We start from the raw sequence: 72089 nt of genomic DNA, 5'->3' as shown, positions 1-72089 counted from the left end.
GAAATTTTCACGCCAGCCGTTGCTTGTTGCTTTCGAGCCAGTCCCACTCCAATGCTGAGAGATCTCCCTCTCTTGCGGATGCGGATATTTATCTTGTTTCTCACTTGTAGACATCGACCCCATGGTGCCAGATTCATTCAAAATAGGTCACCCAAAATCCTAATTTCACAAAAACAATTATAAAAGTCTCAAGTGCTTATGACCTTTTCTATACGTTCCACATGCAACTGTAAGAACAGATCCATCTCACATATTTAAATATGCTAAAAGATATTACATCCCCATGGTAGCATACTGCTCATTTATTTCCTCGGGCAAAAATCTATGTATTTTAGGACCCTAAAATTTGGGATGTAACCTCTTCGACCCATATATTAACCTCAATTAAAAACAATTGTCTAATTTGACCCTCTATGCAATTAAAAAAACAACATCTCAAAATTGAATAGAGACCGCCAATTTCTACAGGGTGGAATCTAAGTGTTAAAAAACTCAAAATTTATTTTATTTTTAAAATAATCATCTAGTGATTTTTAAGTGGCTTCCAAAATTTTCATATGGGAAAATTCCTCCGAAACAGGTCTATTGACTGAGGGAGTAAATGTATTATGCTCCTGCAGGATCATTCACAAGTGCATAGTATATGCACACTCCTTGAATATATATGTGTGATGTGAGCCGTCCAAAAGGTCATAAAAAAACGATAAAAAAAAAGAAAGAAAATAAAGTGTCAGCCATCCAAGTTGACAAATCTGATGACAGCCGTCTAATAAAATTGCTCGTGTTCAAAAAAAAATTTAGTTTTGCTGATTGTGTAGCCTCCAACCACTTCTAGCTAATCATTTTATAATGGGACATTTATCACAATGCACTTAACATCTCAACAATGTAATAGTTTACCCTATTTTCGATTATTTCAACTCATTGTCATGTATATTTGATCTATATTTTAAATCTAAATCAAAAGATATGAGTAGTGGTGGGATATGATGCAAAGATCACACCCTCTCACTAAGGTGAGGGGTATTTCGTCACTAAAATACGTTTTTAGTGAAGGCTCATAAAATGCCTATATGAGAGAGAGACAGGCATTTGAACAATGGGGGAGCTCATTGTAGAGAAAAATGAGCTTGGAGAGAAGCTTGAGATTAGAAATTGAGGGTTTCGCAACAAAACTCTAGTACCACCATTTGGGGTTTATCTTGAGCTTTTTTTATCGGTATTTCTTCATGGAATCGGTGAAACGAATAAAGGAGTCGATTGTAAGTGGTTTTGTGGTAGGAAGTACTTTTGTTTGAGCTTTCTTTGAGAGTATATGAGGTAACTCTACATACTTCAATCTTATAAGTTTTTCCCTAGCTAGTGAATACATATTTGCCTTCTTGCCCGTAGACGTAACCCATCTTGGGTGAACCACGTATATATGTGTGTCCCTCTTTACTTTTATTTGTGTTGTTCTTTGGTGATTTTTCATATTACTTATTTTCTTGTTTATTTATTTTTCACTATTATATTGCACTTGTAATTGCATCTTATGCATATTATTTGAGCATTGAAATCATTGTGGTGGAGTGCTGACCACATCTAATGGGATTTGAAATATCCTGATTTGCTCAAAAGGGGTAATTGGATTTTCCCGATTTGAAATATCCCACTCTGCTAGGGAAACTCGTGCACCCAGGTGGCACAAAGATTATGTGGATCCAAATACCCTGCACAGTTTGATAGCTAAAAATTAAGAGTCAACATCATTCAGTGAAGCCATTGATAACAATGATACTGAGCATTGGAAAAGACCTATGGAAGAAGAGATATTGCCTTTCAAAGAAATGACTTGGAATTTAGTAGAGCTACCAAAAAGTAGAAAGGTCATTAATTGTAACTGAGTGTTCAAGATAAAGAAGGTGTCGGATGGCAAGCTTGAAAAATATAGGGCAAGATTGTTGGCAAAATGTTGTTCACAAAAACACGGTATTGATTTTGATAAAATTTTTGCACCGATAGTCAAGTTCTTCTCAATCCGCTTGATACTTAGGTTAGTTACTATGCATGATTTAGAGCTTGAGCAAATGGATGTGAAGACGACTTTTTTGCCTGGAGAACTTGAAGAATAAGTGTACATGCAACAACCGGAAGCTTCATAGAGAAGGGCAAAGAAGGATTGTGTGAAAATTAAAGAAGTTATTGTATAAGCTCAAGCATGCATCAAGACAATGGTATAAAATATTTGATATGTTCATGATGAGCCTTTGGTACACAATAAATAAGTATGACCATTACATTTATTTACAGTTCTTTAAGAATAGTACATACTTGATTTTAGTTTTATATGTGGAAGAGATGTGTTTGGTGTGCAAAGATATGGCTAAAATTGATGAGCTCAATACTTTTTTTAGCAAAAGATTTGAGATGAAAGATCTCAGGCCGACAAGACAAATCTTTGGTATTGAAATTGAAAGGGATAGACAAAATGAAATTTTGTCACTATCTCAAAAGGGTTACATAGAAAGGGTGCTTGAAAAATTTGACATGAAAAATGCAAAGCTGGTGAAGACACCTCTAGCGCCTTACTTCAAATTGTCTTCAAGATAAAGTCTAAAGATCGAAGAAGAAAGAAGAAACATGGCTAAGGTGCCTTATGCAAATGCGATTGGAAGTTTAATGTTTATTATAGTATATACAAGACGGGATATCGCGCATGCAGTTGGTGTTTTAAATCGGTTTATAGAAAACCCGAAAATGTTCATTGGGAAGCAACAAAATGGGTGCTTCGATACTTACGAGGCACAACTAGTTATGCAATCACATTTGGCAAGGGCTCAACCCAAATCCAATATTTTTGTGGATGCAAATTTTGCCGGTAATCTTGATAGAGGTAGATCGACTACCACATTTATTTTTCGGTTTGCATATGGACTGGTAAGTTGGATGTCAAGGCTCCAAGACACAGTAGAATTGTAAACTACCGAAGCCGCGTACATGGTGGCAATGGAGGCATAAAAAAAAATTGTGTAGCCTCAAGGGTTGATAGATGAGATGGATGTTATGTGTAAGTCAATGGAATTATTTTGTGACAATATGAGTGTTATCTATTTGGCTAAGAACTTGGTTCACCACAAGAGCTTAAGGTATATATTAGTTCAATAGCACTATATCAGGCAAGTTGTTGAAGATGGAAGAGTTTGATTAGTTAAGATCAAGACCGAAGACAACCTTGTGGATATGCTTACGACGCTCATCCTAAGTAGATAAGCTAAAATGAAACCTAACTTCTCTTGGTTTCAAGAAAAGTATAATGTAAAGGGTTGACAAGGCAAAGATGTAATTTTGCATCAACGTGGAGATTGTTGGGATGTAATGCAAAGATCACACCCTATAGTATTCTCACTAAAGTGAGGGATATTTTCGTCACTAAAATATGTGTTTTAGTGAAGGCTCATAAAAGGGCCTTTTCAAAAGAGAGAAATGTGCATTTGAACTGTGGGGGAGCTCTTTTGTAGAGAACATGGAGCTTGGAAAGAAGCTTGGGGTTGGAAATTGGGGGTTTTACAACAAACCCTAGCACCACCATTTGGGGATTCTTGGGCCGTTTTTTTCAGCATTTCTTTATGGCATCGGTGAATCGAAGAAATGAGTCGATTGTAGGTAGTTTTGTGGAAGGAAGTTCTTTTGTTTGAGCTTTTACTGAGGTTATATGATGTAACTCTACATAGCCCCAATCTTGTAAGTTTTTCTCTTGATTGTGAATACATATTTGCCATCTTGCCCATAGATGTAGCCCATCTTGGGTGAACCACGTATATATGTGTGTCCCTCCCTACTTTCATTTATGTTGTTCTTTGATGATTTCTCGTATTACTTGATTTCTTGTTTATTTATTTATCCTAATTATATTGCACTTGCAATTGCATCTTGGACATATTATTTGAGTGTTGAAATCATTGTGGTGGAGTGCTGACCACATCTAATGGGATTTGAAATATCCCGATTTGCTCAAAAGGGGTAATTAGGTTATCCTGATTTTACAAGTAGAACACCAAATATCTCTTATATGTATTTTGATAAATTTATCTATATGTATTTTGATAAAATCAATATCCATGTATATGTCCTTGAGATACAAGAAAACAAAAGATTGATCACTATCTTGCGATTTAAGAGAACCAAAATTGCTTTGTTCTAAAGAGACAATTCACACAATAAGTTAGAGGAGTTTACTAGAATGCAAAAACTATTGGAAATGTGGCCTTTCCAGCCCTTTTTGTCTTAGGAATTTATTTTTCAATAATGGTACAAAAGTCATATTGTATAATATATGTGAAATCCTAAGTGGTTGATATGAGACAATGCCATATACTAGGATCGGTTTTGGAGCTTTTATAAGATGTTGCACTGAAGGAAAAACCCACTGTCACTGGTGGAAAAACCTAGTGATATATTTAGATTCCTTGTAAGAATTGTTTTTCTATATTATAGATGTATAAAATTATTTAATTTTTAAATGTCTTTTATCAAATTGTAAGAATGCTTGGATGACATCTTATTATGTGAATCAGTAGTGTAGTAATGAAAAGTTTAGCTCATTACATAGGATTAGGAATTTGGTGATAATGTGTTAATCCTAATTAGTTGCACTTAAGGAAATTAAGGCAACTTGGATCTCAACTCCTATAGACCATGAATGTGAGAATTACAAACCAAAATGGTTCTCTATAAAAAGATGTTAACTCCTCAAGATAAATACGAAGAGAAGGATAAAAAGTAAGCAATCCAAGGTGAATGAGATTCACCAAAGATGACTCTCATGGTTGTTTGTCAATGGATGGCTTGGTCTATAGTATTTGGTATGGAACTTTAAGTTCTTCATGTGAATTAATGACAGATCCGAGCAAGTTGTACATTGATTTATTTATTTAGGTATTTTTTGGTATTATTGTTAGTATTTTTTTATTGGTACTAAAAAAACATGTGTCGAAAAGATGGTATGCAATAAAATTGCACCTAAGTTGCAAACATAAAATGAAATAAGATATGCTCATATTTAATATTTAAGCTTGACTTCCTATTCTCCACTTTTAATGTCAGATTAAAAACCTATTACTTTTCTCTACTTAAACATAAAGTTGCTAGGAGAATGGGCATCGGTGGTTACGGGACTCGATAATAAGGTCGCACCTCAATTCTCGCCGTAAACCTGAATAAATAAATAAATAAATAAATAAATAAGAAAGAAAAAAAAAAAGAAACACAACATTACAATTCCAAGGACCAAATTTATTGTAATACAAATTTCGAAGGTCGCACCCTTAGGTGTAAATTTCATATTTTTGAAATGCCAATTTTTTTGAACAACCTTGAATTTTTAAATTTCGAAGTTTTTGTTAAAAGAATACAGAAAACAAGATCGACAATATAGAAACATCATTTCAAAATTCAATGTTTGTTTTTTCTCAACGAAAATAGACTACAATTTGAAGTTATACATTTGAAGGAAGGCGACTTCGACTATTTCATCTATCAAAGTCCGAAGTCAAAACATAAATAAAAGGAAAAAGTTTATATAGAGCCGAGGCTGCCGAAAGTCAAAACAAAGTGCTAGCGCCATTGTTGTAAACTGTAAGCATAGCTAAATTTCAATAGCTCTCACTCTCCATCTCTCTCGACGTATAAGCGCATCCGGAATGGGATGGGGTACTGGTAGTAGTAGGACTGAATTTTATAAAAGAAAAAATTTATATAAGGGTGAGGTCCTAAACAATCAAATTAAGGAGTTTATAGAAGTGTGATGTCCTAAACAATCAAGCTAAGGTGCACCACAAAAGGAATAGTTGTTTTGATGCTGAAAAACCCTCAATTCGATCATCTTGACGTCAAGATCTATGGGCAAGAGAAACATAGATTTGAACTCTTGAAATAATGCATTTTGTAATGTATTATCTAGACTCTCAATTTTCAAGAATTTTCAAGTATTCATAGATCTACTTAACCTACACTATTTTTTAATTCTTAAATTTTATAAATAGATATGAAAATAAAATTTTAGACCATCATAAATATTTTTTATATTGAAACAATATATTCCGGTAATGTTTGAATGTGTGTCTCATTTTGATTGTTTAGGACCTCGGCCTTATACAAATCACACTTTTTTGAAATGAAATCTCGGACCCTATTCTTATTAAGGGGTAAAGGGCCAAATCCTCACACATACACCCAAAAGAAAAATAATCTTGTAAGCCATTTACCATTTTGAGAATGGACCCTACTATCTCAAACTCTATTCTCACCCAAAAAAAATATAACTTGTAAGCGTATCTCACATTCAACACCTCTCTCTCTCCTTATAAGCCAAAGAGGTACCGGCATGTAGTTCTTCTAAATCAAACTCCAGCACCTAAGGTGAAGTCCCTAAAATGGGACTTCTTCTGAGGCCATCCTCCTATCACGCATAGACAATCGGGAAAGCCAAGCAATCCCTAGCCACTTCAGTAGGACGTAAGCCGAAGAGGTACCTTGTCTGCCTTTTCTTCCTCCACCTACCTTCAAACATCCAAGGTGAAGTCCCCTAAAATGGGACCGCCTTGAAGGCCATCCTCCTATCACGCCTAGACAATCGGGACAAGCCAAGCAACCCCCAGCCACGTCAGTAGGACGTAAGCCTAAGAGGTACCTTGTTTGTTCCTTGTTTGTTCCTGGTGTTTGGATAAAGCTCACAATAAGGGCCCCCGCCAACTGGAACGTCAAGACCTCCCCGGCCATAATGGGATAAAGCTCACAAGAAGGGCCCCTACTGGCTGGAAAACCGAGAGTCTACGTTGAGAAGTCTTAAGCCCACCGATGGCAGAATCTCAGCGTAGTCTCCCAAAAAGAAAAAACAGATTCTAGCGGAACCCAGAGAAAGCCCCTCAAAAAGGCACCGGACCACTGGATACCACTTTGGTCACCCCTGGATCAAGGGAAAAGCGCAACAGGATTGCGTTGTGCCGGTAATCAAGAAGAAAAATATGATAGAGAGACAATAAACTCGTATTGGCAAGGATTCGTTAGAGGAGCAACGACGTTAAATTTTTCTGAATGTTGCACTTCTCGCTTCTCTCGAAGCGCAACATCCGGCGGGACAAGTTGTTGTATGTCATTTTTGACATACTTCCATGAGCTCATGCGAATAAGCAGAGAGCCGAAGATAGTCTGGTCTCGCGGGTTCACGAAACACCCGCAGTCCAGGATTGTACCGAGAAATAAAACCTCCAGCCTAGTGACATGGGTTCGGTGCCTTGGTACCAAACCACTATAGCCCCATGATAGAGGCTGCAACGGGACACCAAATCATCGTCATTGTGCTCAGAATGTTAAGAAACCCTCGACGACCAAATTTGGGCTCAATCGGACCCCCCTAAAAGGGTCTTTGCTCATGCGGCCTCGCGATTGGTGGGTTTAACCTTAGCGCGATGCGGCTTTACTATAGCAGTCCTAGAAATGGGGTTGCGTCAATGTTTTCCGGCGGAAAGTTCTCCAACCTATGGCACCCTTCTCTAAAATTAGATCGAGCTCAAATGTTGACATGTTCTAGATCATGTCAGCCCCGTCATTTTGACCTAAGGCACTCACTGTGGCATGACCAGGAACCCTTACTGTTTTGAAAAGAAAGGCAACCAGAGAAACCAGGGCCGAGAAAAAGCCCAACAGGCGCCAATTTTGGTGAAGCATAGCTGAAAATCTAGGCTATGGATTGGCGAAAGGAAGAGTTCAAACGAACCACATCGCACATAGCTACATTCTGGTGTGATTCTTGCATTCATTCCCTTATTCGATGAATGCGAGTCCTTAGGTCACCAGAGAAACAATTCTCAAACATAAATAAATAATTATTATTATATAAAGCCGAGGCTCTAAAATCAAATTAAAGCCCACCTCAAAAATTGCACTAAAAGATGTCATTTTAATGCCCAAATATCCTCACATTGATTATTTCAACATCAAGATGTGTGGACATAAGAAAAAAATGGATGTCAAGTTTTGAAAGTAGTGCATCGTGTAATGCATTTTGGACCATCAATTTTCAGGATTTTCAAGTTGTCATAGATCTGCTCAATCTACACTATTTTAAGCTTGAAATTTTATAATTAGGGATGAAAATATATTTTAAGACTATTCCAAAGAGTTCTAATATTAAAACTACATTTTTCAACACTATTTGAAGTTGTGTTTTACTTTGATTGTTTAAAGCCTCGGGCTCTATATAAACCTCACCCATAAAATAAAGGGTGTGGTTTCTATAAGGTTGCAACCTTAAACAATCCAATTAAGGTGCTCCTCCAAATTTTATCATAACATGTGATTTTGGTATTTTTTTTTAAGATTATCTCAAAATCTATTTTTATATCTAATTATAGAATTTTAAACTCCAAAAATGGTTAAAATCAATAAATCTATAAACATATAAAAATCTTGAAAATGGGCGCTCTAGATAATGTGTTAAAATATGCACTATTTCTGATATTCAATTTTCTTTTTGATATTTTATATTCATACATCTCAATTTCGAGATAATTAATTAGAGAGTTTTTGTCACACCCCAAGATTTCTAACATTCCCAAGGTGCGACAGACTATTCGTATATTACGAAAAATTCAAATTTCTATTAATACATATTGTACCAAAAAAAAAAAAAATCTATTAATTAAAATTTGTACAAAGTTGCTCACAACTGGTATTAACATGAAGGCTAGGTATACATCTGTTGATAGAACAAACATTTACAATGGTGAAGTTAAACAAAAGTTGCAAAGGATAATTTAGTTATGACATTACTGCATCTTCTTTACAAGCGGGTCCTAATGTGCATATAACTATGAGACTGCAATTACCCTGAAAAATATTTACCATAGTTTGGTGAGTTTGGCTACTCAGTAAGTGATCATCATGGTCCTAAAAATAATCATGGTTGGAAGATATAAACATTTTCTGAAGAATGTCTGTAAAAAAAAACAACCTGAGGAAGAATTTCGAGCAAAAGCACTTATAGATAACAATTGCACTTTCATAAATCCACAGTTAAACATAATCCAAATGATGGAAATGTATATAAATATTTTTAACATAGATGCATCATTCAAAGGATTTCACAAAATACTCTACTGGCGTCCCAAGTAGGTCACCTATATACCCCACCAGCGTCCTGATAGGTCCAAACAACCCCTACAGGTCCAAACATACCTCACCGACGTACCAGATGAGTCCAAATGGCCCCTACCGAATAGGTCTAAACATCACTGCATGTCCAAACATACCTCACCGACATCCCGGATGAGTCCAAATAGTCCCTACCGGTATAACCGGATAGGTCCTAACAATCCCTGCAGATCTGATCATATCTCACCGGTGTCCTGGATGAGTCCAAATAGTCCCTACCGACATAATCGGATAGGTCCTAACGATCACTGCAGGTCCACTTATACTCAAATTATCTCTGAAACGCTTTAAACATCATAAAGCAACAATACCATATATGCGAAATATCATTGAAAACATTAACATGAATTCACTTGAAGCAATTTAATAACAATCACTTCCAATGAAATATCTCTAAGTAGCCATTTAAACATTTTGTGCAACAATTTTTAAAGGTAACAGTTCTGAAGGACATTCTTGAAATTTAACACGATAACAGTCTAGTATCAATAGACGAACTTTTATGAGAATCCAAAATTAAATAAGGAATTATCACAATTTATGGAATTGCCAATTTGTAAATAATAATTTCATAGGCAATACTACAATCAAGTGCAAAAATATCAGTTTTTCAAATAATGATGTAGACATTTACATATGAATTTTACAATGTCTAAATATTCAAAAACATTAGAAGGAAATCACATAAAACTAAAAGCGAAAATATCACATTTATTTCTAGTAATTTACAGTATTTAAAATTTTGAACAATAGACAGGAAAATTATAAATTTATTTCTAATAATTTACAACACTTAAAATTCCTAACAATAGATAAAATATCACAATTTTACTAAAAAGATTATTTTTCAAAACAATGAGGTCACTTATACATAGAGCTTATAACATAAAGATCTTGGACGGAAATAGCACTATTTATTAAAAACAAACTATTCTTCAGGAAGATGATGTCACTTACATTTAATCAGTCACGAAATTGATGCTTTTGGTGTATGTTGGTTGGGGCACTAAAGGGCCGCACGTTTACAGTAGATCTTATGGAATCAGTATGCACAAGAGCTCAGTGACAAAAGTTTCGAAAGCATTGGCAATCCTAATCATCATAGTAGATCAGCTTATCAAACAAATGTCCCATATTTTCGTAAGCTCATTATTATAGACTATGAAAGACAGCAGCCTGTTGCACTTTAATGAACAAACAGAACTATGAAAGGTGTCCTTTCCACATCCAGCAAAATGTTTAGAAGCCTTGAAAGGCACACAGAAACAAGGGCATACCTCGGTGAGGAGTTCATAGTAAGTATGACATATACAAACATTTAATAAAGAGTAGCTTCAATTAAAATGAAGCACACCAAATACCAAGGAGAGATCCAATATGCGTTGTATTTTGAGAAAGCCTACAGCGAATCCGTACTACACTTAACATAGATAGTTTCCACCTATATATATAGAAAGCAGCTTACAGACAGAAACATGGATTCGAATAAGGTAAAGATGAGAGAAAGAAGAGTGTTAAACCCCAAGAATTTACAATACTGTTATTCCTGAGATGTGACAGACAAAACATATATATATCTCTTGATAGAACAAATTTACAGTGGCAAGGTCTTACAAAGTAACAAAAGAAAGCTAGCACAACAACAATATCTTCCAAGATTGATCTTGACTAGCACTCAAAATGAATTCGTAGTTATCCTGAAAAAATGTTTACCATAGTTTGATGAGTTTGGCTACTCAGTAAGTGATCATCATAATCCTAAAAATAATCATCAATGAAAGATATAAACAAACTTTCAAAATGGAAGTCAATAAAAAAATAATGCGAGCAATAGCATTTATAGATAACAATTTCACCTTCAGAAATGCACACAATCCAAATGATTGAAATGCATATAACACTTTAACAGCAGTGCATAATTCAAAGGATTTCACAAAATACCCTACTGGCATTCCAAGTAGATCACCTATATACCCCATCAGCGTCCTGATGGGTCCACTTAATCCCTATCGGCGTCCCAGATAGGTCCACTTAATCCCTGCAGGTCCACTTATACCTCACCGGCGTACCGGATGAGTCCACTTAATCCCTACCGGCGTCCCAGATAGGTCCACTTATACCTCACCGGCGAACCGGATGAGTCCACTTGTATACTTAAAGTATTTCTAAATCTCTTTAAACATTCGAAAGCAGCAATATCATGTACTCAATATATCACTAAAATCATTAATATGAATTTCACTTAAACCAATAATAACAGTCACTTTCAATAACATTTTAAAAATAACCAATCAAATATTTGGGCTCAAATTTAGAAAGGTAGCAGTTCGTAAAGATATTCTAGCATAATTGTCAATCTAATATGTACAGAAAAACTCTTATAGAAATTCAAGAATACGGAATTATCACAATTTATGGGATGTTAATTTGCAAATAAACATTTCACAACAATGCTATAATCAAATGCAAAAATATCAATTTTCAGATAATAAGGCAGTCATTTGCACATGAAATTTACAATGTCTAAATATTTAAAAACAGTAGAAAGAAATCTCACAATTTTACTAAAAACAAAAATATCACATTTATTTCTAATAATTTGATAGTATCTAAAATTTTCTTACAATAGACAAGAAAAATAAATAAATTTATTTTTCTAAGAATTTACAGCATTTAAAATTTTTAACATAGATAAAATATCACAATTTTTATTAAAAAGATTATTTTTCAAGATAATGAGGTCGCGTGCGCAGAAAATTTATCGTGCCTAAAATTCATGATAATAAGCAGAAATAATTATTTCATTTTATTTTTAAAAAGAATGGATTATTTTTCGAAACAATGACGCCACTTACACACAAAACTTATAAAATAAAGATCCTAGACGGAAATATCACTATTTATTAAAAATAGACTATTTTTCAGGAAGACGATATCACTTACACACAAATATTTGAGAGGGAGCTTCCGATAAAAATTCGGTTCGAGAGAGGAGTTCACTGTGTTTCGACCAGAGAGAGAGAGATCTCAAAATTTATTAGGGTGGGAGTGCTCACCTCCCCTATTTAAATTCTTATAACGTATTATTATATTATTTTATTAGGCTCTACCTCATACCTGAGGTGTTACGTTAAAAGTCTGTTTTTAACATATGAAAACCACGTCCACTAAAGGACGTGGCAAGCAGCAAGCAAGAGTTTAAACCAAGTAAAAACTTTTGAAAATAGTGATGGTCATGCTCAAACGGACCATCACCTATTTAAAAGTATCTTTTCTCTTCTTTTTTTTCTTTTTTTTTTCTTTTTGAAATGTTAGGATTGTTACATTCTTCCCCCCTTAAAGAAATTTAGTCCTCTAAATTTGTGTACCTGATTACTAAAAAAGATAGGGATATTTTTCTCTGATATCGTCTTCTCGTTCCCAAGTCGACTCTTCTCTTGAATGGTACTGCCATAATACACGGACCAAAGGAATCTCCTTCTTACGCAAGACTTGCACCTTTCTATCCAGTATCAAAATTGGCTGCTCAATGAAAGATAGATCCTTCCTGATCGGTAAATGTTCATATTTTAAGATATGAGATGGGTCGGGCTGATATTTTCGTAGTGAAGATGCATGAAAGATATTATGGACGTTTGCCAATTCGGGTGGTAAGGCAAGTCTATAAGCGACACCTCCGATTCTTTCTAGGATTTCAAATGGTCCGATGTAACGTGGGCTCAACTTTCCTTTCTTGTCGAATCTCATAATGCCCTTTATTAGTGAGATTTTTAAGAAAACTCGATCACCTTCCTCAAATTCAAGATCTCTCCTTCAGTTGTCGCCATAACTCTTTTGCCGACACTGAGCTGTCTTAAGCCTTTCACGAATTAATGCATCTGTGGTTGTCTGGATAATTTCTGGCCCCAAAAGCTTTCTTTCACCAACCTCGTCCCAAAATATGGGTGACCTGCATTTCCTTCCATACAGGGCTTCAAATGGTGCCATCTGAATACTGTATTGGAAGCTATTATTATAAGTAAACTCAATTAGGGGTAAATGGTCATCCCAGCTTCTTGTAAAGTCAATAGCACAGGCCCTCAGCATATCTTCCAAGGTTTGGATGGTCGTCTCCGATTGTCCATCGGTTTGGGGATGAAAGGCAGTACTAAAGGTGAGTCTCGTCCCCATGGCTGACTGTAGTCTAGCCCAAAATTTAGAAGTAAACCGAGTATCCCTGTCCGATACAATACTGACAGGAACTCCATGCAACCGCACTATTTCCTTAATGTACAACAGAGCCAGTCGATCCAAAGTGTACGTCGTGCAAATCGATAGAAAGTGGGCAGCTTTGGTCAACCGGTTCACAATGACTCAAATGCTATCATGTCTTAAATTTGTTCTAGGCAAGCCAGAGACAAAATCCATAGAGATGTGCTCCCACTTCCATTCTGGCACGCGTAAAGGCTGCAACAACCCAGCGGGCCTTTGATGTTCAGCTTTTACTTGCTGGCATGTTAGGCATTTAGACACAAATAGTGCTACCTCTTTTTTCATATTATTCCACCAAAAAGTTTTCTTCAGGTCCTGATACATTTTAATACTTTCGAGATGTATCGCAAACGAGAATGATGTGCTTCTTCTAAGATAGCTTTCTTCACACTCTCATCATTCGGGACACAAACCCAACCTTTGAATCTTAGCAAATCCTCACTACATATAGAGAATTCATCTCTCTTTCCTTGCTTCACCTATTCTATAATTATTATAAGCTGAGGGTCTTTCTTTTGTGCCAATCGAATCTGTTGGATTAATTGGGGTTCCGCCTTAATGTTGGCAATCATACTCACCACACCATTAATGGACGGAGTTGGATGTCAATCCACTATTTCCTCTAACAATCTCATTTCTTAGATCATTAGATGAGCTAAGACTCTCGTAGATTTTCTACTTAGAGAGTCGGCCACAACGTTAGCTTTTCTTGAATGATAATGGATTGTACAATCATAATCTTTTAAGAAATCCATCCATCTTATCTGCCGCATATTTAAATCCTTCTGAGAGAAGAGGTATTTCAAACTCTTATGATCCGTGTATATTTCGAATTGCTCACCATATAGATAATGCCTCCATATTTTCAAAGCGAATACTATTGCAGCTAGCTCCAAATCATGAATTGGATATTTTTTCTCATATTCTTTCAACTGTCTGGATGCATATGCCACTACTTTCCCATATTGCATTAATACACAGCCCAAGCCTTTATGTGAAGCATCACTATAAATTACAAATCCCCCACTCCCCTCAGGAATAGTTAAAATAGGTGCTGAAGTTAATCTAACTTTTAGTTCTTGAAAACTCCCCTCACATTCACCTGTCCACTCAAGTTTGATATTTTTATGTGTCAATCGAGTCAACGGGGTTGCGATTCGAGAAAATCCTTTTACAAATTTTCTGTAATATTCTGCCAATCCCAAAAATCTTCGAATTTTAGTCATATTACTTGGTTGTTTCCAATTAACAACGGCTTCAACCTTTGAAGGATCAACTGATAGACCTTCCTTTGATATAACATGTCCTAAAAATGTCACTTGTTCAAGCCAAAATTCACATTTACTAAGTTTGGCACATAATTTATTTCATCTTAATATTTGCAATACCATTCTTACATGCTGCTCATGTTCCTTCTGATTCTTTGAATAAATTAAAATATCATCGATGAATACCACAATAAATTTATCCAAAAAGGACCTAAAGATCCGATTCATCAAATCCATAAATGCAGCCGGTGCATTGGTTAATCCAAAAGGCATGACTAAAAATTCATAATGGCCATACCTTGTTTTGAAAGCTGTCTTGAGAACATCTTCACTTTTAATCTTAAGCTGATGGTATCCAGATCTAAGATCAATTTTTTAAAACACTTGTGATCCTTGTAATTGATCAAATAAATCATCAATTCTAGGTAATGGATACTTATTTTTCACTGTCACTTGGTTTAACTGTTTATAATCAATACACAATCTCATAGTCCCATCTTTCTTTTTGACAAACAGTACTGGAGCACCGCAAGGTGACACACTAGGTCTGATAAAACCTTTATCTAATAATTCTTCCAATTGTTGTTTCAATTCCTTAAGTTCTGCATGAGCCATTCTGTAAGGTGCCTTAGAAATTGGTGCTACCCCTGGCAATAATTCAATGGAGAATTCAATTTCCCTGTCAGGCGGTAATCCTGACAATTCTTCTGGAAAAACGTCTGAAAATTCTCGGATAACCGGAGTGGTATCCAAATTTATTTCTTCCTTCCTATCTTCTTTGATATAGGCAAGAAAGCCTTGACACCCTTTTCGAATGAGGCGATTAGCTCGAATACAAGAGATTAAATATGATGGGGAGTCTTCTTTGACACCATTGAAGTAAAATACTGGTTGATTCGGAATACTAAAGGTAACAATTTTCTTATAACAATCAATACTTGCATGGTATGCAGAAAGCCAATCCATGCCTAAGATTACATCAAAATCTTGAATTTTCAAGAGTATTAAATCAACCAACAGTTCATTTTCTTCTATCTTTATTACACATGATTGGTACACTATATTGGTGTTAATTGAATCTCCCATCAGTGTGGCTACCTCTAGAATGTATTCTAATTGTTTCGGTTCTACCTTTAAGTGGCATGCAAAGTGTTGTGACACAAATGAATGAGTAGAACCAGGATCAATCAAAACATGAGCTACTTTTTGGAAGATAATAAGAGTACCTTAGATCACTGATTTTGAGGCCTAAGCGTCTTACTCGGTAATCGCAAATACTCTTCCCTTCATCTGAGGCTTTGGAGCTATCTCTCCCTGCTTTGGAAGCTGTTGCTTCTGTAAGCTAGGACATTGTCTAATCTGGTGTCCCAATTTTTCACATTTAAAATAGGCTCCGGTATTCCAATAACAAGGGCTTGATCCATGGTTTTTCCCACATTTTCTACATGGTTCTATTTAACTTTGAAATGGCGAGGGCCTTGGCTTCTTGTTTATCCTTTCAAACTGTTGTCGATTAGATGATGTAGGTCTAACATGACTTTTCTGATTTTTTGTCTTTTGGTAATCTTCAAAATATTTTTCGACAATTTGGGCTCGATCCACTATTTCAACATAAGTTCTTAATTTCAAGACTGATATTCTGCTTCTAATAGCTGACCTGAGACCCCTTTCAAATTTCTTCACATTTCTTGCCTCATTGTTAATCATATGTGGTGCAAACCTGGCCAATTCAGTAAACTTGACCTCATACTGTGCTACTGTCCTATTTCCTTGGATTAATTCTAGAAATTCCATTTTTTTTTTGTCTCGAATAAAATCTGGGAAATACTTTTCATTAAATGCCTCTAGATATACTTCCCAAGTCAAGGGTTTCTTTTCTTTGACCAATACTCCTTTTACCATTCGCCACCAGTGTTGTGCCTCATCTTCTAATATAAAGACTGCCAATGCCACTTTCCTATCATCAGGACATTCCATTACCTCGAATATTTTCTCCAATTGCATAATCTATCCCTCAGCTTCCAGTGGGTTTACAGCACCCTTAAAAGAAGGTGGGTTCAATTTCTTAAATTGTTCGATATTACTCCCACCATTTCCTGTAACTGACTGCCTGGGTGGATTGTTGTTTTCCATCTGATGTTGCATTAGAGTAACCATATTTTCCAAGGCTTTGTGAATTCCTTCCATATTAGCCTCAGCTATTCTGGATCTTGACTTTGTCCCGGTTAGTACACATAATAAATGTGATTTTAAGTACATTCTTTTTATATTTCCATTCTTAATAATCTTAAACCTATTGTTCTGATACCATAATTGTCACACCCCAAGAATTTACAATACTGTTATTCCTGAGATGTGACAGACAAAACATATATATATCTCTTGATAAAACAAATTTACAGTGGCGAGGTCTTACAAAGTAACAAAAGAAAGCTAGCACAACAACAATATCTTCCAAGGTTGATCTTGACTAGCACTCAAAATGAATCCGTAGTTATCCTGAAAAAATGTTTACCATAGTTTGATGAGTTTGGCTACTCAGTAAGTGATCATCATAATCCTAAAAATAATCATCGATGAAAGATATAAACAAACTTTCAAAATGAAAGTTAATAAAAAATAATGCGAGCAATAGCATTTATAGATAACAATTTCACCTTCAGAAATGCACACAATCCAAATGATTGAAATGCATATAACACTTTAACAGCAATGCATAATTCAAAGGATTTCACAAAATACCCTACTGGCATTCCAAGTAGATCACCTATATACCCCATCAGCGTCCTGATGGGTCCACTTAATCCCTATCGGCGTCCCAGATAGGTCCACTTAATCCCTGCAGGTCCACTTATACATCACCGGCGTACCGGATGAGTCCACTTAATCCCTATCGGCGTCCCAGATAGGTCCACTTATACCTCACCGGTGAACCGGATGAGTTCACTTGTATACTTAAAGTATTTCTAAATCTCTTTAAACATTCGAAAGCAGCAATATCATGTACTCAATATATCACTAAAATCATTAATATGAATTTCACTCAAACCATTAATAACAGTCACTTTCAATAACATTTTAAAAATAACCAATCAAATATTTGGGCTCAAATTTAGAAAGGTAGCAGTTCTTAAAGATATTCTAGCATAATTTCCAATCTAATATGTATAGAAAAACTCTTATAGAAATTCAAGAATACGGAATTATCACAATTTATGGGATGTTAATTTGCAAATAAACATTTCACAATAATGCTATAATCAAATGCAAAAATATCAATTTTCAGATAATAAGGCAGTCATTTGCACATGAAATTTACAATGTCTAACTATTAGAAACAGTAGAAAGAAATCTCACAATTTTACTAAAAGCAGAAATATCACATTTATTTCTAATAATTTGATAGTATCTAAAATTTTCTAACAATAGACAAGAAAAATAAATAAATTTATTTTTCTAAGAATTTACAGCATTTAAAATTTTTAACATAGATAAAATATCACAATTTTTATTAAAAAGATTATTTTTCAAGATAATAAGGTCGCGTGGGCATAAAATTTATCGCGCCTAAAATTCATGATAATAAACAGAAATAATTATTTCATTTTATTTTTAAAAAGAATGGATTATTTTTCGAGACAATGAGGTCACTTACACACAAAACTTATAAAATAAAGATCCTAGACGGAAATATCACTATTTATTAAAAACAGACTATTTTTCAGGAAGACGATATCACTTACACACAAATATTTGAGAGGGAGCTTCCGATAAAAATTCGGTTCGATAGAGGAGTTCACTGTGTTTCGACCAGAGAGAGAGAGATCTCAAAATTTTCTAGGGTGTGAGTGCTCACTTCCCCTATTTAAATTCTTATAACGTATTATTATATTATTTTATTAGGCTCTACCTCGTACCTGAGGTGTAGCGTTAAAAGTCCGTTTTTAACATATGAAAACCACATCCACTAAAGGACGTGGCAAGCAGCAAGCAAGAGTTTAAACCAAGTAAAAACTTTTGAAAATAGTGATGGTCCCTAAGGACCATCATGCTCAAACGGACCATCACCTATTTAAAAGTATCTTTTTTCTTTTTTTTTTCTTTTTGAAATGTTAGGATTGTTACAGAGAGACTTTACTAATGGCATCATGAGTTACCACGCGGAGGGAGATAATGTTTAAATAAGACGGGGCTGCCACATTAGAACTAAAACATAAAAAAAGGAGATGGTGGACTTATGGTCCATCCAAAACGAATTAGACCATGAAATTTATATGTTAGTTCGTTAACAATAATATCACATTACCTAATGATAAACAAAAAAAAAAAAGGTGGTGGATCAAAGGTCCACTTTATAGGAGTATACCATCACAATGAATTATTTATATTATTACTATCTCTTCAATGCATGCAACTCATTCATCTTCCCATATTTGTTTTTTGCTTGGAGTGAGAAAAGTTTCAGTTAAAAAGACACATCCCATGATTATACCGTAGGAAGATGACACATTTAATTTACTTACACGTTATAGTGGATTGTTAAGGGCCAACACGTAAAAAAAACTACAAGCCACGTCATAGAGAATACCCAAAAGAAAAAGGAGTGGTCCTCTTAGACCAGGCTGCGTATGATCTACCAAAAGGAAGAAAATGGAACTTCTTCTAATCGTAATGGTCTTAGTACCATTGACTCTCTGATAAAGTTTATTATTTTTTATTTTTAATGCTATTATTTTTATTATGTTCACTATTTTTTTTTTTTTTTTTTTCAGTTTTAAAAATTAAGGTCCTTACAGTTTTTTAATATTCTAAAGTCTTTTTCCTAAAAATAAATGCTACAAAAGCGTATTAACCTCGGGACTTGAAATCCCAACGATATGCCCCACTCTGAAGATGTAATGTAAGATACTGCCATTTTAAACCCAAAGAATACACACCCTCTCTCATTCTAGAAATGACTAAATTACTCTGTTACGGAATCTCTCTATTGAAGCCCTTTCTTGTTCCAAGAAAATAATTATTTTCAAGGGACAATAATTATTTGGGATTGTACATAACGAAGTTATTTATATTTGATACAAAGTGGTCACGATTATTTATATTTGATACAAAGTGGTCACGATTATTTACAATTATCCGATGTAAAATTTGATAGTTTGGATGTATCACAAAGTTTAAATTTTTTTTTAAAAAAATTTGAGCTTGGTAAATGAAATAATTGCGGCCACCCATTTTCACATCCAATGGTCAAGATAAATGTGACCACCTTGTGCCAAAGGCAAATAGTCTCATCCTATACTTTCCCCTTAATTATTTAGATATGCAATATAGCAACACTTTAATTATTTAGGAACTATCAAATAAGGAAAAAGTTCATGTAAGGATGCTACCTTATAATGTAGAATTATGGATGCCCCTCAAAACTCCATCGAAAAAGGTAGTTTAATGTTGAAAAACCATTTGATTGATCATCTCGACATCGAGATGTATGACTATGAAAAATAAAAAGATTTTAAGTCTTAGAGATAATGCATTTTACAACATATTATCTACACCGTCAATTTTCAAGATTTTAATATGTTTCTAAATCTACTTGATTTGAACCATATTTGAAATTTAAAATTTTATAATTAGATATAAAAATAAAATTTTATAATTAATTATAAAAATAAAATTTAAAATAATCTTAATAATATTTTACATCAAAATCATATACCATGACAAAATTTTAAAGGAACCGTACGTTTACCCCTACGGAGGCGTCCGTATGCGAACAGCACCCTTTTAATAAAGTTCTTTATGACTTGAGCAATGTTTTAAAACGCGATATTGGGCTTTGGGTCTCCCACTGGCTCTTAAAATCAGCTAAAATAATTTTTGAAAAAGTTGGGGGAATTTGGAGGTGGGGACCTGAATCGCCCATCCACTAAATCTGCTCCAGTCATGTGATTCTCGATTCTATATTGAAGAATAATTCAAAAAACTAAAAAAAGTAACAAAAACTAAAAATAAAAAGGCTCTCATACAGGACAACACAGAAAAGTGCCCCTTTTTAGTTTCAAGAAAGAAACCAGAAAACGCGTCTAAAAAAGGACACGACTCTTTTTTTCTAAAATTGTTTTTGGGCATATAGAATATTTTGTGCTTGTACATGACTCGACCATGTCCATTCGGACCCTGCTGAGTCACTTAACTTGGGCCAGGGCCCAGTCTGAGACTTTGAACGCAAATTCAACAGCGCTCGTACCTGGGAGATATTTGTTCTATCGATGATTTCCGGGAGTGCGAGCTTGCCTTGCCATCCGATTTGAACCACCGGAAACATTTTGGATTTTAACCAACGATTATGTTGCTCTTTCTCCTTATAATGATGACCCGATTTGAGCTGTTCCACTTGGGCTCCATCGACTAACTTGACTCAGGACACAACTAAGTCTATTACCAAAGCCAAGTTTCAAAACATTGAGATGCAGTGCCAAGAATCTGGGCTCTCTTTAAAAAAAAAAACCGAGCACATGTTGGGCTCGTACAGGACTTTAGTTCGATCATACTCTGTTGAGAAGCTTGACTCGGGTCAAGGCCAAGTCCAGAACTTGGCAAACTCCACTCGGTCTTCACTAAGTAACTCGACTCCGACCATGGTCAAGTCCAACAGCCGAGCCGAGTTTTATAAAATATAAATAAGTATATGCAGTTTGTAGATACGGCCAGCATGATTCAATCTCTGGTTTAAGTGAGTAGGATTGGAGACTTGGATGCCTAACTTGCCTTTTTTTCTTTTCAACAATGCATATTTATTTTTTAGAAATGTGTCAAATGAGATTATTTACTTCTAATATAAAGAGGTCACAATCATCATTGACCGATAAATTTAAAATTGGGTGGAGAAGGTGCGTTATTTAAACACAAAGTCTAAAATAAATTTCTCTAATGTTGTGATACTTTTATGGATTGAATTTCACATCCAATAGCTAAAAGTGATTTAGACTTCCTTTATTAAAAATAAATGGCATATGGTATGTAGTTCCTTATTTTTTTCTCATCTTCATACTCAATTGGAAAGATGCATGGTTGAGATAAATAAACAAAAAACATACCAATACCCATTGCGTGTATCCTACCGATGTCTTGATCATACAATATTTTTTTTTTTTTGGACAAACCTATCCTTTATATGGTATTTACGTAGCTTAGATTTCTCCAAATATTTATCAAAGGATGCAGTTTTTGTTTTTATGAGGCTTGGACCTTAGGAAAAAAAAAATGTCTATAAATCTCATATGGAAAATGCTTTCGAACACGAAACAGTGGCTCTAAAATCTATTTTTCTGCTGGTTATGAAATTTATAGCTAAAAAAATGGTACATATCTTTACGGATCGATGAATATTTAAAAATGTATGATCTAGATAATGTGTTACGACATATATTATATTTAAGACTTAAATTTCTTTTTATTTTCACATCCATAACGTTTAAGATTGAAATTATCAATTTGATGGTATACTGATACCGACTTCACATTTTTCAAGAAGAACCTCGCTTTTATTAAAAGTATATGTATTTTATATAAAGTGGTGAAAAAAAGTGAGGAATATCTTTAGGAGGAAAAAGTTGAGGTTGCAATATCTTGAACCGAGTGACAACCAAATTTTTAGAACGCAAGATCTAATCATTTGAGCGGGAAGAATTCAAAATATAATATTTTTGGAATATTATATTTTTCAAAAATATTATATTTTGGGTCTAGTTTTGGATGTTGAACATCCGAAAAACCTTCCAATTTGTTTGTTCAACATCTGAAAACGGTAAAGTCGTATTTTTTAAAAAAATTACGTCATAAAAGATAAAAAATGATAATGCATGTAATAACGGAAATTATTTGATACATCCATAATAACACACAGTATAACGGATATTTATATAATTTTCTTAAATTTTTTTTTTTTATACAAAATCCAAGTAGTTATATTACCCAAGGGAGTCAAAATATCCATGCATGCTATATTTTCTTATAGGTTTTTTTAGTGATTTTAAAAAGGCTCGACCCGACAAGGAACTGCCTGTCCAATCGGAGAATCGGTCACTCCGTTCTGATTCTGCGTATATATAGAAAAAACGGTCTAATCCAAAAGGAAATCGACGGTTTCGGTGCATATATATAGGAAAACGGCCTAATCTAGAAGAAAATCGACGGTTTCAGCAATTCTCTACAGCAAAACGGTGATCCAGACCGCCAGGTCACCGATCTGGACCGGTTTTTGGCCATTCCTTGTTTTTTCACATGTGTTTTTGCCGGTTTATTAATTTTTCCAAACAAAATCCGGATTGCCGATTCACTGATTCAGACCGATTTTTTGGTTGCCAGATCCAAATCACCGATTTGTTTTTTAAATCACTCCGTTTTTTGAATAATAGATCATTTTTTTTTTTAGTGAGTTAGTGGGGAGAGGGCCCTGCAAATCGTCAAGCCAGGCTTTTTTCCTAAATCATTTGGTTTTTTGAATAATAGAGAATACCGATAATAAAAAAAGAGGGAAGGATGACCACGTTGCTAGATCAACGGATCCGCGTTGCTACATCAGCAAAAGGTGCGGACGGTTCCCCATCTCCTCGTAGCGTAGAGGAAGCTCCACTACCAGAGAGACAAATCCAAAATTTTTAAACAAGGAATTGTTAGTTAGCATTCAATTTCAACGTTCAAAGACTCATATGCATTTATTGGCATTTGAAATGGTCAACTACTCCAAACTGCACCAAGTGCAAATTGCTCAATCCCGTTGTTTCAAAATTTAGCAGCTCGACTTGGAACTACCTGATTTGAACCGGCACCGGTAGGTAGCCGGATCGATTTTAGCCTTAACTCCGGACTCGTGCAAATCTTCCTACAACTCATATTAGAAGATGCTTTTTTTGTTATACAACCAGTGTTTTCATATTCGTTTCGGAGTCTTTTTTGATTTGGTGAAAAAAGTGAAGCAATTCGGTGCTTTGACCGGAGGAAGACTTTAGATTTTTTTAAAAATATAATATATACATATTAAAATAACAAAAAAATTATAAATAAAAATCAAAAAAATAATTAAAAAATACATTTATGTGCTTCGGAGGAAGATTCTTAATCATACTAAAAGCATACCGTAACACAATCGTATTTAAAAAATACATTTATGTGCTTCAACCGAAGAGGCGGAGTTTGGTCGTAGAGGCCCAATCAGACTGAAACAGGGCCGAAACTGATGCATCAGAGCTTCGCTTTTCTTCTGTTTAGGCCGAAAATCTGAAGACTTCGGCCACTTTGGCCAAAGCGAAGTGAAATTCATAACATTGTATAGAACTATTGTTTTACGAATGATTTAGGGTTCCTAAGTTTTATTGAAATTTTTTAAAGTTTACATATTTTGTTTGTAATTCTTTTAAAGTTGGTCGAGTCACCGACTCGGCCAATTCGACTCAAAATTGGTGGGCGACCGGTTTGATTCACAAATCTAGCTTTCCAAACACTGCTCAATAGAATCATCTCTCAATACACACACTACATTTTATTAAGGGTAGTTTGCATAAGGTTGCAACTTTAAACAATCAAAGTAGGGTGCATCACCAAAATTAATTATAAGAACAAAATTTTTAAGGATAGTAAGAGAATCCATTTTTATCTGTAATTATAAAATGTTGGAGTAAAAAAATGGATCAAAGCTTCAAATCAAATCGATCTATAAAGGTATAAAAATCTTGAAAATTGATTGTCCAGATAATGTGTTGCAAGATGCACACTTTTTTAAACATATTCATACATCTCGATGTCTAGATGATAAATTAGAGCATTTTTCAACTTTGAAACAACATTTTACAAATGGATGTTTTAGGTTTACCTTAAATCTTCATTTTAAGGTTACAACCTTATATAAATTTTATATTTTATTAAATATATTGTACTCAAAGCACTTAAGAAAGAAAGAAAGAAATAAATATATAGAGAAAGGAAAGACATATTGGACTTCCCCACACAACACCTTGTCTAATAATCAAACTTTAATGACTTTAATCCATTTTTGTTTTCAAATTTTATTCACTAGATATAAAAAAGTGTCACATATTCCTCATAAAAAGTCGATTAAAGGTAAATGCGAAGTTCACAAGAAAATAAATGGAGTTTTCCCCCCCAAAAAAGGACTCATGGCGTGTTAGAGATATTCCGTATTCCGTAATGTGAAAGAATCATATTGGAAAAAGACTTAAACCCCTAGAGAGGCCATACAAAGCCAAAAGACTTTACAGCCTCCGGGAGCATAATTTACTTACTCCCTCAATGAGAAGACTTATTTGGGAGATTTTTTCACTTTAAAATTTTGGAAACGGCCTAAGAAATATTAGATAATTATTTAAAGAACACGATTTCTACGGGTCCATGCAGAAATCAGTCACTTTTTAAAAATCTATTTTTGAGATGGATTTTTGGAATTTTTTTTAAGGACATGTAATTTCTACTAATATGGAGATCATAAATACGAAAAATAAATAAAATTTGAAAATTAAAGATAGTATTTCTATTAAAAAATATTTGAAATATTGGTTTCAATTGTTTTTAGATAGATCGTGTATTTGTGATGGATGCTTTATACTTTTGGTAGAAATGTGATCCAACAATTTTTTTATTTTAAAAAACTTAAATATTTGAGTTTTCTAGAAAGTACGAATAAGTTGCAATTAGAAATATATATATTTTTTTTAATTCAATGTATGGGTTGAAGAGGTTAATTTTCAAAACCTTGGAGTTCTATAACTAATTCTAGATGAGGTTATACGTGAGCGAGTTAGATGGAGATTATAGTCCAGCAGGAGGATAGTCTTTTTGGAACGCCTGTCTCTATCCTCATTTCAAGAAGGCCGCGTGGATAAAACGGAACGAGAGGGACAAACCGCTCCTGACTAAGTTAGAGAGAGAAAGAGAGGGGAGTGAGGAAGAGAGAGAAAGGAGAGAGCAAAGGTTAGAGAGAGCAAAGGTGAGAGAGAGAGGAAGAGAGAGAAAGGAGAGAGCAAAGGTTAGAGAGAGAGAGAGAGAGAGGGGCAATAATGGGGATTTGGAATTGAGAAAAGGGGAACCGGAAAAGGAGGAGGGAAGGAACGGAATCAGAATCAGAATCGTCCACCTCTCTCTATCCAAATTTGAACGAATCCGTAAACTATCATAGAGAGAGCAAATAAAGGGACAAACTCAGGGTTTCGATGGCTTCCAAAGTAACGATGACTGATTCTCTCTCTCTAACCCTCAAATCGCTTCGTCTACTTCACACCCCAATCTGATCTGGTTCCCCACTCTTGCACCACCCCCACCCCCACCCCCACCCCCACCCCCACCCCATGAGCCTTCGGCAACGGCACGCGCCCTCCGCCCCTCCTGCCCCCCGCGGTGGCGCCAGCGCCGAGGCCACCGACGATGAGGCCTACAACATCCTCCCTGTCCACAACTTGCTGGCCGACCACCCCGCCCTCCGCTTCCCCGAGGTGCGTGGCGCGGCCGCCGCCCTCCGCACTGTAGGCGAGCTCCGCCCCCCGCCCTACACCCGATGGCGCTCCGACCTCGACCTCATCGACTGGCTTGCGGCCTTCTTTGGTTTCCAGGCCGACAATGTTCGGAACCAGCGAGAGCACCTCATTCTTCTCCTTGCAAACTCTCAGATGCGCATTCAACCCCCTCCTGATGATATTGATCGCCTCCATGCCAGTGTTCCCAACAAGTTGAGACGCAAGCTCTTGAAGAACTACTCATCGTGGTGCTCGTTCATGGGGAGGAAATCGAACGTGTGGATCTCAGATCGGCCGCTGAGGCTCGGCCCTAGAAACCCTAGACCTGATGATGTGCGTCGGGACCTGTTGTATGCGGCCCTGTATCTTCTCATTTGGGGAGAGGCGGCAAACCTCAGGTTCATGCCGGAGTGCTTGTCCTACTTATTTCATCAGATGGCCATGGAGCTTAACAGGATCCTTGAGGATTACATAGATGAGAACACGGGGAGGCCGGCCAACCCTGCTTACATGGGCGAGAATGCATTTCTCAACCATGTGGTTGGGCCTTTGTACCAGACGGTGAAGGCGGAGGCCTATGCCAGTCGAAACGGCAAGGCTCCACACTCAGCTTGGCGAAACTATGATGACCTCAATGAGTTTTTTTGGGACCGGTCGTGTTTCGAGTGCCTTGGCTGGCCCCTCAAACGCGATAGCGCATTCATGCTCCTCCCCGATGCATCATCGGCCCCTCGTGTTGCTGTCGCTGCCCCTCTAACTGAAGAGGCTCCACGTGTTCGGCGCAGCAAGGTCGGTAAGACCGGCTTTGTTGAACAGAGGTCATTTTGGAACCTTTTCCGCAGCTTCGACAGGATCTGGGTGATGCACATTTTGTTTTTCCAAGCCGCCCTCATCGTGGCATTGGAAGGGTCAACATTTCCATGGCAGGGATTGAGGAGACGGGATGTGCAGGCACGCGTGCTCAGTGTGTTTATAACCTGGGCTGGGCTCCGGTTACTCCAATCGGTGCTTGATGCTGGCACTCAGTACAGCCTTGTGCGTGGTTCTCTGTTGCTCGGTGTGCGTATGGTCCTCAAGAGTTTAGCTGCTGCCGCTTGGACCGTGGCATTCATCGTGTTATATGTGCGAGCATGGAACCAACACAACACTGATCGCGGGTGGTCAGCGACGGCCAACCGGATGCTGGTCAATTATTTGGTGGCAGCCCTTGCGTTCTTAGCCCCTGAAATTCTTGCCCTGGTTCTCTTCATAGTCCCATGGGTGAGGAACTTTATGGAGAAGACTAATTGGAAGATCTTCTATTTGCTTACATGGTGGTTTCAGAGCAGGATCTTTGTGGGTCGGGGGCTTCGAGAAGGGGTGGTTGATAACATTTCGTATGCTCTGTTTTGGGTTTGTGTCTTGGCTTCGAAATTCTCCTTCAGCTACTTCCTTCAGATCAAGCCCATGGTTAACCCCACTAAAGCAATCCTGAAACTCAATCGAATCAATTATACATGGTATGAATTCTTCAACAGCGGGAAGGTTTTTGCAGTTGGGTGCCTATGGGCCCCTGTGGTTCTGATCTATCTCATGGATATACAGATCTGGTACTCAATTTTCTCATCTTTTGTGGGTGCTTTGGTTGGGTTGTTTTCACATTTGGGCGAGATTCGAAACATCCAGCAGCTGAGGCTGAGGTTCCAATTCTTTGCAAGTGCAGTTCAGTTCAATCTTGTGCCTGAGGAGCCCCTCTTCAACACTCCTGGCACTTTGAGGGTAAAATTCAATGACGCAATCAGGAGGTTAAAGCTTCGATATGGTCTCGGTCGCCCCTACAAGAAGCTTGAGTTTAACCAGATGGAGGCGAACAGGTTTGCGATCATATGGAATGAGATCATTGAGAAATTTAGAGAGGAGGACATCGTTTCAGACAGAGAGGTCGAGCTTTTGGAGGTGCCATCTCTTTCATGGAATGCTAGGGTCACTGGATGGCCATGTCTTCTCCTTTGCAATGAGCTTCTTCTCGCTTTGAGCCAGGCAAAGGAGCTACAGGCCGGTGACCGCACCCTATGGCGCAAAATTGGCAAAAATGAGTACAGGCGATGTGCGGTGGTTGAGGCCTATGACTCTTCAAAATACATGCTCTTGAGGATAGTGAAGGAGGGAACTGATGAACATTCTATTGTTGAGAACCTGTTCCGAGAGGTTGACGCGTCTATCCAGGTCGAGAAGCTCACTGAGAGCTATCACATGGCTGAGCTCCCCGAGATCCATTCTAAGCTCATACAACTGCTCGTCCTCATAAATGGTAAGAAACCTGACGTCCAAAAGGCGGTCACCATACTTCAGAGCCTTTATGATATAGCAATCAGGGACTTCCCTAGGAAAAAGAGGAGCATTGAGCAATTACGTCAAGATGGCTTGGTACCATCAAGGCCGAGCATTGGTGGTTTATTATTCGAGAATGCGATTGAACTTCCTGACTCAGATTCACATCCGGACTTTTACCGAAGGGCTAGGAGGCTGCAAACCATACTCACCTCTCGAGACTCTATGAACAATATCCCCCGAAACCTTGAGGCTCGACGTCGAATAGCATTCTTCAGCAATTCCCTGTTCATGAACATGCCTCGTGCCCCCCAAGTCGAGAGGATGCTCGCCTTCAGTGTGCTCACCCCTTACTATGATGAGGATGTCATATATAATAAGGAACAGTTGCATATAGAGAATGAAGATGGCATCTCGATATTATTCTACCTTCAAAGGATCTTCCCTGATGAGTGGCTTAACTTCCTCGAGCGCATGCGAAGGGAAGGCATGAAAGACCAAGGTGAGCTATGGGGTGAAAGGGTTCGGGACTTGCGCCTTTGGGCCTCTTATAGGGGCCAGACACTTGCTCGTACAGTTCGTGGGATGATGTATTATTACAAGGCTCTTGAGATGCTTACTTTTCTTGATTCAGCTTCTGAAATGTCTCTTAGAGATGGGTTAAGGGACTTGGTTTCAGCGGCTTCAAGCATGCCACGTGAAGAGGAGGAGAGCTCCTCTGCGGTGCCGTTGCGTCGTCTTAGCAGGGAGAGCAGTAGTGTGAGCTCACTGTTCAAGGGCCACGAGTATGGGACTGCACTCATGAAGTTCACATATGTTGTTGCGTGCCAGATATATGGAGCTCAGAAGGCAAGGAAGGAGGCTCGTGCTGAAGATATACTGTATCTAATGAAGAACCATGAGGCCTTGCGTGTGGCCTATGTCGATGAGGTGCTTGCGGGGAGGGATGAGGTCGAATACTATTCAGTGCTTGTAAAGTATGATAGGCAGTTGCAGAGGGAGGTTGAAATTTATAGGGTACGACTCCCTGGGCCTGTGAAGATCGGGGAGGGCAAGCCTGAGAACCAGAACCACGCTCTCATCTTCACAAGAGGAGATGCAGTCCAGACCATTGATATGAACCAGGACAATTACTTTGAGGAGGCACTCAAGATGCGAAACCTGTTGCAGGAGTATACAAAGAACTATGGGATCAGGAAGCCAACTATATTGGGGGTGCGTGAGCATGTTTTTACGGGCTCAGTGTCCTCGCTTGCTTGGTTCATGTCAGCACAAGAGACGAGCTTTGTCACTTTAGGTCAGCGGGTGCTTGCAAATCCATTGAAAGTGAGAATGCACTATGGGCACCCCGATGTGTTTGATCGGCTCTGGTTCTTGAGCCGTGGGGGCATCAGCAAGGCCTCAAAGGTCATCAACATCAGTGAAGATATCTTTGCAGGGTTCAATTGCACACTTAGGGGCGGCAATGTGACTCACCATGAATATATTCAAGTGGGTAAGGGCCGAGATGTTGGGTTAAACCAGATATCCATGTTTGAGGCCAAGGTGGCCAGTGGCAATGGCGAGCAGGTTTTAAGCCGAGATATTTACAGACTAGGCCATCGTCTCGACTTCTTTCGTATGCTCTCTTTCTACTACACGACTGTTGGATTCTTCTTCAATACAATGATGGTGGTCCTCACTGTCTATGCCTTCCTTTGGGGACGCCTCTACATGGCCCTTAGTGGTATAGAGGCGGCCATCATGGTTGATGCTGATTCCACAAATAACACAGCCCTTGGCACTGTGTTAAACCAGCAGTTCATAATACAGCTTGGTCTCTTCACTGCGCTCCCCATGATCATTGAGAACTCGCTCGAGCATGGTTTCTTACAAGCTATTTGGGATTTTATTACAATGCAGTTGCAGCTTGCCTCAGTCTTCTACACATTCTCGATGGGCACCCGAACTCACTTTTTTGGGCGCACTATCCTACATGGGGGTGCCAAGTATAGGGCCACTGGTCGGGGCTTTGTTGTTCAGCACAAAAACTTTGCGGAGAACTACCGGCTTTATGCTCGCAGCCACTTTGTGAAGGGCATTGAGCTTGGGGTCGTACTCACAGTCTATGCCTCGTATAGTGTGGTGGCCGCGAATACCCTTGTGTACATTATCATGACCCTCACAACTTGGTTCCTCGTGGTTTCATTTATCATGTCCCCCTTCTTATTCAACCCCTCTGGGTTCGACTGGTTAAAAACTGTGTACGACTTTGATGACTTTATGAACTGGATTTGGTACACTGGTGGGGTTTTCACAAAGGCTGAGCAGAGCTGGGAAACTTGGTGGTATGAGGAGCAGGACCATCTGAAGACCACAGGCATATGGGGCAAGGTCTTAGAGATAATATTGGACTTGCGATTCTTCTTCTTCCAATACGGGATTGTTTACCATTTGGGCATAGCAGGGGGAAGCAAGAGCATCTTTGTGTACCTCGTTTCTTGGATATATGTGGTGGTGGCAGTCGCTTACTATGTTGTGATGTCTTATGCTCGGGATAAGTATGCGGCCAAGGAGCACATATACTATCGCTTGGTTCAGGCCCTGGCGATTTGCCTCTTTGTTTTGGTCATCATCGTCTTGCTGAGGTTTACAAAATTCAAGTTCATTGACATGCTCACAAGTTGCTTGGCATTCATACCAACTGGGTGGGGCCTCATATTGATTGCTCAGGTTCTAAGGCCATTTTTGCAGCCAACTCCTGTTTGGGGCACGGTGGTGGCAGTTGCTCGCTTATACGATATACTGTTTGGTGTGATTGTGATGGCACCCATGGCTCTGTTTTCGTGGTTGCCAGGGTTCCAGGCAATGCAGACGAGGATACTGTTCAATGAGGCATTCAGCAGGGGCCTCCAGATATCACGTATCCTTGCGGGAAAGAAATCAAGGGTAAACTCCTGAGTTGAGGTAAATTTGGGTTTGGTCTGTTTGTAGTGGAAGGATCTGATTCACTTTTGAGTTATTGATGTGCTGATGGGATATTTTTGTTGTTAGCCTTACATGCTACCTTCTTCTTGGCTATGTACTCTGATCCATGTTAAGAGAAAATTGTTCTGTATATTGTCAGTGGGTGTATTTTATTGCTGGTTTTGTGTCTCTGTGGATGGTATTTCCAAATGTTTTTTGGCAGCTCTGAATATCTATTATTTAATTTTATGTAGTTTTGATCCCTGTTTCAGGTGGAATATTGGGATATCTGGACTCAAACTTTTATGTTTTACCAAAAGCATGGAGAATGTTAAGTGCCATATACACCTATTATATTGCCTCTAAATTTTCCTTTATTGGAATCATATAATGCATGCTTGAACATATGGATACGGGAATAAATGGTATGAAGAAACTTTACTTTTGATGGGAAATTTATCAAAATAACCGTAAGATATGAACCATTTAACATTTTACCAATGTCTTTTGATTGATTTCAAAAACCTATCACAAGGCACATGATCATGACATGGAATAGTCGCAAAAGGGTAAAATGTTCACTCTTATGGGCAGTTTGATAAATTTCCCTTGAGCTTACCTGAAAATAGTAAATGCATCAGTAATGGGAGCTCATAAATTTAGTATTGCTTCTTCACTATATTGTCTTGACCTTCCTGCACTAGGTTGTCTTGTAGCATTGTATAAGTTATTTTTTCTTTCTTTATTAAGTATGATGGGCTCAAGATCTGCTATAGTATGAATTCCTTTAGTCACTGGTGAAACCCTGTAGGAGTTACACCTAATAGTCACCAAAATTGCCCTCCCTAGCTAGCGATTCCGGTTTGAAATTGGGATTCGGCGTTTCGGAGAATGAATCGCCACAGATCCCTATCCTGGAAGTTAGGAATCACGATTCCACATTCTTTGAATCTCATTCGAAAATCTTTGGAATCTTGATTCCACTTTGCCAAATTTTCCGATTCATAGGTGCACAAGACCATGATTTAAATAAGTTACCAATTCAAAAAAAAAATCTCAAATAATGTTTAAAAAATTCCAAGCATTTCATAAAATTTTGCCAATTATTATACCACCTGACATTTAGATGTTGCCGATCTAGATTCCAAATTGAAAAATTTTATTATTTAGAAATTAGTAATAATTAATATATGATGGGTATCTAAAATCTCTATGGGTTTCGATAAACTCTATTTTACATTATTCCTAAATTTAGAGAATCTATAATAAGTGTCTTTTGTTTTTTGATACTGTTAACTGTTGTATTGCAAGAGAGAGAAAAGTACATATGTTAGGCAGAGGTGACCCACAAGCTAGGCTATATGCCCCCAAAAAAGAATTAGAGTACCATGAAAGGTACTCCTGTACAAAAAAGGTAGGCTATGTACAAAAAAGCCCAACCAAGGAAGACAGGAAACAACCAAGAACTGGTCACAACAGTTGACCCTTACAAAAGAGAGAGATGAACAAGGCCAAAATTCAGCAGCTCAAAGGTCCGAGGGATCAGCTCCCGCTTCATTTTTCGCTAGGTGGTCTGCCAATTCGTTGGATTCTCTCCAGATATGCTTCCAAGAGACGACGATATCCCTGCCAATGTGAGAAATCTCATCAAAGATTGAAGCCAAGTGCCTTGGGGGTGTTCCACATCATGCTGCCCAAGAAACAACATTTTTTGCATCTCCTTCCACAAGGAGAGGTTGTGGACAGGAGTGGTCGAAGAGTTTGAGACCAGTTAGCATTGCCAGGGCCTCTGCCAATTGGGAGTTTGCGTGGCCAATGTTTTCGGAGTAGCTAGCTAAAACAGTGCCTAGGTGGTCATAGAAGACTCCACCTACTCTTGCTGGGCCTGGGTTTCATAAAGAGCACCCATCAAAGTTAAGCTTGATGTGGTCCTCCGGGGGAGGGGACCAATGGCTCAATCTGTGCACCCTGAATGATTGGGTTAGTAAGATTTCCATCCACTGGTTTAAGGAGGAGGAGGTGGGGAATCCTTTAAAGGCCTTGTAATTGGATGCCCAGAAGGCGAGATCCGAGGTGATTTTGTGGAACAAGCTGTGAGCCTTGCACTTGATTCCTCTAAAAATTCTGGAGTTCCTTTCCGTCCAAATTCCCCAAATGGTGGCAGCGATTGTGGTTTTCTAGAGTAGTCTCCCAGCGGAAGGCCACGGGGCATCCCTTGACATATTGAAGAGGACCGGAATGGAGGGAGGGGTTATCCATGTTAGTCCAAAGAGTTGGAGTAATCGACTCCAAAGCTCGGAAGCAAACTTGCAATGAATGAAAAGTGGGAGTTTGATTCTTCATCGTTAGTGCACATCACACACTAGTTAGGAATCGGGACACCCCTCCGTTGTAATTGATCCACCGTCAGAGTCTTTTCAGAACAGGCTATCCAGCTGGAGGCCTGCACCTTTGGGGGCACAAAAGATGTCCAAACCTGGGTCACTACAGATCTCAGAGATAGGGGAAAGGTTAGTGGTTCAAGGATTTTCTTGTAAAAGGAGGCTACGGAAAAGGACCCTGAGGGTGACGGGGTCCAAAGAATGCGGTCGACCTTGTGTGAACCAAGAAGCCTGAGCTTAAGATGGATGACATAGAAAGAAATTCTGAAGTTTTGCAGTCATTTAGAGGTCTTCGAAAAGAGGGGTTCCAGACTCTGGTGTTTCCCGAGATGGGCATCTCTTCAGCGATAGAGGTGGAAGCATTTGTGGTAAGAGAAAAGAGAGAGGGGAAGAGGTCCTTAAAGGGAGTATGTCCTAGCCAAAGGTCAGACCAGAAACTGAATAGTGCGGCCTTCTCTTGGGTGGTAGTGGATGAAATTTTGGAAAAGGGAGAGAGAAGAGAGAAAGGATTTCCAGGCACCTGATGCCCTGCTAGAGGAACGACCCTTCGGCCTCCAAGAGCTAGCTGGGATCTTGTACTTACAGCGGATCACTTGTGTCCACAGAAGATCATTGTGGGTGGGTAAGCGCCACCACCATTTGCCTAGGAGAGCTGTGTTATGTTTTCTCAGACTCCGAATACCCATACCCCCTTGTACCTTTGGCTGACAGACTTTTTCCCAGTTGATGAGGTGATACTTCTTTGTTTCTTCGTCACCAGACCACAAAAAATTCCTCATGAGCTGTTCGAGGCGGCTTTCTACCGCTGCGGGCATGTGGAACAAAGACATAAGGTAGATGGGGGTATTGGCAAGAGTTGCCTTGACTAGGGTAGATCTCCCTGCAAAGGAGAGAAACCTTCCTTTCCAACCTGCAAGGCGTCTATCGACCTTGTCAATCACATGAGACCATTGCCTCCTCTTTCTTGCCTAGACCGAGTGGCATGCCCAGGTAAGTGGTGGGAAGGTCCTCGACTTTGCATTCCCAGTCCGGAATGAGTGATCTCGTTTCTGTCGAGAAATGTCCCACCCCTATCATGGTGGACTTGACCATATTCACCTTGAAGCCTGTTGCAAACTCAAAGCACTTGAGGAAGGTGCTTAGGGTTGTGACTTCCTGGTGCTTTGAATTGAGAAATACTAGAGTGTTATATGCGTATTAGAGGTGCGTTACTACAGGACCTCTAGTGTTGCTCTTGAAGCCTGTGAGCCGGCCAAAGTGGTACATGCAGGTGATGGATTGGCTGAATACCTCAGCTGCTATAGCAAAAATAAAGGGGGAAAGGGGGTCTCCTTGACGGGGCCCTCTAGATGAAGGGAAGAAACCTTTGGGTGTGCCATTGATTAGCATCGAGAAGAAAGGGCTAGAATAGCATCTACACATCCACTTTCTCCATCGCTCACCGAAGCCCATGCGGGTCATGGTTTCATTCCGGATGACCCAATCGACATGATTGTAGGTTTTCTCCCAGTCGATCTTGAAGATAAGTCCCAGATCCTTAGCCACGTGTCTGTTGTGGATACATTCATGTGCCACCAGGACTCCATCGAGGATCTGTCTTTCTTTGGTGAAGGTGCTCTGTGACGGTGAGATCACTAAAGGAAGGACCTCTTTGAGTCTAGTTGCAAGAACTTTAGAAAGGATTTTATAAGAGGAGTTCACTAGGCTAATTGGTCTGAAGTCTTTTAGTTCTTTAGCACCTTCAATTTTGGATATAAGGGCAAGAAAGGTGGCATTCATAGCTTTATGAATTACCCCTTGGTGGAAAATTCTTCAAAGAATAGTAGAAAATCTGAGATGAAGGTTCCCCAAAATTCCTTAAAAGGTGCCAGGGGGAATCCATTGGGCCCAGGTGATTTATCTCTTCCAAGATCTGCCAAAGCTGTAATGATCTCAGGCAGTGATTAAAAAAGCGGACCGCCCGAAGCCTAAGCGGCCGCCTAGGCGGTCCAGAAGGCCTGGGCGCATCACCCAGGCCTAGGCGGCCAATATGGGCGGTAGTCCTTGGGCGGCCGCCTGGGCGGGCGCCCAACGCTCTGCCTAAGGCGGCGCCCAGGGCCTGTGCCCCGCCCTGAGGCAGAAATTTTTTTTTTTTTTATTGATTTTTTTATAAAATATCAAGGGTTAGAAGGATGGTTTTAAGTTCATTTGAAACCTAAAACTTATTGGAGCCCATTTTAGAGAGAAAAAGCCTCCAAAAAACTAGTTTTTGGTGATTTCTTTAGGATCAAAGGGTTTATTAAAGTTGACAAAAATTGATCAAAACATCACCCATTGATATTAGATTTAATTTTTGATGTTTTATGAATCAATTGGGGTTTTTTTTAGAAGATTTTGAGTCCTTAGAAGCATCTTTGAGGTGAAAGTTTGAAGATTGAGCAATCAAACTAAAAGTAAGTGCCCTAAATACCTAATTTTTATTTTTTATAATATATATCATTTTTTTATTCAAATGGGCATCCTTTTTGGATTCAACTGCGCCGCCTAGGTTTTGGACACCCGCCTGGGCGCCCTAGACCCCCCAGGCCGCCTAGGACCTGCTTAGCGCTTTTTGAAACATTGATCTCGGGTTCAGAGAAAGGTTGCTCAAGCCATAGAACTCGATGTGTCGGGAGGGAGAGGAACTGATGGTCGAACATCCTGGGTTTGGGTCCCTGTGGGGCCAAATAAAGAGTTTTAAATAAGGATAAAATAGCAGCCTCTATCTGGTCTGGTTGATCGAGCACTTGATTTCCTACCGTAATGGTAGAGATAGAGTTATCCCTCTGCTGGCAATTTGCTATTCTATGAAAGAAACCTGTATTTTGATCCCCGAGATTGAGCCAGTTCACCCGAGATCTCTGGAACAAGAAGATCTCTTCCTTCTTGAGGGTGGAGAAATAATCTTGTTTAAGTTGGTGTCTAAGGTTGAGCTCAGAGGGGGCAAGGGGTAGGGTTTCTTCAAGTAAGTCAAGGGACTGAATAGCAGAGAGTTGTGAGTTTTTCAAAATTAAAAAGTTGTTGGGGATCGATTTCCTCCATTCCTTTAAAAATGCTTTGAGCAATTGCAGTTTAGTTTGCAAAACGAAACCTGCCCAACCTGAGACGTGGGGGGAAAAAGAATCCCACCAAGAGGGATTAAGGGAGAGAATGAAAGACTCTTCGAGCCCGGAAAGCTCAAACCGGAAGGATTTGGGACCTCTCGAGGTAGTGGTAGTGTCCAGCAGAATAGGGCAGTGATCTAAGGTTGGTTTTGGTAAGGCCAGGGCATGTGAACAAGGGAAAACCTCATCCCAAGCCGGAGAAAATAGAAATCTGTCTAGTTTGGAGAGAGAGGGTTGGGAGGAATGGTCTGACCAGGTGAATTGGTTGTCCTGAAGCGGAACATTGATGAGTTCGTTCTGCGAGATGAAGTCTGAAAAATCCATTATCTTGGGGAAGATGGAGGAGTTGGAGTTTCTTTCAAAGGACCATCTCGGAATGTTAAAATCCCCTCCAAGGCACCAGGCTGGGTGTGGGAGTTCGGCCACCAGATTGAGTTCTTCCCACAGGGCCTGTTTGATAACTGGAAGCAAGTTCATGAACTGTAAATTGTAAGTTTCTCTTTGTTGGGAAGAAGGAAGTTACTGTAAGAAGTTATGGGTTTCTGTGTTTGATAATCTACTGGAATGTTAAAGAAGTTCTAAGTACCTGTGTTTGATAACGTGCTGGAAGATTAAGAAGTTATAAAAAACAAATTACACATTATTCATTACTCAAGTATACACATATTTTTATAATTTCCCCAAAAACAATCTGATTTCTTCATTTATGCATTCAAAGAATGTAATTGACTATTCACTTCAACAACGTATTCAGCCATTAACATCAATTGCAATCAAGCTTTCCATTATCTTAAAAACAAATAACACATTATTCATTACTCAAGTATGCACATATATTTTCATTTCCCCAAAAATAATCTGATTTCTTCATTTTTGCATTCAAAGCATCTAATTTACTATTCACATTAGCAACTTATTCAGCCATTAACATCAATTAGAATCATATCACTTTTCTTACAAGTTACAACCAACATAGGTTTAATTAGTTACAATTGTATCAACACTGATGAATTATATACAGTTTGACCAGATAAACCCCAGCCATTTTCCAAGTATCGAAATATGCTGCCAAAAATTTTCCTTCAAATTTTCTTCCTGACTTCTAAATTTCTAAAACACTTACATAGTACATTGAATTCTAAAATATCCTAGCATTTTATGAAGAAATAATTGCATAGAGAGTGAATCCTAACAACAAAAGTAAAATTAGGTTGCAAAATTAGTTCTAAGTACCTGTGTTTTGAATGAAATCAAAAGAGGAATCAAGCAAATTACATAGAAATTTAAGGATCAACTATGTTTAAAAAAACAATAAAAAAATCAAATGTCCATGAACTGTTTCTTCTGGTTGTTGTTGAGAGCTGAAACCTTAAAATAATTGAACAAAATGGCCCCCAAATGGAGGGTAAAAAACAAAAAATATCATTAGCGTGGTAGAAGATGACGAAAGAGATCAAGAGAGTAGCGTTGAATAGGTCCATTAGAGATGGATCTCTTTGCAGAAGCAAGGCAAAGGCTAGCAAAGATGCACCACCACATCTTCTTCTGCAACTTTTACCTCCATAGTTAGAGAGAGAAACTATGTATAAAATTGCAAAATTACATAGTTAGATAGAGAGAAATAGAGAGATTACACTTAATTTCATTGAGCTTCTCACATGCAAAAGAACAAAATTTATAACAACAGTTGCAAACTATTAATAATCCATTACCAATTTCATTGAGCTTTCTCACATGTAAAATCCGAAAAATTCCAAAGAAAATCATCAATAACACTTTTTCCTTTTTTTTTGTTAATTCGTCGATAACTTTGTCAAATCTGGTAAAACATAAAGGGCAAATCCAAATAAAAATCATACCTGAAACAGTGAACTTTGGTTCAAAGGCGCTTCACGTTTTCTTGAAGGAACATCCTGCAATCTCAAAAGCATCCACCAATTTATCAGAAAGAAGGTTGCCACAAGCCCTAAAACCCCAACAAAACTCCTAAACCGCCTCTTTTTCGTAATAACTCTCTGTTTACGCTTTATCCCAAACCCTGTAACTTCAATCGAAACCCTAGAAATCTCATCCCAACCACCATTTTCAACCTCAATCTTCTCCTGAGACCCAATGTTGAAGCAGAAGCCCCTTGCATCCTTGTGAAAATGGCGAGGAAGGAAGATGAGAGCCTGGTTGAGTTGCAAAGAGGCTGAGGTGCAAAGAGAGGCTCGCTGCGTGAAGAAACTTTTGTTTAGGACGAAGTGTTTTTATCGGGCAAAAAACTTCCTTTTTTAAGATCTGTGGTTTAACACGGAACTTTTTTTACATGTAAAAGTGGGCAGAGCTACAGTAGAAAGTTCTTTATGTATCTTACCTTTTTTTTATCAAATACAAAAGATGAATAGTAACAGATAAGTTCCAAATTCTGGTAGGCAACTTCCTGTTATCAAACACGCCCACAGAGAAGTTCTGAGGGTAGCTTAGTTAGGGCCATAGATGGCCCTAAATTTCCATGGGAGGCCGTCCGAAACTCTATTAAAGAGAATGGTGATGGAGAATTTCCCAACATGGGAGGATCTGTGGGACAAATCGGAAGGGTTCCAGATCACCCAGATGCCTCCCGACGCCCCTTCAACTGACAAAGCCTCCCATTGGCATGACCACACCTGTCTGATGAGAGCCAGTGTGTGATGTGGTTGCTTAGTTTATGCGATTGCCATCACGGTAGGTTGGTGTTTGTGACACATGTCTAGTGCCGCCTGGCGTTTAGAGGTCAATCCAAGACTCTGGCATTCCAAGCAATCAACTTCATTGGGATCAAGGGGGTGGGTGAAGGCCTATTAATCTTTGGGACCTTCTCAGAGGAGGGTCCAAAGAGATAGACATGGAGCCAGAGCTTGAATGTGGGGCAATAGGAGGCTGCTTGTCGTAATTGATACTACAAGTATGATTCTTTAGTTCCCTGGAGCCTTTAACACTGACCTTGAGCTTGCTTTGCGCACCCACCAAGAAGAAAAGGTGGAATGGTCCTTCAGGGCCATCATAAGGGAAGCCCATGACCTTTAGGACCTTGTTGATTTCACCTTGTCCTCGGTCAATCCCATCTACATACCTTGAGTCCATCGATTCCGCCTGATCTTGAGAAAACTGGGATTCTGGGGTGGAAGGTGAAAGACTCTGGCCAAGTGAAGAGACAGGGTGCCTTGAACCAGAGGATTAGGGGGTGGCAAAGGGGTTGAATATGGGATCTAGGGGGGAGGGAGCGAAGGGTGAGGAAAAGGGAGGAGGCAAAGAGATAGGGGGCGAAGGTAAGGAGAAAGGGGGGGGGGGGGGAGCCACTTGGGCTGGTAGTAAGGTGGGGCTAGGGAAATAGGGGGCTGGGGGGGAAGAAAGGATGGTTGGGGGAGAGAGGGGGCGAGGTGATGAAGAGAGGGGTGAAGAGGAGGCCAAGGCTGTTGGAATCAGTTGAGCAGCAAGGGGGTCAAGAGGAGTGGGAGTGGGTGGTAGAGCTATCCCTATCAGATGTAACGAATGGTTAGGGGTAGAGGGGAAAGGTGGATACGGGGTCAACGCAGGAATCAGACCAACTTGGTATGATTCAATGACAACGTTTTGATCGACCGCCATGGGCCCAGCAGGGAGTGTGGGTCGTTCCATTTCCAGCAAAGGGATATCGCTTATAGCGAAGGAGGCTGAGGGTTCAGGGGGGGGGGGGGGGTTCGGGTGGCAGAGAGTCCAGAATGGTGGTAGAGTTACAGGGTAGCAGAAGCGACGTTGAGGAGGGTAGATCACTTGCGTCTTGCGGTTGGGGGGAAGGCAAGGTTGTTAGTGGAGAAAGGGAGTTTCGTCGAAAGGGGGAGGGAGGGAGGGTGGGGGTGGGGGTAGTCGAGAGGGAGGGATGGGTTGGGAGGGGGTGGGGGAACTGTATTTCTAGGAGGGGAGAGAGAGAAGAGGGAAAAAGTGGGGGCAAAGGAGCTGGGTTGGTGGGCATCCCAATGCATGGAGGCAAAGGAGGTTGATGAGTGTCTCAAAAGGGGTTGGTGGGTGGCGATGATACAGGCTCTTGCCCTACATCCCAAGGAGGGAGAGGGGAGGGGGAAATAGAGGAATTGATTATGGGTACAGTTGGGGGCCGCAGAAGGCAGGTTACAAACGTAGGGTTAAGATGCGGGTCGGGTTGAGGAGATCGGATGGATGGGCCTACAACCAGGGGAAGAGAGTAGGTTGCCTGAGGTTTTCGCACTTGGCCCAAGGGACCAACGGGGAAGACGTTGGAAGGCGGCTGGGCATCAAAGTTAGGGGACACGTCGACCTTTACCTCCTTTCCATGCCTCGATCGATGAGGTTGCAAAGGCGGGTCTGTTGCAACGGTGGGTATCGACACCTGTCCTTGGCTCAGAGGGGACAAACAACAGGCGGAAGGTATCTCCTGCGATGGATAGGGGTTAGAAGATGAGACGCCGTGACGTGTGTTCCCAACGGTGGTAGGTGGACATGCAAAGGAAGGTGGGACGTGGCGGTTGGGGATAGGGTTGACCCTGGCAAGGATAGGAGATCGTTGATGGTTGTGTCCCGCCGTATTCGTCTTTTTGGCTTGTGGTTCTGCTGGAGTATTACCTTCGACTTGCTTTCCAAGGCAGCGATAATGGAGGTTGCACTGCCCCTTCTGGTGGTGCTTCCTTTGGGGGAAAATCCAGTTTGAAGGTGAAGAGGCAGGGGGCCGAGATGTCTCCAAGTGACGGAAAAAGCTAGGGGAATAGGGAGATGTCTGCGACCACGTTGAGGGGGGCAAAAGGCTAGGGTCCGAAACTTCTAGAAGGAGACGGATCGAACCCACAGGGAGGAATTCAATGGATTTCCAATAAATCTGGACCAAGGAGTCGGAGAGCTTTGGCTACCCTCTTGAAGATGAAGGGAGACCATGTGTGCAGGGGAATATGAGAAATCGTAACCCAGAGACGCTGTTTTTTGTAGGACCCTGTATCCTTAGACCAATTGCTAATGGATAGGGATGAGGCAAAAAGAAGGGCCCTGCGTGCACTTTCCTCGGAGGGAAAGGTAAAAAGGATGGAGCCGTTTGATAGAGGGCGGCAACCAAGCTGTGACTCATTTCAGACTTGCTGACCCCATTTTTCCACCAAGCGAAAATTGTCCCTTCTCAGAGAGAATAAACCGAACAAGGAGGAGCTAAGTTCAGAGCGTCGAGAAGAGGAAATAGCTGCGGTGGTATGGATGATGAGAGGGAGAAAAGGTGAAAGGGGCGGAGGATATTGAGTGGGGGACGAGAGCGCCAGAGAGGCTGTAGGGGCGGCGGAAAGTGGGGGAGTAGAGGGCTGGGGCGGATAGCACTTGAGCAAAAGAGTACCTGGCAGGGTAGTTGGAACGTAAAAGGCGCTTGAAGTGAAGCCGGCGTCGAGGAGAGGTGTGAGAGGGGTGCAGGGGGGCTAGGCTTGCCATAGAGGCTATACATAGAACTCCGTATGATGGTGGAAACCACCTGGTAGGGGAGTGAGAGACAGGGGTCTTCCTCATACTCTCTCAAACAGATGTTGTGACTTTCTCTCTCTCTCTCTCTCTCTCTCTCCTATAATAAGTGTCTTATTTTTAAAAAGATATACTTAGGGCCATAATCTGGTGCTGGTCCCGCCTATGCAGGGTCTCGAGAGGGTTGAGCTGGAAACGGTCCTAACCTTTGACTTTTTATGTACAAGGGGCCGCTCCCAGGACACGAACCCACGCAATTGCTACCCGAGCCTTTTACCATCACACCAAGTGATGGCCCCTATTATATATATGTATATATATACATATATAAAATAAATATCGTAATTTTATTTTCTCTATTCAATCAGAAAACTCTATGAAAGTATGTAGTTAAGGGTATTCGACCTTGTTTCCAATACTTGTGGAGAAACCACTCAATACATTAAGTCCAATGTTAGGGGAGAGCTGTCAAAGACATCGATTCCAATAATAGGGGAGCTCTGGGTATGGTTACTCAATATATGGAGTCCAATACTAAGGAATCTTGCTTTTAGATAATCTAAAACCTAAAATCTTTTGCCTTTTGGAACTTGTTTCTTGATGATTTCTGGCCTGGTTACAAGGGGTTTGATGTGCCATTCTTGTAAGTTAGGAATCTTGATTCCAAGTTAATGGGACCGCGATTCCAACAAGGTAGGAAAGGGGCTGGGGTTGTGGTGGTAGCATCCCCACACCCAGTTACCATATCGTGGTATCCATTCCTACTGCTGACACCCCAAATTAACACCTTCAAAATGTAACTCCCATAATTTATTGAGAAAAATGGGTAGGGGCCTGTCTTCCCCACTGGTATTCCCAAAAAAAAGATTCAGCTAAAGCTTGTCCTGCCTCATGTAGGTAGGACCTTTCTCGGTTGCTGTTGTGTGTACAAAAATTAAATGTATAGATAGATGGATTTGTTACGAGTTACAAAGGTTGCCACGTTGCCAATGTCTATGCTCAAGACATTGACTATGATGACACTTTCAGTCCCATTGATGCAAACAATTTTCCGATTGTTTAACTTTTCACTTAGATGTCCATTCGGGGTGATCCAAAGTTTAAATCGAGGATCTCTTCAAGATTTTCAACCTTTATCTCAAAGGGTTTCTCTGTTACTGTAATTTGGATGTTTTGGGCTTCAACTTGTAGCCAAAAGCCTGCTAGAAAAAGTAGTGATGCATGTTGTTTCCTTAGTGTGTTATGTTTCATTCTTTCGTTTATTATGTCTTAGAAACCCTAGGATAAGGAGCGAATCAATCTTCCTAAAAGATCAATCTTATAAAATAGTGCGAGCTCCTTTTCTGGTTTTTTGGGAGAAGTGGGCTCCAAATATTTCAAAGTTGAGAGCCTTTACAATTTTAGCCAGTTGTTTCTGTCCTTGTTATGTAAGTTAGTTTCCTGTTCTTGTTTTAAGATGGAAATATTCTTTTCCTGTTTTGGAAGGGTTTAGTTTCCTAAAACCACAGGATAACCAATTACTTAGTTTCGAAAGAATGTAGAAGATTAAAGTTGGCAAAGTAGAGATAGTTTAAGTGCCAAATCTATGTCAAATAAATAGCGGTTCAGATAAATGCCCATGTAGGCCATGGCCAAATCAAATCCAGTTAGGCAATACCATTTGGATTTTAGTTATGGTGAGGGGTCTGATTCCTCAACTCTTTTTGTAGAAAGAGTTATTCTACAACTCTAAGTTAGAATTAGGGGAGTCTCCTCTAATGCTTAGAAGTTAGAACCTTCTTCTTCTTTGGGTGGAGAGATACCCTAAACCCAAACTTGTGACTTGGAGCTTCACTCCCCATAAGCTTGGGCCCTTTGCACATCCCATCTAGATTTATCTACAACAAAATGTCAGCCCTACCTTAAACCCCCAGTTACATTCCAAATCTCAGCCAGTCTTCCTCATCACACACCCATATACTCAACCTTCACAGTCTTCAAACTTAAGTTAAACTCCAGATTCACCCTAACCTTGTCCCAGAATCCCTCTCATCATCCTTCTATGTCGTTGGACCTGCTAAATTCCAGCAATGTTAACCTCCATTGGGCCCTCAAACTCGAACCCTAAAATTTACCACAACTTCATCAAACAGTCCCCCAGAGGCCGAGCCAAAGCGCTAACCCTTTTATGCTTCGTATCATTGACCTCAATATATCCAAAACCCTGCCATATCAAAATTCGTAAGAAATCAAAATCCTTTAGAAATCTGAAATCCTAGCCTTGTGAGAACTCCTAAACCTACCACAAACCCTTTCTTTCAAAGCCCCTTCCCACACATGCTACACTCAATGGCCTTGGTCCTATATCACCTGTCGTTTGAGCAGGTAGTACTTGTTTAATTATTTTTCTGAATACAAATGTGTAATTCGACTCGATTTCAACTAGATTTTATGAACATTCTCTTTATGCCATTCTCAAAGGAGTTTATATTACATAACCAGAAAATTTTTAATGGTCTTGCATGCCAACAATCTTGATGATTGACATAAGCTATTTGGTTAAAATGTAATACTAGTACCCCGTTAGACTGGTGTGCTTCACAATGGTTTCTTGTTAGTTGTGATGAATGGCATTTCTTGAGGTTTTTTTTCCCATGGATAATAATATTCCTAAATGGATAATAATTTGTCCTTTTAGGCAAATCCTGTATTTCTCTTCGCACATGCACTTATGGCTGGAGGCTTGGAGGTGTGTTGCAGTGCTGCTAGGGCTGTCTGGAATAGAGTTCATGAGAATTACGAGACTGGTAGGCAGAGATTATTATTTTTTGGGTAGTTCAGTTGTAGGAATCAAACTAACTGCTCAAGCCCAAGCCCCGTTCCTAACTGGTAGGCAGAGAGTTGAGGTGATCTGCCTGCATTATGTGGATTTGCCAGACCTTGGGATAGAGGGTTAGGGTGCTTTCAATGTGTTTTGAGGCAATTTTTGAGGCAATTTCTATCTTGTCCCTTTGCACCAGGGTCTCATGGAAAGAAACGAAATCCATTCGAGGAAAAGCGTACATGAGAGCATTCAGAGATTGATAATTTCTTGGGCTTTTACCATTCCCAGAGGCCAGAGTTTAGACTTTTTGTGGCTGTTTATGGATTACAAAAACTGAAATTCATGGATATTCAAAATCTATGATTTTGAAAATCATAGATTCCTGACTTAGATTTATGTTTTTCTCCTATTTGGTAACCTATTTGAAATTCATGGATTCTCTTCCATGTTTTCCCATTTCCATTGTTTGGCTATCATACAAATGTTTAACAAATATTGTTTGGGTCTTTCATTAAACAATTTTGGAAAATCAATTCATAATATATAATCAAATCAGAATCTAAATCAATGAATATGTATCAAACCTACCAATGACCCAAAGAAAGATAAACCAGAGAGAGAAAAAATAAAGATAAAAAACAACTGAAAATTTAACCAACTTGAATTCATAGGTATGTAGTGAACTCTCCCAACTGAAAAAGATTTAGATCATTAGTCCTATTAACCATCTCAATATACCGATTCCACCTCCTCAATATACCGATAACCCCTAAGGGAACCCAGGCAAACAGTATAAAAGCTTGAACTCCGGCACGTTCTACAAGCAACTGTCCTATCTACTCGATCATGGGATTACAGCCACCTTCTTTAGCAAAAGCGCCCGCCTGAGAATTACCCCGTGCCAAACATGACTCCATGAGAACGAAATCCCTGAACAAAGCTGGGCCATTTCTTCGAAAATATGAGCTAGGGTCCACGGACAGGGTGCTACTGCAGAGGCCCAGCGGAATACATTGAGTGAGTGTCCTTCTGCAATGAGATGTAGAGGCCATCTATATGCATATAGGCTAAGGGCTTCAAGAAGGCCGAGAGCTTTCGCTGATTGGGCGTCGGAGTGACCGATAGATTTGGAAAAAGAGGCTAGGATGTGGCCCTCATTGTTCCGGAAAAGACCACCGATACCTGCCTAGCCGGGATTACCCAAGGAACACCTATCAAAGTTGAACTTGATGGTCCCCGAGTTACGGGGTGATCAAAAGGAAGAGCAAGAAACCCTGGCCTGTGAGAGGTGGAAGAGGGGCTGCCAATTGTCCTAGAATGCCGACCGATGAACACCTTTGAAGACTTTGTGGTTGGATGCCCAAAAAGAGAAGGGACTTGATCTTTTCAAAGAGAATTTTAGGGGGCTTGTATAGACCTTGGAAGATCTGATTGTTTAGCTCAGTCTAGACAGTCCAGAGGAGAGCAAAAATTGAAGCCTTCTAGAGCAGGCAACCTGACTTCGCCAAACCTACTTGATAACCCCTGAATGTCTCATCGTCTAAAAACATAATCCCATTCACCACTCAAGGTTTCAAAAAACGCTAGGCGGCCCCTAGGCGGCCTGCTTGGTGCCCAGTGCTCAGCGCCTAGGCGAGCGTCATGTGGTGCAAATTCTTAGCATTTTTTTATATATTTGTTATCCAAATGCTCATATATACATATATTTGTGTCAAATTTTGTAATTTATTCCATTTGAAAATATCGCAAGTTCTCAACATACGTTTTTATATACATAAATATCACATATCTCAGGTTGAGAATAAACTTATTTAAAATTTCAATCCATACAAAACATTTAAAAATCTAATAGGCTATTGTAAGGTCTCCAACTCTCATATTTTCCATATTCCATATCCATAAAATAAACCATAATAACATCCAAGTCTCCAACTCTTCAAGTCTTCAATAAACTGATCTCCAAAACTATTAAAACCAGTAAACCACTCAACAAAATAGTCCAAAAAGACAAAAAAAGTATAAACCACATTACGAAATAAAAATAGTCCAAATGTCTAAAGCTCACACCAAGATGGTGCAATAAAGTTACTACAAAAGAAGAGAAAAGACATCAATAAGAATCAGAATCATCATCTTCATTGCTTTCATCTGCATCAGAATTGAGGCCGTCATCATCAGAATCATCACCCTCTTCAACATATTCCTTTTTTTCTAGAGATTCTTCTGAATCTGCCTCCTCTTCCTCTATCTCCCTCCGTGAAGTACCAGTAGAAGAAGTTGCTTGAGTGGCCCTCCTAGAATCAGAAGCTTGCCCCGAAGCCTCATCAACCATTTCCCATGTCAAACCCTCCCCAGGGAAGACCTCATCAGTTCCAAGGTCACTAACTAGCCAATCTGAAGCATTCTCCATGTCTTTCGAAGAGATAGGATCCTTCTTTGGCTGGTTTTTCTTCTCCTTGAGCCTTTGATTCTCTTTAACGAAAACCAAGTCATTGAACTTCTTTTGCTCAAGGCTATTTCTTCTTTTTGTATGCACCTACAAGGAAAAATGCATAAGTAACTACTATGAGTCTATGATCGTCTTACCTTCTATGAATCTATATTACAAAATGAACTTATAAACAAGAAAAGAATATAAAATTGTAAAATAGTAAAATACTATCTCAAACAAACTCCATTTACGTTCACAACCAGAAGATGTAGTTGTCAAACTCAATATCCGTATAACCTTCTTCTGGAGGTTTGGAGCGCTACTCCCATGTTGTCTCCACCATTGGGCTGCAATATGTGGGCAACCTTTATAATTAATTTAGGTATTTAACATTATCAGAACTTGAAAGTCGAAACTTGAAAGAAAATTATAATTTATAAAACAAAAGTCAAAAGTATACTACCTAGTTCGTCTTTGTTTCTCTGTCTTAATGCCATATCTTTTCCAAATGACATCAAAGAACACTTGTACGAAATTAGCTCTTCAGTTGATATCTTATCTTGGATATGTGGATCGGAAACTGATTTCTCAAGGCACTCATTAAAACCTTTCATAATTAACCCTTTTGACTCAATATCCGCATCTGCATAAAAGAATTTGGGGTTCAAGTAGTACCCTACTGCATGCAATGGTCTATGGATCTACCTATGCCATTTGTCATCTATAATCTCCCAAATTGGGGCATACTTGTCTGCATCATTGCTCAAATTCTCAACAATCTCATTCTTAGCCCTTTCCATTGCATCATATATAAAGCCCATGGAGGGCTTATCAGCATCAACCAAGCGTAAGACCTTTAAGAAATACTAATATCGCATGCTTCACCCTATGCCAAAAATATTCGAAAGAACAATTTCCCATGCCTTCTTTCCCTTGGTATCTCTAGACCACTTACACCTACTCCACTCCTCTGAAGCAAACATAGACTTTAATGCGATCCTCCTCTTATATATGCTCCGTAAACTAAGGTAGGCAGTGGCAAATCTAGTGACCCCAAGCCTCACTAGCTCTCTTTTTTGTAAACTTTCACATCATGCTAAGGGTAAGTATGTGATTGTATATGAAGATTGTAACCTCTTTAGTCTTAAAAATAATTCCTTTAATAGTAGACAATTCACCAATGGTCTCAAGCAATAGATCTACGCAATGTGCAGTGCAAGGAGTCCAAAATATGCGAGGCCTCATCTGTCGAAGCTAATGACTTGCAGCTAGATTGGGAGCAGCATTATCTGTGACCACTTGAATTACAAGTTCCTCCCCAACGCCCCCAATACCCTTATTAATGAAAGAAAATATATAATGCACATCATGAATATCATTGGAAGCATCAATTTAACGCAAAAAAATTGTACTCGTGGGACAATTTGCTAATAAATTCATGTTACTCCTCTTCCTAGCACTCCACATATCTGTCATTAAAGAAACCCCAAATTTAGCCCATCCCTCCTTATGGGTCTTGAGATATTCATTAGTATACTCGAGTTCTTTCTTCAGTAGTGGCTCTCCAATCTCATAAGGAGTTAGAGCTTTCAAACCTGACCCAAATTGCCCAATTGCTTCCAACATTGTATGAAAGCTATTCAAGCGAGCAGTGTTAAAAGAAATGCTCGCATGGTAAAACCACCGAGCAATATACTGAATCACCGTGGCTCTATCTTCCTTCTTAAATCTATTTTCAATTATCACTTTCTTTTTCCCCTTTCCTCCCTTGCCTTTCTCAATTACAGTCTCAGGGCTAGATGTAAAAAAACTATCTATGGGCCCTCTCATACGAGGCTTCTTCGACCCAAACGACCTTTTGTTCTTAGAGCTCTGAGTACCAAGCATGACTACCTCTTCTTCCCCCTCGTCTTCCTCTTCTTCAGTGTCAATATTATCATAAAAAACATGGACCCTTGACTTTAATTCTGCAATATCCTTTTTTTTTGCAATTTTTTTACTCTTTTCACCTTCAATGTATTCCAAAATTTCTTTTTTTACAAGATCTGAGAGTTTCTTACATGGGGCAACATCACCTCTAATACTGCAAGATGTTTTTTAAATCTATTTATGTCAGCATTAGAAACATGTCCACAGAAATTGCACATAATTTTATTCATGTCATTCTTATCAGGGTTAACACAATATTTTCATCCCGGATCTCCACCCTTACTAGACCCCATAGAAGACATCTCAAATTGGAAAAATAAAAATTACAGACTGATCGTTTTCGCCCAATCTCTGATTTGCGATGTTGGTTACTTCAATTGAGCTACAAATCAACTCAAAAGTCTTCTAATGCCACCAATAGCACCCTAAAAATAATTTCAATGAGAAAAGAAAACTTTTTCAATCCATAAAAAATACTTTTGATCTCAGAAATTACTTCAGATTCTCATAAATAAGTTTAGAGATCGAGGGTTTCTTTATTTTCACTTTGTGGATTAAAACATAAACCCCATAACATTTTTATACAAACTTGGGAGTCAAAATGACCCCATAACAGTTGGTCGAGAAGGTCAGGAATCATGTGGCCTTCTGGGCCAGCAATCACCGTTTGTTTAAGAACTTACCCTTCAACGCCCCCCCCGGCCCCCAATATCTCTAGAGCTTCCCGTTGGAGACCACCGGAATTGGGAGCTTTTAAGCTCAACTTCGATGGCTGTTCCCTTGGTAACCCAGGATAGGGGGGCTACTACGCACTAGTGAGGAATGCATTCTGATGTCCTTTTCCCCACCTATCGGCGTCGGGTACTCCTGCCAAGGCCCTTGCCCTCTTGGAGAGCCTTCGCAAGTGTGACCCCTCTTGGTGTCACAATTTGACAGTGGAAGGAGACGGGGCCTCTAATCGTTCTTCCTGGCCATGGCGTCTTGATGACATTTTTGAAGAGATTTTGCACAGCACCAGAGAATTCAGCATTGTCTGGCGACACGTGTATAGAGAAGCCAATTTTGATGCTGATAGGCTTGCTGAGGGGGCATCCTGCTCCACTTTAGGGACTTAAAGCCTTTACCTCCTTCTGCCCTCCCTATGCGGCTTCTTTCCTTTTCCTCTTTTGTACACTGCTTCATCCCTGATTGGGCCTGTATAGTGCGACCCCTTGGGGTCGCCACACCTCTTGTAACTTCGGTCTTTTTGACCAATGAAATACAGTTAACTTTACTCAAAAAAATAACATTGCAGCTTTCCATATCTGTAAAGACCTCCAATTCATTGGATATATGAAAATAGGCAAAACCCTCATGGCTTTTTCTAGGGCTCTTTGAGCTTCCTGAAAGGATTTATCTTTTGGATAACCTAGAGCAAATTCATGCAGAAACCATTAGAAATCAAATCCATCTCATATATTACACGAAGAATGCAAAACCAAACAGCATATGAAAGATTGGCCAAAAGGCAAAAGGTCTTTATTGACCGATATGTAGGCATACGGCTTGTAAATTAGAATGATTGAACTGTTGTATGACATTGTTTTGTAGGAGGGAGGGAGGGAGAGATGGATTGAACTGTGGAATGAGTTTGTTCGTAGGAAGAAATTTTCTTTTGGATAACCTAGAGCGAATTCATTTGTTGTCAGGTGCTATAATCCCATTTTGTAGAAACCACTAGAAATCAATTCCATCTCATATATTGCACGAAGAATGGAGAACTAAGATTCATGTAGCCAACCCCAATTAATGGGGAAAAGGCTAAAATGATGATAATAATGATGATGATGATGATGATGATATTGCATAAAGAATGCATAACCAAACAACATATGAAAAGATCGCCCAAAAGGCAAAGATATTTTATTGATGGATATGTGGGTATGCAAGGATTCTTTTCCTGTAAATTAGAAGGATGGACTTGTTGTATGAGATTGTTTTGTACGAGGGAGGGAGGGAAGGAGGGAGGGAGGGAGAGAAGGATTGAACTGTCGTATGCGTTTGTTTTGTAGGAGGGAGGGAGGGAGGGAGGGAGGGAAAGAGGGAAGGATTGAACTGTTGTATGAGATTGTTTTGTAGGAGGGAGGGAGGAAGCAAGCGAGAGCGATAGATACTCAACCTATGAATAAAAGCAACAAGAAATAAACACAGAAAAGGTTTATGGAGAGGGGTGGAGAAAATGAGGAGAGAAAAATTGTAGAGAGAAACTGGATATGGGTGGAGAAAATTGAGAGGAATTCAAGGAAAGAGAGTGGTAGTTTGTCGAGTTGAGCTTGGGATGGGAGAGGTGACAAGGAGTCGCAGATGTAAAGAAAAGGGGTAGAGAGAGAAAGGTGTGTTGAGAAAAGGGATAGAAGGGGTAGAGAGAGAGGAGCTAGGGTTTTGTGGCCTGAGAGAGATTTCATGGGGTTGTGTTGAGATACATCGAACCCAAGGGCTTCATGTGTGGAGTCCAGGGGTTGTAGATTTTCAAAATATTAGCTTTCTAAAATGACTCTAAGTTGTAGAACTTTTGGTACAAAATAGACAAATTATTGATTCTATGAATCCAAGATTCTGTGTAATCCATAGGGACCCTGGAGGATTCCTTTTAGTTGCATTGGCTTTTTGGAGGCAAGTGGGACACCTAACACATTTTAACCAGAAGCCAAAGCTAGCATTGCAAAAATTAATTGGTAAATTCAAAGTGGTCTTCTATAGTTGCTCTCGGGGTAACTCAGGACCCGTGGGTGTTGGTGGTATGAGCGAATCTATGGGCTCCGAAATTTATGTCATCCTCAGGCCCCATAAGAGTTAAGAAGTCCACATTCGCCTAAATGAAAGCACTTCTTGAAGGAATTACCAGTGGAGTTAGAAACTTCTCCTGCCCTTAACTGTGGAAGGTGATTGTCTTGATGTAATCCATGCGCCTTGCAAGGAGCCATTCCTTTGAAATTAGCCACCTTACATTATCAAAAAAGTAGTTAGTCACACACCTTATAGCATATGATTGTGCAATTCACTGCTATGTATGTTACATTGTTTATGATAAAAGAGGACTCGTGCTATGAATAGTGGGGTATCTTGTTTTGTTGAGTAGATATTGAGGGGTGACCCAATTGTTGAGAGACTTTTGGGGCCCCCTAAAGCATATTATATTGTTTATTATCTTAGGGGCCCCTAAAAGGGAACTCATGCTATGAATAGTGCGCACTTTGTTTGGAAGGGAGAAATTATGTGACCTAGATTGTCAGTCTCCTCTTAAGGATAGAGAATTTGGGCAGTCATCTCTATATTTATTCTCTGGATATTCAATGGAATAAACACTCGACACTCTCTAATGGTTGTAGAGGAGAAAACAAGTTCAGAGTTGTTGATGTGGGTAACTCAACTAATTGCATGAGTATTCCACTATTAACACAGGGAGGCTCTAGAGTATGCTGAGCCAATTTTCAGGTGGAATTGAGTGAGCATGTTGCTTGAAGGGAGGCCCTGAATATTTTTTTTTTAGTCTGTTAACATTGTATTGAAGGAAAAGAGGAAATACAACGGTACAAAACTGCCCACAGGGAGAGCAAGGTCATTGAGAAAGGTGACAAAGGGACCAGAAAAAGCGAAGGAAAACTAAAACAGCCTCACAACAGGCAGCACCAAAAAAGCAAAAACACTACAGAAGCTCCTTGTATAGCTAGAAGCACACTAAAAAAAGGGAGAAACATCTAAGAAAAGCTTAAAACTGCCTAATACCAAAAACACCACAGGTAGTGCCATCTGAATAAATCAGTTACCAAAGAAGCTCCTTGTCTAGCTAGTTCATCGGCTATTTGGTTGGCCTCCCTCCAAGTACGAGTCCATGAGACCTGCATACGCCTGCAAAGATCATGTATTTCATCAAAGATATGCCAAAGTCTCCAGGGGGGTTGAGAAAGACTGGACGCCCAATGGATGACATTTTTGGAATCCCCTTTGATAATGAGGGAGGAGTCCCAAGAAAGGTTGAACAATCTCAGACCTTCAAGCAGGGCACAAGCCTCAGCCTCAGCGGAGTCAGTCCTCCCAATAGAGGAGGAGAAGGAAAGAATAAAGATGCCCTCATCCTGTTGATAGCCTTTCTTTACCCCTCACTGTACTCTCTTTTATCTACTTATTAAAGGTTAACATTCTAAAAAAAATAAGGGATGCCCTCGTGATTGCGGAAGATGCCACCTATCCCGGCCAGGCCAGGATTGCCCAAAGAAGAACCCATCAAAGTTAAGTTTAATAATACCCGTCAGGAGGTCTCCAAAGGGCTGACTGGGAAACCTTCCTTGGCCTAAAAGAGAGAACATTCCCCCAGTTGAGGTGAAAATCATGGGCATGCAGACATTTGAAGTGTTTATGATTTGTGGCCCATTCTTATTGATGTATTATGGTCTGCAGTGCATTTTCTTCTTATTGATTAACTTTCCATATAAAACCTAATTATATGATGGAAAGTTACAAAAAATAGCAACGCACTGTTATAACAGCTAGGAGCTGTTAAAGAGAGGAACAGTTAAAATGGCAAAAAGACTGTTTTCTTAAACCTGTAAGAGATGCTGCTAGAAAACCAGCCAGAAAAGTCGGTTGAACTAACTATTATTTTAATGTAACAGGCTAGAGGTTGTTTCTGATATCATGGCCACGGCCACCATAAATTTTGTGAACTGTGATATAATACAGAAGCAGCTTGTCCTCTTATCACCAACAGAAGACTCGGGAGAATTCAGTTCCTATTTGTTGTGAAATCTGCTCAGTTATCGCTTTATCTTCTCGAAAGCTAGAACGTAGAAACCAATAGGGTATTGGAGTTGTTGCAGACCAATGTTAGTATTAGTCTACCATCCCTTAGCAGTTTTGGTCAGTTGATTATATTTGTGCAGTGAAAAGCACCTTAACTTAATGGCATTGAAGTCCAAATACAAATTTGAATATAGTCTATGGGGCAATAATCAGGGTCTTGTGATATCTTACCATTGTTCATTGTAATCATAAAAATGTAATTGCAGTTGTACCTAGTTTTCTTATGATTTTGTTAGAGCACATTGGCAGGTTCAGGTTACTCCTTTTGCACCATGCCAAACAACTTATGTGCAGTGTTATAGATAAATGAATCAATAGAATCATATAGCTGATTATGTGCTGTGTCATAGAATGAATGAATCAATATAAAGATATTAGCTGATCTCTCTCTCTCTCTCTCTCAAGTGTTTCTTTGTGCGTGCCTGCATGTGTTTGTTTGTATGTTTCTTTTATCAATCTCATATGTTACGGTGTAAGAGAACCAGATACTGCATCATCGTCCCATATCTTTGTCGTGTAATACAGTTACTCCAAAGGGGCATTCATTGTCCATGCCTATTGATGGACAGTGGAGATTAATTATTGTGGATATCATCTGTGCATTCACCCAGTACAGCTACTCCCTGCCATCTATGATCGGAGTCGATGATGGATGCGCCTTTGGATAACCATGTGACATACTCCATTGGATTATATGCCTCTGCTTGAGTTTAGCTTGGATTATGTGATTAATCAATTCATGTTGAACCTGACAGGATTATGTTGTTTATACAGGTTTGTACATGAAATTGGCGTAGTTGGAGATATTTGTAGTTTCAATTTGGGGTCTGTGTGTTCCTGTATCATCGGTTGTGCTCATTTCAGTTTGCCATCTTTTATTTTAGAGACTGGAGATCCCCAATACATTTAGTACATTACACTAGATTGAGGAACCTATCTTTTTCCATTCGTGTATCATTAATTTTTAACCCCTTTGTGTATAAGTTCTTGTTTTGAGCAATTGATTGTCCCATTTCTTCTTGATTTCATGCTGCAAATTGGGTCATGTTTTTCTTCCAGGTCTTGTTATTGGCGTCCCATATGAACTCCTTTTAGCAATGAAAAATTTTAAGCACATGCCCCCATATGGAAAGTGGAGTCATAAGGGGCTCAAATTGGAAAAAGTTACCTAAAGTTGCTCAGATTTTGATTTTTTGTTTGGATGTTGGTGATTTAGCAAGTAGCAGTTTCTGTGATATGCATGAGAGAGTGAGAGAGAGATATATAAAAAATTTAAAACTGAGCTCCGCAAATCCATGGAAGTGCTGGTTGTGAGCGTGAAATTTGCAGTCACGAACAAAACTAGCAGGGTAATTATTGAAATGCAGTGCAAAATGCATGATGTGAATCGTTACGGTATTTTAATTTGTTACGCAGAAGAGTCTGGAAACGTTTCCTAATTGCTAATATTGTTCTGGAATGGTTGTTGGCTTCTACCCGATGACAAATGTTCGGATTTTGTGAACTACTCTTATCAAGAAAATCAGTGGGGTGTCAAAACGCTCAAAGTTTGACCACATTTGTCCCTCGATTTCTCTCAATAATAAATATTAATCTGCGAAGGCAAAGCTTAATGGACCGGAGTCATTCATTAATTAATATCTAATCAAGTAACTAATACAATCAAGCTTCAAATATCTAATTAATTGGAATTGCGTCTGGGCTTAACTCGTCAGCAGTTGATGTGCAACACTAGGTCTTAGATTCAATCTGATCCCCAAAAAACAAAAATTCAATCTATCTTATCCGTCACCCTCGTGTTACCATTTCATGGCAAGAATGAACACTAGTATCTGTTCCTGTGCATCTATCTTGGTCCTTTCTATGACCTATTTGCTTCTACTTTTATGCATTGCCTCTTGGCACAAGATTTGCTGCATGCTAGAGCGTTACAAACATTTCCCTGAATTCTCATTAAGAACATCTCCACTGTTTTTTCTTGGATGGTGCAATCAAATGAACATTAATAGAATGCATCTACAAATAAATGGAATCATTATACAAATGAGCAGTCGTATTCAGAAAGTGAAGCATAGCTTCTCCTCTTTGATTGAACACAAGCCTAGTTATACCGCCATTATTCACATCAATTGCCCGAAACCTGCTACATTGAGTCTTCAATTGTAGATCATTACCGAAGATCATAACCACATAAATAGAAAAGGGTGCAGTTTGCATACGGATGCATCCGTAGGTGTAGAGATAAGGTGCACCTCCAAATTTTATCATGGTATATAATTTTGATGTAAAATGTTCTTAGGATTATCTCAAAATCTATTTTTATATCTAATTATAAAATTTTAAATTTTAAAAATGGTTAAAATCAAGTAGATCTATAAACATATGAAAACCTTGAAAATGGACGGTGTAGATAATATGTTGTAAACTGTACTATTTCTGAGACTTAAAATCTTTTTATTTTTCATAGTCATACATCTCGATGTCGAGATGATCAATCAAATGGTTTTTCAACATTAAAACTACATTTTCCGATGGATATTTGAGGGGGCATCCATAGTTCTACATTATAAGGTAGCATCCTTATATAAACTTTTTCCAATAAAAAAAGCATATACGAATATCAAGTTTGTCATGTGTACTTTTTCCAATAAAAAAAGCATATACGAATATCAAGTTTGTCATGTGTATGTGTGGTTAGATTAGCTTCTGCATGGGCACAAGAGCACACATGCATGCGCGTACCAGAGAGAGAGAGAGAGAGAGAGAGAGAGAGAGAGAGAGAGAGAGAGAGAGAGAGAGACCTCTCTGGACCCATGCCAAGCGCCGTGCAGATCAGTGCACGCAAGATTGATTTGTGTGTTACAACCAAGAAGCTTTGCCCCTGTTCAAGCCAAATGGATACAGACAGAATTAGCATCCCAAAAGTCACTAGCAACAAAACTTAAAAGCAACCATTAAGAAAGGTGCTTACTGGCGAAAGCAAGATCTCATTCCAAGCCTTTCTAGCTGTTTCCCAGAGATTTACAATGGGATAAATCCCATCCACACTAAAACTAGCTGGATCTTCTCTCCAAGCAGTATATAATTCAGGATATTGCTTTCGCGCATCCGCTGCCTCCAAACTTCAAAAGTGACTACTAGATGCGACAGACATAACAAATAGAGAGAGAAGACAAAGGGAATAGTAGCTATGCCTACCATTTTTCATGCCCTCCAAAAAGAATAAGTGTGGCTCCTTCAATGTATCTAAGAAAACCAGTGGTTGTTCCCGTCCTTGCCAAATGAGTTTAGCACTTGACTGCATTACACACCCTAGGTCTTAGGGATGCTACACAAGATCAATGGAAAGCATGCATATTCAACTATACAAGCAACTAATCAAATCCACATGCACAGAGAAAATAAGAGACGAGCACCTAATCAAATACACATGCACAGAGAGAGAGAGAGAGAGAGAGAGAGAGAGAGAGAGAGAGAGAGAGAGAGAGCTACCAATCACAACACAAGGTCTTCACTCATCAGTCTTATTACCTTAGCGCGGGAGATTGGACTAGAAAAGCACTGATCAAATTGTATTTTGGACAAGACTTCACGACATCTTTCTGCCTGCATTCCTCCTGCTTCTGTTAAAATGGACAAGTCTGAGCTCCCCTACAATGAGTAATACAAAGAATGAGCAATTATTCATCTCAGATAAATTAAATGATGTCCATAACTGCACCAGATCCCAAATCAAAAAGGTGAAACGGCACCTCCAAAATCTGGGTGAAGATGTTAACTTCATATAAAACAAATCAACTTCCACAGGAAAGCTTACAACTACTGGAGGAGAACATCTATTGTAGATGCATTTCTGTGTATCTGTATTTTGACAACATGGGATGTAGATACATTGTAAGCTTAAGAATTGGCACAAAATAAATTTGGGATCATTATTTTCTCTTTCAAGATGTGATTGAAGAACTAGCATAGATAAACCCATTCTCAACTACTTCACAAACCACACTTGTGTATTGCTTCACCAGAAACACAAGATTTGTACCAATGACTTATTCACAAGCTCCTGATTTTTATATCTACGAGAACCTAGGTCTCTTTTAAAGTTAAAATGGCCACTTGTTTTATTTATAACTTGCTGCCAACAAGCATCGGAAGTAAACTTGGAGTAAGATGCTTCAACCAGGGTGAAGCATAACCAAAAAGGCTTATGTTGAGGAGAACCAGGCTCTTAGAGAAGAAAGCATTCATGAATGTTTGAATGGAAGCTGGATAGATAGCATGGATGAAAAATCATAATAAAAATTTCAGCTTCACTTTGAAATTTTAAAGAAATATCCTTCCCTTTTTATTTAGAAGAATCAGAAAACAATATTTTTAACAGTTTAGTTTTCACCATAATCGCATACAAATCCTGAGCATTGTTTGGTTTTCATTTCTTAGTCTTAGGAACCCTGTTTTAGGTAATCTTCATGGTCCCAAAACTAGTGTAGCGATGCATTCCTAATGATTAGAATTCCTGCTCATGTGAGTTCGGCCTGAGCATTTTCCACTAAGGTTGATTCATATTTTAAGGCATGAACTAAATCTGAGCATTGATGGCTGCAAAAACGTCACAAAACTAGATATAGAGGAAAGAGAGGAATGCCTCTAAACATCAGAATGCTTTAATAAGAAATGACCAATAATCTTTTAATTAATATGCATTAGCGTTTAAAAACTTTGGCAAATCCAACTTGGACTTGCCTGAGTTACTCGGAACCAGCACTCTGCCGGTTCCATATCAGCCAGACTTGGATGACTGAGCCTAACCCAAATTGGTGCTTCATGTCATTACACAATTTTTTTCAGTTCCCCCTTCTCCTTTGCATCTATCTAGATGCAATTGGACTCTACATATGGAGGGAAATTTTATGCTAATTTTTCAATGGAATATTTGGGGACATCTCAGGTTTGCTAGTGTTTGGAATTGTTAACTAAGTTATAATGCTCTTTCTTGTAGTCCAACAAAGGTTCCACAAAAATCTTCCCCAATGATAAACTGGGGTATAACCAGAAGGCATGAACAGATTCAATATTTCCTGCTTCTGGTCAATTATTCCACACTTGAAATTTGAGTTTAGACACCAATCCAAGAATATGCCATTCTGAATATATACAATTACATGAAGATACTTACCGTAGTTTCTAAAATAAGTAAAGACCATAACCTCGACATGGAAAAAAGGAACCAAAAAATGTGCAAGTGCACATATCCACTTCTTTGCAAAAGCATTTAGTTCACCATGTAATAAGCATTTAGTTCACCATGTAATAAGAAATATTGGCACGAGAATATCTTTAGAACAACTACAAAAGATAGAGATACAACACAGAATAATAGATCGATGCATCTAATTAAACTGCATGAGATTAACAAACCTGAATTCGACTCTCAGAATTCCAAGAACTAAGTCCATGCCTTACTAGTGTGACCTCTTTTGAAGTAGATAGAGGTTCATATGTGAGTGGCAGCGTGCCCCCTTTGAAATCAATTGCACCACCAGTCGTTGGAGCTTTGTTTACCAACTGTTCCACTGTTAGGGCATTATTCGAAGTATCTTGAGCTCGGGATACAATAGAGTTGGAGAGACCTGCAAGACCAGAGTTCCAAGATTCGGGTTTTGAGGGACTAACTCAGAGAATTCTTTTTTTAAGAAAATATATATAGCAGGATAGATGAAGGCTCACTGAGAAAAAAAAAAAGTCGTTGTTTCTGATTCATAGCGAAATTTGATTCACATACTCTTATGAAGCTGAGCCATTTAATAAAAATGGGGGGCCAATAGTTTAGTACATGAAAAAAATAAACCAAATTTTCATGAATAACAGTCATTATGCTCTTTTTCCTTGCTTCCCATTCATCTTCATGATTGTTGAAAAAACGGGTGAGAACAGAAGAGCTGTGTAAGAAAGATGCCAAATTTAAAGAAGACGAGAGAACTCCAGGTTAGAATTACAGAGAAAATGTATCCAAGAAGAGAAATTTAATTAAATGAAACATATGAGGAATTTCTTTCCATTTTCAATAAATACAAAAATACACGGTAGAACCAATTTATTTCTGAACCTTCAGCTAAAACTTAACAAAAATGAACTTCAAAGACATGGACTGAACAAGTAGCATACAATTATTTTTTTACATTAAATTATATAACCAAACCAGCTGATTGTGGTAAAGACTCAAATTTAAAATTATTTGTTTACATTAACTTATATAATAAAACCAGCTGATTGTGATAAAGGCTACAAATTTGAATAGTGTGTGAGAGAGAGAGAGAAATTTGAATAGTGGGTGTGTGTGTGTGAGAGAGAGAGATGGTACCAAAAAGGGTGGGACAGTTTCTCGAAAGGGTTGTATGCATACGTCGCGGGAATCGCCTGTTGATGAAAGTTAGGCGCTCTCCAAGGTGGGGTTTTGCTGCTATCACCCCTTCCATCTCTCTCCCTCCTCAAAATTCTCTCTCTCAAAACTCTCTCTCTGTTCTCTGTGTCTCTTGTTAAGGGCTTGCTTTGGAAAACCCGGTAATCCTGAGAGCAGCAGGTCTCGATCAGGCACTGTTATCTTCTGAATTGTAAATATCAGTTTCCCAACTCCAACCTCCACCGCACGAAATCAGCATGTACCCTCTCTCTCTCTCTACAATTTCTAGTAAGTGGTGAGGAGGAGTAGTAAATTTATCCACACCACTTCAGGAAAATAAAGTAGTTTTCTTGTATGTGGTGAGGAAGAGTTCAGGTGAGAGAGTAAACTTAACCACACTTCAGGAAAATAAAGTTCAAGTGAGACAGAGAGACGTTGCACTACTGCTTGCACCACTGAGGAAAATAAGGTAATTGTATTTGAGACCATTTATCTCCCAAGGTCACAATTATCCTTTGCATTACATGTTGTTTGGGGAATATCATGAAATTTGAGAAATTTTTTATGGTAGAACTTTGAGTCTAGTCAATATATGATTATATCGGCCCATTTGAAATATGAAAGATAAAAGTGATTGTGAGATCATTGTGTTAAAAATAAATGCTTTTTTTGTATATTTTTCTGAAAAATAAAATTAAACTTTGATGAGAGGACCTTTAAAAACCCAAATAGAGCTGGGCTGGAGGCGTCTTGAGGGATCAAGATGGAACTATCTTATTCATTTTTTAAGGACCTGTGGCAATTGCACTCAATGAGATGAAAGCATGGATGTTTTCAGAAATTATGGGAGCATGTAGCGAATGCACAAAGCCGTTTTAGGAGATTCCATGAATGTCATCAAGGGTGTGAAGGAAAACAAAGGGTGCCCTAGCACCTCAATCCAATTTTTTAATAAAATCTAAATTTAACCTAAGGTGAAACACAATCTTTGCACTGCTTAAGAGGATGTAACACCGAGGCTGACACCATAGCTGCAGCCAGAATAAGTTTGGTATTCAATAGATTATGATTAAACCTACGGCACTATTGACATTTTTGGTAACCGCAACAGCAAATTTGGAAGCGACTAATGGAATTACTCAAAACACTCAGAATTAAAAAGAAAAGAAAATTCTATTTGCTGCGAATAAAAATCAGGGTACCCTAGAAGAGTATAGAGTATTGGGGGTTGGAGGTGTGAAAAATGCGACTGGGGGAATAAACGAAGTGGATTAGCCGAAGAAAATGAGCAAGACCTTGTCAGAGCCAAAAGGGGGCTCCAATTCTTGGAAGTTACAATGTAACTTACCATCGTTGCTGCTACTACTCTGAGGCATTTAGTTCAGCAAAATTCATTTGAATACACATATATTAGAAACAAACAGCAAACTGTTTTGTCGGTTCTGACATTTACATTCTTCACATCGGATTCAAGCTTATTACATGTTTATTCTTTAACTCCTTTTTTCTTCTATATATATCAATATTGCCTTTTCCCTGAAATTTTCTCCATTTCAATGTCTTTCTAAGTTTCCATTCAACATGTCAGCAAGTGCAGTGCACAGATTTGAATCCTGTTACAATCAGATCAGGTCCCTTAAAAAACCATATATAACACCCACATGGTATCAATTGTAATCATGGTAAAACAGAAACAATATGATCGATAATAAGAATAATAACAAGAAAGAAGAGAATACAAAAGAGTAAACCAAGGCATTTGACTTAACAGTAAGCCACCTGGTTGGTAGTGAGAGGTCTTGGTTCCCACCCCCTCTCTGAAAATCAGCCAAACCACCCAATCAAGAAAAATAATGGATATTACAAGAGAAGGCTACTAATACAATGACCCAACTACCAGTCCTCTACTTAAGGGATAACAACATCTATGACAAAACGCTGGTTTCTTCAACATTTACATTTGCAGCTGCAATCCAAGCACAATTGCAGGACAAAATCTATAGCTTCACCCACATGAATCAGCTAGAATTACAAGATAAGAAATGAAGGAAAAACTTCCTACTATTTTGCACATTCTCATTCTCCCGAACTCTCACATGAGCTACCCAAGTTGGAGACTACATCATGCACCAACAACCTGATCACATGCCCCATTGATGCCATCAAGATATCAATGCATTCCTGCAAATCAGCATCACATGCCAACAAAACCCATTCTTGATCATCATCCAAATACTTAATATCAAAAGTACCCATCTCCAATTTGAGCCTCTTTGCCACCTCTTCATTCAATTCCACCACCCCCGAAGTAAAACGCAGCCGAAACCTGATGATGTCCTCCTTATATGAGGCCTTCACAGCCACACTTTTTATGTCAGCTTGGGTTTCTTGCACAAAGGGTGAAACAATAGCTGGTTGAAAAGGTGGGTGAGGTTCTAGAGAGAGAGGAAGAGGCTCTTGTACTCCATTTGGCTCGGGTAATTGCTCCTCTGGTATATCTTCCGTACCCATGTTACAAAGAGAACTCAAATCTTTACAACTGCCTGCATCGACAATGGGTCGGAACCCATCAAAGCTTTCTATCTCATGGATGAGAGAAGTGTGCAAGTTGTTCAATTGGGTCTCGCTAGTTGGGCTACTTAGGCATGAACCTTGAGAAGTCGGAGCTTCAGTGGCTTCATCGCCAACGTCGCTCTTACTCTTAGACTCATGCACAGTGTATCCAACATCACCAAGTTGTTGGTGAACATCTGATTCAATTCTAATCAGCGGTTCAACCTGGCTGTTAGGATGCTCCTCCTCAAGGGTTTTAGAGGGTGGTGTTTCTCTTTCTTTCTCCACAGAGTGATGAGAGTGCTCTTTAGAGGCTTTTAGATCGGTGGACAAAGGAATAGGACCCAGAGCCACAGGGAGGTTGAATGCCCCTTCTGCACCATGGACGGATTCAATCACTCGTTGCAACTTAGAGAGCGAACGGTTCACCTTGTTGATCTTGCGAGATGGCCATCGAGAGATTCCATGTTGCCTACATATGCGCTTGAGAGTAGTGGGGCAAACTGTATAGCAGAAAATTGAAGTTCAATTTTTCCCAAAAAAAAGAGGATACTTGGGAATCAAGAATTTCAGAAGAATAGGAAAATAGACAAAAGGGGATCCAAAGATTTGGGTCAATGCTAATAACTTCACAGAAAATTTGCTAGAAAGATTTTTAAATCTAGCTACTGCTCCATATATAAATGTTCATATGATATCTCTAGAAAGTAGACCCAAAAAAAAAGTGAAGAAAAGCATGACAAATGGCTATGAAAAAAGCATGTAAAGTAAGACTGCATCCAGATCCAGCATTGATATAGGATACTTAGTAACAATTGCAGCCACATGTCAAATGGTGTTTCAGAGCACTATGGACAAGACTTCGGATTCCTTTACTTAGAGCTATTACGCTTGAATGTGCCAATAGATCTGCAATTTACACAGTAGCAATCATGCCTTTGATGACTGCACTAAATGTATTGGGATGACTGCCACTTTATTCTACATAAAATTATGTAAGACATTATCCAATTGCCTCATATGCCTACTCCAGATCAAATAGCAGATATAATAACTAAATCTCTTGGCACTGACAGACATAATATCCTAGTTGGCAAGCAATTCATTTGTACTCCACTCTCCAGTATGAAGGGGATACTGAGTATGGTCTCCAGACAGGTAGGTCTATCCATCATTGTGCATTAGTAAATAATGAGAACTGCTAAAGGATTTTTTATTTTTTTTTATACTGTTAACGTTTTCATTGAGAGAAGTAACTGCTAAAGTGTATATTGATAGATTACTGCACCTCAGCCAGCATTTTGATATTATTGAAGGGCAGTAATGCAGTGTCTTGATCAAATAAAAAAAAAATAGAAAATTTATGTAATGAACATGATTTGTTCACAACAATCTAAAAATCCCAAAATTAAACACATCTTGATTTGTAGGAGCACAACATGGGGGGGCCCTTCGCTCATTTGGTCAGTCAAATATTTCCACAAAGATCATGAAGGGATATCGACAGATGAATATTATGATTTTAGTAGTCCTGTATTATTCCATCAGTTTAAGAGAGACTGTTTCTCGCTCCATACATGTTGCATCCGTCAAGGTTGACCAGTGCAGATTTGGCTAGTCAGACCAAGATAGTTTCTTACTGTGAAAATGTTGATGTATAAAGGTTGACGCTCCATAGCAGCAAGCCAAGCCGGCCAGTCTGGTCCGGTTTACCGGTTTACTGCTTAAGCAGGTAGTACCAATTTACCAGGACAAAGTAGAAAACCTAGACACAGACATGGTTCTGGAAAATGTCTGTGGAAAAGAATTAATTGATTTACCTATGAGATATTCTAAAAACTTTTGTATGCTAAAATGCACTTTCAAAAATAAGGTTGGAATGCTTAACCAGCATAGAAGGACAGAGAAGAGTGCAATTTGGTATTCACCTAAATAGGTGGGAATACCTCCAATACTTTTTGCAGCAAGCCAAGCCGGCCAGTCTGGTCCGGTTTACCAGTTTACTGCTTAAGCAGGTAGTACCAATTTAACAGGACAAAGTAGAAAACCTAGACACAGACATGGTTCTGGAAAAGGTCTGTGGAAAATAATTAATTGATTTACCTATGAGACATTCTAAAAACTTTTGTATGCTAAAATGCACTTTCAAAAATAAGGTTGGAATGCTTAACCAGCATAGAAGGACAGAGAAGCGTGCAATTTGGTATTCAGCTAAATAGGTGGGAATACCTCCAATACTCTTTGCAGAATCCTTGAGACTCCCAGCAAAATACTGTTTGAGTACCTCTAAGCTTATTGTCTTCTCGGCTTTCCCCCTCCTCCTTTCTAAGCCCTTCTTCACATTTTTACCCTTAGAAAGAGGAGCAGCAGCATGTTCTTGTTCTGTATTTATCAGTTTCCCATCATCCTTATGGACTTCAACCTCAGAAGGCCGCTGCTGCTCCAAAAGTTGCAACTCATCATTCTCATGAGGTTCGCCACTTTCTTGAGTGATGTGAACATTAGCACAATTTTGACCTGTTTCACCTTCAATCATCATATCACCTCCCCCATTCATAGAACCTTCAATTATTTCTAGCACATTTTCCTCCATCAACTCTTGGTCGCTAACAACCCTTAAGCTCCGGCGACACCCTTGTATAGTTGTAGCTAGAGAATCCAAAAGGCGCTGCTGCTCTGTAGTGTCTTTGCAGTTGGGTGGCAAAAAAAACTCCAATATATAATCATCACTCCCAGTATGAGTGCTTCTTAGACATATAGCAAGGGCACCGGCTAATCCAAACATGCGTGCATAGTGAACAAGGGGGTATTCGGTTTTGCTAAATTGAGTTATGTCCCTCGAGAAACGAGGCCTATGTGATTCAAATGCCCTACCAGTTACCCCTTGACCCTTTTGCAAATGATGTTCTGAGCAAGCATCCCTAAACCCCCACATATGAGCATCAACAACATAGAATGCCACATCAGTTGTTGACATGCAAACTTGTCCCATACAACTCCCATCAAAGCTTGTGCAACTCTTCCTTGAACCACCCCCATGGGCAAGAACACTTCGGTGGCGACATGGAACCCAAGTCTGGGCTAAAGGTAGACTGTGGGTCTCACAAACCACAGTTACTATTTCCAAGATTTCAGCCAAGGCAGCTTGGCGGCCTTCATTACATATCTGATCAGAAATAGAATTAGGTTAGCAGTTATCCAATTGGATTCTTGACATTGAAAGTTTCACAGGCTAATAGTGCCTAATAGCCTTGGGTTTTCTTTCATTAAAAAAAAAAAAAACAGAATGGGGCTCTTAGGTTTTCTTTCAACTTAACCCCCAAAAATGAAAGAGAGAAGAATCAACCATAATAAACTCACCTGCAGATTTGGATGATCCAATATTTCAGAACTTTTCAGATTTACAGCCTGCAATGAATATGTAGCATGTATGTCAGGTGAGACATAAAACATCAGGGTTTTTTAATAAAGCGTTAGCAGACGATACTGCATAGTCATCTTTCATTTCTTTTTGAAGCTTGAAGAAATAATAATCACCGTCATCATCATCTACATCTTATCCCAATCAATATAAATGATAAAAAGCACTCACAAAAATCTATAAAAGGAAGCAAGCTCAAATTCTTCCAAAACTAGAGGTGTGGATATGAAGAAACTTAAATGGCTCGATGGAAGAATACATGCTTTCAGTATATGTAACCATTTCACATTAAACCAGCTGAAAAGTATAAACTGAATCATGGAATTCAGTTCCATCCTGCCATACCATAAGATCTCACAAAATCTTTCCAACTTATCATCACATACACTGACTAGTAGAAAACTCGTAACTGAAGCAGAGTACACAACAAATGTCAACTACGAGAGAATGTTCATATACATGTGCTAATTCATGAGACTGGAATCAGGTTGACCTCCTCATCTACATTAGTGTGTGGAGGCGATATTAATGATATTGCTATCACGAAGAACCTTGTGTTTCATGAATGGTCGAAACATTGAGAGGCGAACTACCATTTGTCTGCCAACATTATTTCTAGAGAAATTTCTCTCCCACATATGGGAAACCTCCTCACTAAGAAGATGATGCAACCTCACAAGAGTTTCTAACACAAAAACAAAATCTCAAGTTGACATATCCAGATGATCCCCTAGTGTTAATAAGACAGGGAGTGCTATTACATGTGTCAGGACCTAATTATCCTTCATGCGTTATAATGAGTATGCTTTTCCATTGTGTAGTAGAAGGTTTTGTGTGTTAAGTTTATTTTTTTGAGAATGTTAACATTGTATTACTATATGTTTTAAATACAAGCAGTATCCCCTAATCAAGGGTAATCGAATGGATGGATACAGTCAGAACTAAAGCAAAAAGCTCCCATCAAGAAAGAAAGCCAAGGGGGCCCCAAACCACTAGGGCCCAGGGCCTATGGCTCCCTCTTTAGCCAATTCATCACGAGAGTTACACTCTCGCCACACATGATTCCAAGAGAACATTGTCATTCATCCGCAAGAGAGTTACACTCCCTCTTTTGTGTGTAAGCTTATTGGTCTTCACATAGTTGTAAGCTCAATAGTAGTTCTACCCTAAGTCATTGTCTATACAAGTACTAAGTATTTTATTATTCATTAATGAGATTCATTCTTTCCCTTCTCTCTTAAGTTTGATCATGCTATTATAGAATCCATTTGACACGTGCAACTAAACCTAGACATGCATTACCTTGATCCTAAGAAGCTATAGTTCCTTGAAGATGATAGTCCACACCAGAAGATGGCACAAGCTGTTTAGGCAATTCCAATGCAAAACTGGCTGCCTCTTCACACCCACCTAATGGAGAATCCGTTTTCTACTATTCAAAAACAAATACCAAACAAAATGAATACAAGAAGGCTAACATAAGCTCAGGAAGCATGATTTTTAACGACATCAACATTACACCTTATCATATAGCAGTTAACTAATTACATGGAAGCTCCAACTATCCTCAGTGAATGCATACCAATTTACATCAAATCCATAAATCAAAAATTCAAGTCACCAGTTCCATAGGCAAAATGGGATGCACATGCAGCAAAACATCATGCAAGAAGCGAAATTCACATTCTTATTGTAGCTTTTTCCACATGCTCATATCATAGCTTTTCTCAACCCGGTTGAATTGCAAAAGAACACAGGTCAAGAATGTTAAACCAAACTAACTTAAAAGGTACAAAAACATTAAGAAACAAAGATAAGTACGTAGACACATGTACTGGTTTCTTTTCTTTTTTTTTTTTGATTGGCGACGGAACCATTTGTTTCATTGGGAAAAACTTTTAGCCTACAAAGAAAAAGAAGAAGCAAAGTAGACCATATGAGCACAAACCTCAAGAGCCTTACAAACTTTATCAACCTCAGGAGCATAATTTATCTTCTGGGCTGTCATGATAAGCTCGACAACACCAACACACGATTGCCCCAAAGGCTCGAACACTGGCAAAGCTAGTGTTCCCCGGACATTGTAATGCATAGCATGAGTAAGTCTTGCGTATTCGTTGCTGCTATAATACTGAACATTCGGGGTCCATTCAGGCAGCTTCTTTCTAAAAACCCGGCCAGGAAGTCCTAAATCACTATCCTTCTCAGGATCAGTCGAAAAAACATACATAAGAGACACAGTCCTATATTGGAGAAGGCCATTGCTATGGGGGTCAAGAACAAAGGGTTGGCCTGAAGTGGTGAGAACATATTTATCTCCATTCTTAACAGGTGCCCAAACTTGAACTAATACATGCTGCTCTGTAGATTCCTTAAAGTACCGAAGAGCCTGCATCATCCTTGCCTTAAGAACACAGGAACCATCAGATTCAGACCTTTCATCCACAACCCAGTTCTGATTATTCGAAGCCTTATCTGATTTTTCATTTGAATTGCTCTCCGAAATCACAATAAAACCCCCAGTTTGGTTCTTTTCTGAGAGGCCCATCATATGATTTGGACCTGGAAGCCCATTCGAGCCATCACAGTTGGTTAAATCGATGGATTTCTCCTGTTTCAGGCCTGATTCAGGGTCAATATTGCCTGGAATTGTAATTTGTGGATCGTTTTCTGAAATTTTAAGGGGAAAAGAATTGTCTGAGAAAAGCCACATGGGGCTATAAGATTCAGGGTTATACATGGTTTTAGGAAGGGAAGATGAGGCTTCGAATTGTTGGGTAACTTGCGTTTCAGTGGTTTTATCAGGCTGTGTAGGAAACTGACTAAAATCAGGGATGTTGTGGCTAGGGGAAAGTGAACAGAAGGAGAGTTCCTGGCAATTTGGAGAGAAGGCGTAGCCTGATGCAACATCTTCATTTGTTGATTCATTTACCCAAGCACCATCCATGTCCAAATCCAAATCCATTCTTCTTCTTCTTCCTCTCTCTCTCTCTTACATGTTGTATTGCATTCTCTCTCTATTTCCGGCCATATCCACTTCCAGTTCCAAATCCATTCTCTTCTTCTTCTTCTTCACCTCTCTCTCTCTATCTCTCTCTTACAGGTCGTGTCTTTCCATTCTCTCTCTATTTCCACTCATCCACTTTCAATTTCAAATCCATTTCTCTCCTGCTTCACCTTTCTCTCTTAAACCCGGAGAAAAAATCAATGGCTTTTGCCACCCTGCAAAAATATCACCATTACATGAGACGTGATGGAATAAAACACCAGCCAGAAAATAATAATAATAAAAATAATGCTGTAAAAAAAAAATCTCCATTTCCAGCTCGATATATTAATGGCTGGAACCTTTTTGACATTGTTAACATAATCCAGTATGAGACAGTACAAAGAAGCAGCCATATGACTGAATCAGAATCCATAGCTTTGCTTCCCTTCTTTAAAATAAGGAGTAGCGCCTCTCTCTCCTAAAAATTTCGAAAATTATTTCTTGCTCATTTAACAAAATTGCATTACGTCTTGGTCCTATAACAAATCCCGATTGTTTCTTAAGAAAATTAGTTCTTGCTCATAATATTGAATTACTTCTTTAGAAATTTATTTCTTGCTCAGATAACAAAATTGGCCCGTTCTCCACGGGCCCGTATACTATGCTTCCGGCGGACTATACTGTTCATATACCACTACTTGAAACATGCATTTGGGAATTTTTTTTAAAGAGTAATGATCCTGTGAGACCCTCCCACGTTCATGTGTCTCCAAAAGATCACATTAAATTTAACATAGATATCCATGCGATAACTTTTCTAGAGATCCGTAACAAATTTAATGGTGATCCTTTTGGGCCCTACACCCATGGGTGTGGGAGGGCCTCACAAGATCAGTACTCTTTTTAAAATATAAATGTTTGAGAACCATGTAAGAATTATTAGTTGATTATTTTCAAAAAAAATTGTTTTGAATTTTGAGTTTTGTGAAACTTAGATCTACTCTTTCATAAATTGTATAATTTCTATTCAATCTTGAGGCATTTGTTTTTTTGGACACGGTTTCTATGCAGCCGGCCCATATATGGTGGAAGAGAATATATAATGTGTAACATGGAGATCATGAATGTGAAAATAAAATAAAATTTGAAAACTAAAAATAATAATTATATTAAAAAACCATTTGGACTGTTAGTAACATTGTTTTTAGATGGACTACCTATTTGCATCCATTTTTAAGATTGGTGTTTCGTACCTTTGAACCGCATAATGTAGAAATGCGGTCCAATCCGCATGAAACAAATTTCCTTGTTTTTAAGTACAGAGTTAATTTCAAATTATTTTTTTTGAGATTAGTCTATACCTTTTTTCCAATACAGAGTTGAGTTCAGAATTTTTTTTTTTTTTTTTGAGATTAGTGGATAGGTTATAGGTATTACACTTCCAAAACTTGAAATCTAAACAGCATGCTTTTGCTCGAGAGAGTAAATGGATAATATACTCCCACAGGAGTAAGAAATCAGTTATGAATAGAATATTTGCAAAGTGAGTCGTAATGTGGGGTATGACAGTGATTTATTATTTTTTGACATATTTAAGATTTTGAAAATATGATTTTTAAAAATTTTTGTGGGCTTAGGTAGTGGAAGGTGAATAGAAAGAGAGAAGGGTTCTTTCTTTCCTGCAAATTGGTGGCTCCCATCGCCCTTACAAAAGACAATCAAAAGAGATCATGATCAACTTACTTAAGCTTAAATATTAAGTATGGAATATACTATTTATCCACACCTTTCATGAGAAGGTGCTGGTAAGGTACCATATTTTGATATATGCTATGTAGTGTGGGAGTGGGCTCAAGGCATGATCAGGGTGGCGGGCTCCACAATTTGAAAGGTGTTTGGTATGCTTTCCTGTTTAAAAATCCACCGGAAATCCAAGGGTTCCCAATGGAAGTACCCCAAGGTGAACTAAACTTGCTGGTTCTTGTAGGGTATTCACGTCTCCAGGAAGTCGGGGGAATTTGCTTGTCTCCCATAGTTTTCGCCGTTTTAAGGGTTTTTTCACTGAGCACTGATTCTTCATTTTGGTTCTCATTTTAGCCTCACAGTCATTTATCCATGATCTTTCAGTATTTTTCTCTTTTTTTTTTTTTTTTTGGTGTGAGTCAGTGGGAAGAGGGCCCCTAATTTTAAAATGATTTGGTCCCTCATCGTTCATTTCAGGGTATGATCCACGAAGGTCGTTTATTATGCAAACCAACTCCTA

At 39.0% G+C, this 72089-nt stretch overlaps 3 protein-coding genes and 1 non-coding gene across 13 annotated transcripts; 2 read left to right on the top strand and 2 right to left on the bottom strand.

The window, feature by feature from the left end:
• Positions 1–25647: 25647 nt before the first annotated feature.
• Positions 25648–55486, top strand: LOC18434784 (callose synthase 12). 2 transcript variants are annotated; one of them, XR_016060819.1, is made up of 3 exons: positions 25648–31492; positions 31765–31822; positions 55238–55486. XR_016060819.1 is itself a non-coding variant. In XM_006844847.4 (2 exons), the coding sequence occupies exon 1, from the start codon at positions 26072–26074 to the stop codon at positions 31484–31486; it is 5415 nt and encodes a 1804-aa protein (XP_006844910.1). In that variant the 5' UTR covers positions 25648–26071; the 3' UTR covers positions 31487–31492; positions 55238–55486. The 2 variants fall into 2 exon arrangements, 1 of the variants encoding a protein (XP_006844910.1); XM_006844847.4 differs by lacking the exon at positions 31765–31822.
• On the top strand, positions 29121–29204 carry LOC148783928 (small nucleolar RNA J33). Its single transcript, XR_016047557.1, has one exon. It is a non-coding gene; the product is annotated as a small nucleolar RNA J33 (small nucleolar RNA).
• A 905-nt stretch (positions 55487–56391) lies between the features above and the next one.
• LOC18434786 (putative 2-carboxy-D-arabinitol-1-phosphatase) lies at positions 56392–61708 on the bottom strand. 9 transcript variants are annotated; one of them, XR_016060825.1, is made up of 7 exons: positions 60825–61345; positions 59882–60093; positions 57995–58114; positions 57662–57761; positions 57435–57585; positions 57265–57344; positions 56392–56606 (listed from the first exon to the last, which is right to left on the bottom strand). XR_016060825.1 is itself a non-coding variant. In XM_088873930.1 (7 exons), exons 1-7 carry the CDS (start codon positions 60937–60939, stop codon positions 56480–56482), a joined length of 894 nt encoding a protein of 297 aa, XP_088730056.1. In that variant the 5' UTR covers positions 60940–61482; the 3' UTR covers positions 56392–56479. The 9 variants fall into 9 exon arrangements, 5 of the variants coding, with proteins under 5 accessions (XP_088730056.1, XP_006844912.1, XP_088730075.1 ...); XR_016060824.1 differs by having other exon boundaries at positions 56392–56603; XR_016060842.1 differs by having other exon boundaries at positions 57435–57578.
• An 854-nt stretch (positions 61709–62562) lies between these two features.
• LOC18434787 (protein NLP6) lies at positions 62563–70028 on the bottom strand. The gene is made up of 4 exons (XM_020667566.2): positions 68786–70028; positions 66777–66824; positions 65646–66582; positions 62563–63919 (listed from the first exon to the last, which is right to left on the bottom strand). The coding sequence occupies exons 1-4, from the start codon at positions 69800–69802 to the stop codon at positions 62940–62942; spliced, it is 2982 nt and encodes a 993-aa protein (XP_020523225.1). The 5' UTR covers positions 69803–70028; the 3' UTR covers positions 62563–62939.
• Between the last annotated feature and the right edge of the window lie 2061 nt (positions 70029–72089).

The sequence above is a fragment of the Amborella trichopoda genome, chromosome 1 (genome assembly GCF_054954075.1).
Source record: "Amborella trichopoda isolate Santa Cruz 75 chromosome 1, AtrichopodaSantaCruz75HAP2 v2.0, whole genome shotgun sequence".
In the NCBI taxonomy this organism is placed as follows: Eukaryota; Viridiplantae; Streptophyta; class Magnoliopsida; order Amborellales; family Amborellaceae; genus Amborella; species Amborella trichopoda.
The sequence above is the reverse complement of the archived record's forward strand: the minus strand, read 5'-3'. Positions and strand labels throughout refer to the sequence as shown.

Bases quoted from the DNA above. Each gene is read 5' to 3' on its own strand.
- LOC18434784 (XM_006844847.4), top strand. From the start codon at position 26,072: ATGAGCCTTCGGCAACGGCACGCGCCCTCCGCCCCTCCTGCCCCCCGC.
- LOC18434786 (XM_088873926.1), bottom strand. From the start codon at position 60,939: ATGGAAGGGGTGATAGCAGCAAAACCCCACCTTGGAGAGCGCCTAACT. The intron at 60,094-60,824 runs GTACCATCTCTC...CTGGTCTTGCAG, and splicing joins AAACTGTCCCACCCTTTTTG to GTCTCTCCAACTCTATTGTA. The intron at 57,762-57,994 runs GTAATAAGACTG...TGTGTAATGCAG, and splicing joins GTCCAATCTCCCGCGCTAAG to TCAAGTGCTAAACTCATTTG.
- LOC18434787 (XM_020667566.2), bottom strand. From the start codon at position 69,802: ATGGATTTGGATTTGGACATGGATGGTGCTTGGGTAAATGAATCAACA. The intron at 66,825-68,785 runs GTTTGTGCTCAT...TATTCATTGCAG, and splicing joins AAGTTTGTAAGGCTCTTGAG to GCTGTAAATCTGAAAAGTTC. The intron at 66,583-66,776 runs GTGAGTTTATTA...ATTTCTGATCAG, and splicing joins TGGATCATCCAAATCTGCAG to ATATGTAATGAAGGCCGCCA.